The 72,089-nt window shown below is 40.2% G+C and overlaps 2 pseudogenes; one reads left to right on the forward strand and one right to left on the reverse strand.

Annotated features, from left to right (window-relative positions):
- Window positions 1-37,501: 37,501 nt before the first annotated feature.
- Window positions 37,502-38,333, reverse strand: LOC113909175 (annotated as a pseudogene).
- A 4,618-nt stretch (window positions 38,334-42,951) lies between these two features.
- On the forward strand, window positions 42,952-44,039 carry LOC113909174 (annotated as a pseudogene).
- Window positions 44,040-72,089: the final 28,050 nt, after the last annotated feature.

Consider the following 72,089-nt stretch of genomic DNA (forward strand, 5'->3'; position numbering starts at 1 on the left):
CCTGTTATTCCAAATGTGCTAAGAAGATTTAAAACTCAATAATAAGAAAATGAACAACCTGATTAAAAAATGGGCAAAAGATCTGAACAGACACTGAAGAAGATATACATATGGCAAATAAGCATGTGAAAAAATGCTCAACATCATATGTCAGTATGGAATTTCAAATTAAAACAAGATACAACTACACCCCCATTAAAATGGATAAAATCCAAAACACTGACAACACCAAATGCTGGCAAAGATGTGGAGCACAGGAACTCTCATTCATCACTGGTGAGAATGCAGAATGGTATAACTACTTTGGAAGACAGTTTGGCAGCTTTTTATAAAACCAAGCATACTCTTCCCATATGATCCAACAACCATACTCCTTGGTATTCACCCAAATGAGTTGGAACCTTATGTTCACACAAAAACCAGCACATGAATGTTTAGAACAACTTTATTCATATTTGCCAAAACTTTGAAGCAATATGTCCTTTTGTAGGTGAAGAGGTAAATAAACTGGTACATCTAAACAGTAAAATATTATTCAGGGCTAAAAAGAAATTAGCTATGAAACCAGTAAAAGACATGATAGAAGCTTAAGTGCATATTACTAAGTGAAATAGGCCAATCTGAAAAAGCTACAAAGCTTATGATTTCAACCATTTGACCTTCTGAAAAAGAAGACATATCTGGAGACAATAAAAAGATCATTGCTTTCCAGGGGTTTTGGGGGAGGGAAGAATGACTAGGTGGAGCTTTAAGCTAAGTGGGTTTCTAAGGCAGTGAAATTATTCTATATACTATAATGGTGGCTACATGTCATTATATGTTTGTTGAAACCCATAGAATGTATACCACCAACCCTAATGTGTGTGTGTGTGTGTGTATGTGTGTATGTGTGTGTGTATACCCATATTTATATACACCTTTTAATTTTTGGAGCAGTTTTAGCTATAGAGAAATCGAACAAATTATACAGAATGCTCTCATATGCTCTCTGTCTTGAACAAAGTTTCCCCTTGTCTTAACATCTTGCATTAGTGTGGTATATTTGTTACAATTAATGAACCAAAAATGTATTATTATTAACTAAAGTCTATAGTTTACACGAAGATTCACTCTTTGTGCTGTAAAGTTTTATAGGTTTTGACAAATGCATGTCAAGTAGCCAACATTACAACATCATGAAGAATAGTTTCCCTGCACCAAAAATCATTTCTATTTTACCTATTCACCCCCACACCTCCCCCAATGTGGCAATCACTAATCTTTATTTCTACCTATTTCTTGAACGTCATGTAGTTGGAATCATCTAGTCAGCTTCCTTCATTTAGCAATATGCATTTAAGATTCCTCCATGTCTTTTTGTGGCTTGATAACTTGTTTCTTCTTAGAGCTAAATAATATTTCATTGTATGGATATACTGCAGTTTGTTCATCCATTCATCTATTAAAAGATATTTCTATACAATGGGACATTATTCAGAAAAGAGAAATAAAGAAATCCTGCCATTCATGGCAACATGGATGAAGCTTGAAGGCATTATGCTAAGTGAAATAAGTCATACAGAGAAAGACAAATGTTGCATAATGTCACTTATATGTGGAATCTAAAAAAGCCAAACTCATAAAAACAGTATAGAGTGGTGGGTACCAGGAACTCGTGTGTGTGTGTGTGTGTGTGTGTGTGTGTGTGTGTGTGTGTGTCTGGGAAAAGGGGTGTGGGAATGGGAAGGTGTTAGTCAAAAAGTACAAACTTCCAGTTACAAAATGAATTAGTTCTGAAGATCCAATGTACAGTCTAATAGTGACTATAGTTAATAATACTATATAATAATATAATAATACTGTATTATATGCTTGAAATTTGTTGAGAGTAGATCTTAAATGTTCTCACTACAAAAATGGTAACTGTGACATGGTGAAGTGTTAGCTAATTGTATGGTGGCAATCATTTTGCAATATATAAATGTATCAAATCAACACATTCTACACCCTGAACTTACAAAATGTCATATGTCAATTATATCTCAGTAAAGCTGGAAAAATAAATAAAACAAAAAGTAACTTAAAAAATAAATATTTCAGTTGCTTCCAGTTTGGGGCAATTGTGAGTAAAGCTGCTACAAACATTTGTATGCACTTTTTTTATGTGGACATAAATTTTCAACTTAATTGAGTAGCTACTTAGGAGCATGACTACTGTATCATATAAGATTGTTTTGATTTGAGAGAAACTGTCCTCCTTAGTGGTTGTACCATTTTCCATTCCCACTAGCAATGACAGTTCCTGTTTTTCTGCATCCTTGCCAACATTAGATATTATCAATGTTTTAGATTTTACCATTCTAACGGTTTTGTAGTGGTATCCACTAATTTTAACTTATCTTTTAATGTTTTAATTAGCAATTCCCTAATGAGATACAACATTGAACATTTTTTCATATGCTTACTTGCCATCTGTATATTATATCACTTTGCCAGGGCTGCTGTAACAAAATACCACAGTCTGGTTGACTTTAACAACAGAAATTTATTTTCTCACAGTTCTAGAGACTACAGGTTTGAAGGTGTTGGCAGGTTTGATTTCTCCTGAGGCCATTTTCCTTGGCTTACAGGCCACCTTGTCTCTCTATCTTCATGGTCTTTTCTCTGTGCATGTGCATATTATGTCCAAATCTCCTTTTCTTATTAGGAAACCAGTCAACATTTTTAGGGCCCACCCTAAAAATTTAACTTAATTACCTCTTTAAAAACCTTATCTCCAAATCAGGTTACATTCTGAGGTACTGGTGTTTAGAGCTTCAACATACAAATTTTAGGGAATATAATTCAACTCATTCATAATTCAGCTTCTGTGGTGAGGTATCTGTTCAGGTCTTTTGCCTGTTTTTAATATGATATTCTAAATGTTGAGTTTTAAGTGCTCTTGTGTGTTTCAGATATAAGATCTTTACCAGATATGTATTTTGGAAATATTTTCTCCAAGTCTGTGGCTTGTCTTATTATTTAACAGAGCCTTTCACAGAGCAGAAGATTTTAATTTTAATATAATTTGATTTTTCTATTTTTTCATTCACAGATTGTGCTTTTTGTGTTGTATCTAAAAACACATGTCCAAAGCCAAGGTCCTTCTCTTCTCCTTTGTCAAAAATTAGTTGACTAAATTCACGTGGGTCAATGTCCATGGAATCAGTATTGATCACCTCTCCTTTTCTGATATGAGTAATTTGTGTCTTTTCTAATTTTTTTTTAGTTATTGTGCTAGAGATTTAGCAATGTCATTAATCTTTTTAAAGAACCAGCTTTTACTTTTGTTGGCTTTTGTTAATTTTTCCTTACTTTCTGTTTTCCTGTTTTTATTATTTCTATTCTTCTACTTGATTTAGGTTTATATTGCTCAGATTTCTTAGTTCTTTAAGGTGGAAATTCTCTCCAGGCTTCTTCTTTGACTCATGTCTTATTTAGGTATATGTTGTTTAATCTCCAGATATTTTGGAATTTTCCAGCTATTCACTTTCGTCATTCACTTTTAGTTTAATTTTATTGTGAGTTCAAAGCACACTTTGTATGATTTTTATTCTTTGAAATTTGATAAGGTGTGTTTTATGACCCAGAATGTGGTCTATCTTGGTGAATAGTCTATGTGAATCTAAAGAGAACATGTATTCTTCTGTCTTTTGATAAAATATTATATAAATATCAATTAAACCTGGTTAAATGATGATGCTATTCATTTCAATATATGCTTGCTGATTTTCTACCTACTGCTTCGGTCAATTACTAATAGAGGGACGTTGATGTCTCCAACTATAACAATGGATTTTTCTATTTTTCTTGCAGTTCTATTAGTTTTTGTTTCAAGTACTTTGATGCTCTGTTTTATGTGGATACATGTTAAGGATTGTTATGTCTTTCTGGAGAATTGATCCCTTTACCATTATGCAATGTCTCTCTTCATCTTTGCCATTCTGTCTTGTTCTAAAGTCTGCTTTGTCTGAACTTAATAAAGCTACCCAGCTTTCTTTTGCTTGACATTATCATCATGTCTTTCTCCATCTTTTTATTTTTAACCTATCTATGCATTATATTTAAAGTTGATTTCTTGTAGACAAGTTAGGTTGGGCCTTTTTCTTTTTTATTCACTCTTACAATATCTGTGTTTTAATTAGTACATTAGTTCACATACATTTATTTTTTGTTTTGTTTTTAAGTAGGCTCCATGCCCAAGTGGAGCCCAGTGCGGGGCTTGATCTCATGACCCTGAAATCAAGACCTGAGCTACAATCAGGAGTCCAAAATTTAACCAGCTGAGCCACCCATGCACCCCCTAGTTCATATGCATTTAAAGTAACTATTTATATGTTCAGACTGATATCCATCCTGTTTATAACTGTTTTGCATTCATTGAATTTTTTAAGCTTTCTTTTTTATTCACTAAATTTTTGAAACTGTTTCTTTTTCTGACTTCTCTGGTTTTAATTGAGCATTTTATATGATTTTGTTTTATCTCCTCTCTTAAAATATATATCTTTTTAAAAAATTAGTGGTTGCCTTTGAATTTGCAGATATATACTTACAACATATCTAAGTTCACTTTCAAGCAATACTATTCTGTTTCCAATGTAGTGCAGATATCTTATAAGAGAGTGTTTCTAATTCTTTCTTCCCACTTCTTTAACATCACTGACATTCATTTCACTTATCCATAACCTATAATCATCCAATATATTGCTATTATTATTTTGAACAAACAGATATCTATTAGGTCAATTGAGTAATAAGAATAAAATATTCTATTTTACCTCCATTTATTCTTTGATGCTCTTCTTTCTTTAAGTAGATCCAAGTTTATAACCTATATCATTTCCTGTTCCTTCTCTTTGAAAGGCTTCTTTTAACATTCATTGAAAAGCAGGTCTACTGGCAAGAAATTCCCTCAGTTTTTGTCTGGGAAAGTTTTATTTCTCCTTTTGTTGAAGGATAATTTTGCTGTATATAAAATTCTAATTGGTGGGGGTTCTTTCAATACTAAATATTTCATATTTCACTCCACTCTTTTCTTGCTTACATAGTTTCTAATGAGAATTTTGATATACTTCTTATCCTTATTCATCTGCAGATAATGTGTTTTATTTTCCCCCTTCTGGCCTGGCTTCTTTCAAGATTTTCCTTTGCTCTTTGTTTTCTGCAGTTTGAATATGATATACCTAGTTGTAGAGTAATATATTTATCTTGCTTGGAGTTCTCTGAAGTTTCTGGATCTGTGGTTTGGTGTCTGTTAATTTTGGAAAATTATTAAGCATTGTTACTTCAAATATTTCTCTTTCTTTCCTTCTTTCTTTCTTCTTTCTTCCTTCCTTCCTTCCTTCCTTCCTTCCATCCTTCCTTCCTTCCTTCTTTCCTTCCTTTCTTCCTTCCTTTCTTCCTTCCTTCCTTCCTTTCTTCTTTCTTTCTTCCTCTTCCTTCTGGTATTCCCAGCACATGTACATTTTTTATAATCGTCCCACAGTTCTTGAATATTCTTTCATATTTTTCTAACTTTTTGTCTTTTTATTTCAATTTGGGAAGTTTCTATCAACACATCTTCAAGATCACTAATATTTTTCCTCAGCTTTGTGCAATCTATTGATGAGCACATCAAAATCATTATTCATTTCTTCACAGTATCTTTCTTAGAGTTTCCATTTCTCTGCTTCTTTCACCCATCTGTTCTTACACATTATCTATTTTTCCAATTCATGCCCTTAATATATTAATCATATGTATTTTAAATTCACTATCTGATAATCCTCAAATTGCTGTCATATATGGTTTTCATGGATGCTTTGTGTCTTCGGATTGTGTTTACTCTTGACTGTTAGCATACCTTATAGTTGTTTTGTTGTTGTTGTTGAAAGCTGGATTGATGTATCTGGTAATAGGATCTGAGGTAATCAGGTTTCACTGTAAAGTTTTATGTTAATCTGGTTAGGAATTGGGTTGCTTAAAGTTTGTTGTAGCTGGAGATGCCAGAAATTTTAGTTTCCCTTAGTTTCCTTGTGTGTGTTTGTTTGTTTCCCATCTTTTCTTTGGTTTCCCCAAGAATGCTTTCTTAGTTTTATCTTGCAGACCCCTCAGTTGTAATTCACTGTTTTTCTCCTGGAGCCCTGCTGATGTGGTGGTAAGGTGTTGGTTAGGGGAGGCATTCTGCAATACATTATTGAATTTCATGATTTTAGTGGTCCTGAGTCTCTGGGCTCTGACCTCCAGAAACATTTCTTAGCCATCTTTTTTTCCTTCCCTAAGGTGAGACAGGAAGGCCATAAGCTTCTTACCTTATTCTCCTTCCCCCAGATCAGATAAGGCTCTGGCAGAGTAGTTTCCCTTGAGAGAAGTCCATTGCTATGGAGAATGCTCTGGCCTTATTTCAAATGGCTACTTTTCCCTTGTCTTTGCCTGAAGTATGAGGGCATTTTTCTTTGATTTGCACTGTGAGAATCTGCTGAAGCTCCTGGAGGCAAAATTGATGAAACTGGGGTTCCCCAGAGACGACTTCCCCTAGGAGTTTTTAATTCTCAACCTGGTCTACACTCATCCTTCAGCAATTTGTTTATTTCTACAAGTTATTAGCTCTAGTGGCTTCTGCTTCAGGTTAGCTGAGCTCAGCTGCAATCCTCTATTATCTGTCCATCTTTCCAGTTTAGGGGATGGTAGTTTGCCCTGTGATCTCAACCCACTAATGGGTCTAATAAAAGTCATTGATTTCAGTTTCTTTAGCTTTTTTTTCTTTCTGTGAGGATGAGAGTGATGACTTCCAAGCTCTTTATGTGCTAGGAGTGACACCAGATGTCCATTAATAATTTAAACATAACTAATCTATAAAAATAAGCCTGGATGGCAGGAAAACATATAATCAAATAAATGTCTTGGTAGATGTGGAGTCTTAGGCCCCTACCACCACCTACCCAGGGCACACAGAGATTTTGTCACTTGTTCCATCTCTGATGTTTTAGGGCAATTTCCAGAATTTATAATGTGGCTTGTGGATAATCTGCAAAGCAGGTCACACTTGACTTCTCCCTGAGTTTCCAGAGCACATACAAACACCCCAAGAGCTGACTCTGCCAGGCTTAGCTCTTGTTTTGTTTTGTTTTAACTTAGTTTTCTTATTATTTATGTATGGTAAGTCCAGCAGACCAGAAGACAACTGCCATTAAAAAGATAGTTATTAAACTCAAGATCCCAAGAAACACACCTTGCTATGGAGGGCCACACAAAGAAATAGCAGATTTGGTCAGGAGACAAAGGGAGCAGGGGGAAAACATAGACAAGGCCTAATTGGCTAGTTTGAATAATTTCAGTGAGCTTTGGGGCATAGAGACTGTCCCTAGTTGTCTGGTACCTAGTCCTGGGGTAATTAGGGCAGTGGGATAGTGGCCTGGAGTGTGAGAAACTAAGAAGGAGGTGGTGAGTGTGTGGACTCCCAATCAGTTGGTTTGCTTTTGAAAAGTGAACCCTTAGGAAGAATCCTCCCAAAGATAAGAGTGAGGGGTGATGAGGAAGGCAGAAGGCCAAGGCAAGCAGACTCAATCATGTCATCAGAGTATCCAGAGCAAAGCACATTTGGCATCTTCAGGGAGGGCAGATGTTAAAGCATCAAGTTTAGAGAAGCTATAAACATGGTTAATATAGTTAAAACATTTCTCCACACACCCAAATGTGCCTGATGGTGGCCAAAGAGAAAAGGAATCATTTCCCACTTGCCTTACCTAGCATTACCAAATTTCAAAAACAAAAACCCATCCTATCTTGCTTAACCTTTAAACCCACTTTTCTAAAAATTCTTTGGCTCTCATCACAGTTCATCTCTGCTATTGCCCTTGGGACAAATTTGTATTCTAGAATTTAGTGGGAAATGCTTCTCTGTAACTGACTTGTACATGGGGGAGATGACTATTGTAGACATTTATAATTTGAGAACAATCAGTTTCCTCCTCAGGGAGAGAGTCTAAGTAATTAAAAATTATGATTATTAATGTAAGAATAATGGAATGGTGATCCTGCTATTTCCTAGCAGCATTAAAACATATTTAGCCACAAAAGATTTGTAGGAAGAAAAGTGAATTGACAACCTAAGATAGAAACTAATTTGGAATACAATTAATTTGGGTGCTCTTGAAAAGTAATACATTTTACATTATGGCAAATTGTTGCAACTAATTACTATCTAAGGAATACTTGTAAACTGGTTACTTGTTCTTTATTTAATATAATTTCTGTGATTGCTTGAACTCTTATTTATGGGAAGGTCTGGTTTTCAATTTAAAATAATTATTAGAAAAAGAAGAGGACACAAATTTGCCATGAAGCAGTGGGCATGTACAAACAGGGGTAACCCTGGGTAGTGCTAATGGTTGTCAGAGTTTATCTTCACTGCCTGTTCTTCTCATCAGAACATGCCTTCCACCCCCTACACCATGTACAGTGCTTCTGTCAGTTAACCCGCTGCTCAGAGAGCCCACAGGCTCCCCTCTTTCAGTAACAAAAGCCTTGCTTGTTATGCACCAAGCCTGAGTTGAATGTTTTACTATTATTACTGCACTAATTTCCAACCAATCTTATATGGTAGAAGCTATTTTTATTTGCAAGATAAAGAAACTAAGGCAAAGAGGTTCAGTAACTTAGTCAAGGTCATCTAGCTAGTAGCTATTAGAGCCAGAATTCAAAGCAGGCATTCTGACTGTAGAAGAGAATTTAATATTCAAGTTATCCATGTTCCATTGCCAATGTGGTGATCTGTGCCAAGCAATGATCCTGCTTGTCATTGTACAAGTATTCCCTTTAGCACAGGCTGTTTCAGTTGGGATCCATTGGTTTTTCTATAGGTCTGCCTTAATCAGGCACATTTAGAGGCCACTTTCAGGTATTGAAACCACTAACCATAATACCAAAATGAAACCATGTGAAAACAAAATAAAACAGCAAACAACTGCCATTGTGGACTTTTTTACTCTAGAAATGCAAGAACTATTGAGGAAGTTTATCCTTGAGGAGTTTATCCTTTACCCAATATTAAAATTGATCTGAATCAATGAGGAGACCGTTCTAATACCAAACAAGTATCATGTCATTTTTGAAGCCCACATTGAGCTTGGAGCCCTGACAAATGACCTCCCTTCCCTCCGTTGTCATCTTGCCCCCTCCAGTGCCTCACAATGGCCCACCCTCAGATCACAGCCCTGACCCTAACTCTTTAATAACAGGCTGTGTCAATCAATTGCATTAATGATGGTTCTTCACTTCTCTTTTCATTCACACTCTGTCGTATGACTTGGCAGCTGCTTTACTAAGGAAGCAAGAGCTATTCCCTTTCCCTTGAATCTGTACTAGCCTTGAGAAGAGTTTAGTCAATAGAATGAAAGTGGTGATGTCCTGGTTTTGATCCTAGGCCTCAAGACTCCTTGCATGTTTCCACTCACTTTCTTTTGCCAATAACACTACCATGAAAAAACACCCAGTCTAGTCCAATGGAGGATGAGAGTCATGTGGAATGAGCCCAGTAAATTCAGTTGACCAGCCAAAGCCAGCCTAGATTTACCAATCATCAGCTGAATCCTTGATTGGTTAGTCCAACCAAGACAGCAAAACCACCTCACCAACATACAAAGCTAATCTCAGGCACAGCAGGTAGAGATACACATTATTACTCACTACTAAGATTTTTGTGGTTATTTGTTATACAGCATTATTGTGGCAGTACATTTTGGTGCAGAATTTTTGGTTTTGGTATGAAATAATAACATCTTGAATATCACATGCTTTTCATAAGACCTATGGGCCATTTGAAATTGAATAAATTTCAACTTGAGCAATCCTAAATAAGGAACTATTTTTCCCCTCATCCCCATCCTTACCTTAGCATTTTATTTTAATTTTGAGTTTAAAAAAGTCTCAGATCTACATATCAATGAAATCACAGACAATTCTAACTTTGTGTCAAAGATCTAAGAGTAACTCCCCAATATAAATTGAAATTAAATTTGGAAACTTAAATAGATTAAATTAGATGTGCAGAACTGGCATCTAATATTTCCCCAAAATTCTCAAATCTTGACAAAGCTGATTTGTAACAATTGGAATAAAAACCAGAAAAGAAGTTTTTGTTTTGTTTTGTTTTTCTCAGAACATTTATCTTTACTTTCTCTTCCTTTGATCTTGAATAAGTTGGCCCATCAGTTACTGCTTTGGAGGTCAAAAAATAATTGGACAGATTTCTAGTTTCCTTGGTGTACTTATCAAGTACTTCCTTATTTCTTTGTTTGAAACAGGGATTCATATTTTTGCATTTCACAAACTAATGCTTTCAGTGATAAAAGCTTAATTCCTTTGGATCTTTCTGTTAGAGCCATTTAAAAACCAAAACAGGACTGATTCCTTGCAGTATACTCTTACATAGGGAAAGTAATCAACTGACTTATTTTTGTGCGTTGAAAGCAGAAAAATCTGAATAAATAGTTCCTAATGTTCAGTCACTAATTGGGACAGACATCTTTACCTTCAAGATCATTCCTGTTGAGAGACTTTCCCAAGTTGATTAAGTCTGCTGAGCACAACAGCCAGCAACACCCTGAGATGCCACAGCTGTCATTTCTGTTGAGACAGTGCATCCAAAGAAGGTTGTTCTAGCAGACATAACTTTGAATTCTTTGTCTCAATCATGAAAAGAAATCAGGCTAGAAATGTCCTAATGGAATATTTTTATGTGTTTTCAAATGGGTTGTTTGGAAGAAAGTCTTGTTTGCAATTTCAGTGCTTCTATTTTTTGGGTCCAATAGGACTTCAGGGATGCAGGACAGTGAAAGCAATTAAAAGTAAATGTGCTGCTCAATGTATTTGCAAATCTCTGGGAAAATATGTGTTTTAGATTAACTCCATCCTTATTTTACTTCCCTTGGTAAGATTCCTGTGAAACCACCTAACTCACACTGCCTCCAGTCTCAGCTTTTGCCATGACCTCTTGGCATCTGTGTGCCTCTTCTCCCAGAGCTAAACAGAGATATGAGACCTTGATGTCACTGTAGGAATCTTCATCATCTTGAACTCAGCACAGATGCTGGTACATTGATTGGGGGCAAAGGAAAAACACGATAAAATAATAATACAACAAGTATGGAAGGCAAGCAGGAAGGAAGGTCTCCTTCCAAACCAAAAGTTCCTTCGGGGTACTGTGTACATTTTCTCCTTCTTTTTTTTTTTTTAAATCTCCACAAAGCACTTTAGCATAGTAGACAGTCAGAAAATACTGGCTGACTGAATTCATGGATGCTTTAAGTTCCTTTGCAGTGAAATGGTGTTTGTAAGCCCTCACTTGTATTCCAGCACACTGTTAACAGATGCTCTGGAAGTGATTGTTGAGTGAATAAACAGAAGGTGGGGAGGGAAGGAGGGGAGAAGGAAGAGAAGAGAAGACTGTTCTTCATCAAGTAGGTTGGGTCCTCAAAGTCACCATCCTTCCAGGAATATGACATTTCAGTTCAATGTTTGGAAATTTACAAACCTGTGATCCTGGTCCATGTACTCAGCTTCTCTTTCAAAGGTTTCCTAACTAATTACCAGTGACTCTGATTTCCAGGAGATGGGAGGAGAGAGAGGGGGAACGAGAGAGGAGAGAGGGAAGAAGCAGAAGGAACAGGAGGAAAAAGAAATAAGGAAAAAATTTAATAAAAATTTTACAAAAGAAAACAAAGTATCTTTTTAAAATAGCATCAGTTCAATCCTGGTCCTTGCCATATTTTTCTATCTTTTCACTTTTTTTTTTTTACATATATTTGAATCTGTTTCTTCTTAAGATGCTTCGTAGGGGGTGCCTGGGTGGCTCAGTCGTTAAGCTCTGCCTTCGGCTCAGGTCATGATCCCAGGGTCCTGGGATCGAGCCCCACATCAGGCTCCTTGCTCCGCAGGAAGCCTGCTTCTCCCTCTGCCACTCCCTCTGTTTGTGTTCCCTCTCTCGCTGTCTCTGTCTGTCAAATAAATAAATAAAATCTTTAAAAAAAAAGATGCACTGTACCATTTGTCTCTATATTGCTACAATCACTGTGGGAAGTCATGAGCTCCCAGTTACAGGCTTGGTGAACCAGAGCAGAGGCCAAGGGCACAACTTGACACAGTGCTGAGAAGCAGGCATGGGGCGGGGAGGGGGGATAAGAGCCCTCACTGCACCACACAAACACACTGAATTTTGACTACCTGTGGTATTCTGAGGTAACCTTTTTGACCTCCAAGGCTTCTCCCACACCCACATGCCAGCAGCACATCTCACCAATTGAATGAAACATGTGGAGTGCCCTTTCTCCAAGATGGTCACACCCTCCCCCAATTTTGGAGAGGAGGGAAAAGTAGGGCACCAGGCAGGGGAACCCATTTTCTCAGCACCTCAGCTTTTACACATGAAGGATTCTGATGGGTGTCAAAGCCTAACAACCTCTCAGAGCCTGGCCCTCAGTGAAAGCAAAGAGGACTCCTGCAGCCCGGAGCCTTGCTGGTTCCCACCCAGGCCCAGGAGCTTCATGCTGGCCCCTGCTCCCCCACTGCCAGCTCTCACAGGTGAAAAAGAGCAACTACTCCTCCTGCGGCAAAGGGAGACCAGCAAACCCCGGCTCATTGTCCAAGGCCTATCCTTCCCAACGAAGGCAATTTTTCTGATACCCTGTATTTTTTTCATTCTAGTGCTATCAAGAGTTCATGTTCATGTTCCATCCTCTTTGGCCTTTCCAATCACTGAGCATGTAATGTTCTACTCTTGTAATACCACATTTGGCAGGAGGTATAAACAAAATTACACACCATAAGCTACAAAAGAAAAAATAAAAAATACTGTTGGAGCAATATCAGAGCTGAATACAGTCTGTACATTTAGAAACCCATGAATCTCAAATACTGCCCTCTGAATCCCCATCATAAAGTTTAGTCCTGCCCAGGATATCTGCTGTAATTCACTTCCTCTAATTATACAGCCCAAGTAAAAAGAGAACTGTGCCTTTGTTATAAACTCTCAGCATTAACAAAAAGCTTCCTAAGACCAAATGATGGAAAGTAAAGAAGCTGAGAAAAAGAGGGAGAAACAACTACAGGATCACGAGGGCAGAATTCGAGAGATAAGTGATTCAATAAGACGAAACAACATTAGAATAATTGGGATCCCAGAAGAAGAAGAAAGAGAGAGAGGGGCAGAAGGTATATTGGAGCAAATAATAGCAGAGAACTTCCCTAATGTGAGGAAGGAAACAGGCATCAAAATCCAGGAGGCACAGAGAACCCCTCTCAAAATCAATAAAAATAGGTCAACACCCTGACATCTAATAGTAAAACTTACGAGTCTCAGAGACAAAGAGAAAATCCTGAAAGCAGCTCGGGAGAAGAGATATGTAACCAACAATGGTAAAAATATTAGATTGGCAACAGACCTATCCACAGAGACCTGGCAGGCCAGAAAGGACTGGCGTGATATCTTCAGAGCACTAAACGAGAAAAATATGCAGCCAAGAATACTATATCCAGCTAGGCTGTCATTGAAAATAGAAGGAGAGATCAAAAGCTTCCAGGACAAACAAAAACTAAAGGAATTTGCAAACACGAAACCAGCCCTCCAATAAATATTGAAAGGGGTCCTCTAAGCAAAGAGAGAGCCTAAAAGCAGCAAAGATCAGAAAGGAACACAGACAACATAGAGTAACAGTCACCTTACAGGCAATACAGTGGCACTAAATTCATACCTTTCAATAGTTACCCTGAATGTAAATGGGCTCAATGCCCCAATCAAAAGACACAGGCTATCAGTTTGGATTAAAAAACAAGACCCATCAATATGCTGTCTGCAAGAGACTCATTTTACACCCAAAGACACCCCCAGATTGAAAGTGAGGGGGTGGAAAACCATTTACCATGCTAATGGACACCAAAAGAAAGCTGGGGTGGCAATCCTTATATCAGACAAACTAGATTTTAAAACAAAGACTGTAATAAGAGATGAGGAAGGACACTATATCCTACTTAAAGGGTCTATCCAACAAGAAGATCTAACAATTGTAAATATCTATGCCCCGAACATGGGAGCAGCCAATTATATAAGGCAATTAATAACAAAAGCAAAGAAACACATTGACAACAATACAATAATAGTGGGGGACTTTAACACCCCCCTGACTGAAATGGACAGATCATCTAAGCAAAAGATCAACAAGGAAATAAAGACTTTAAATGACACACTGGACCAAATGAACTTCACAGACATATTCTGAACATTCCATCCCAAAGCAATGGAATACACATTCTTCTCTAGTACCCATGGAACATTCTCCAGAATTGATCACATCCTAGGTCACAAATCAGGTCTCAACCGGTACCAAAAGATTGGGATCATTCCCTGCATATTTTCAGACCACAATGCCTTGAAACTAGAACTCAATCACAAGAGGAAAGTCGGAAGGAACTCAAATACATGGAGGCTAAAGAGCATCCTACTAAAGAATGAATCGGTCAACCAGGAAATTAAAGAAGAATTAAAAAAATTCATAGAAACCAATGAAAATGAAAACACAACTGTCCAAAATCTTTGGAATACAGCAAAGGCAGTCCTAAGAGGAAAGTATATAGCAATACAAGCCTTTCTCAAGAAACAAGAAAGGTCTCAAATACACAATCTAACCATACACCTAAAGGAGCTGGAGAAAGAACAGCAAATAAAGCCTAAACCCAGTAGGAGAAGAGAAATAATAAAGATCAGAGCAGAAATCAATGAAATAGAAACCAAAAAACAGTAGAACAGATCAACGAAACTAGGAGCTGGTTCTTTGAAAGAATTAACAAGATTGATAAACCCCTGGCCAGACTGATCAAAAAGAAAAGAGAAATGACCTGAATCAACAAAATCATGAATGAAAGAGGAGAGATCACAACCAACACCAAAGAAATACAAACAATTATAAGAACATATTATGAGCAACTCTATGCCAGCAAATTAGATAACCTGGAAGAAATGGGTGCATTTCTAGAGAAGTATCAACTACCAAAACTGAACCAGGAAGAAATAGAAAACCTGAACAGACCTATAACCACTAAGGAAATTGAAACAGTCATCAAAAATCTCCCAACAAACACAAGCCCAGGGCCAGATGGCTTCCCAGGGGAATTCTATCAGACATTTAAAGAAGAATTAATACCTATTCTCCTGAAAATGTTCCAAAAAATAGAAATGGAAGGAAAACTTCCAAAGTCATTTTATGAGGCCACCATTACCTTGACCCCAAAACCAGACAAAGATCCCATCAAAAAGGAGAATTACAGACCAATATCCTTGATGAACATGGATGCAAAAATTCTCACCAAAATACTAGCCAATAGGATCCAACAGTACATTAAAAGGATTATTCACCACGACCAAGTGGGATTTATCCCTGGGCTGCAAGGCTGGTTCAACATCCGCAAATCAATCAACGTGATACAATACATTAACAAAAGAAAGAACAAGAATCATATGATCCTCTCAACAGATGCAGAAAAAGCATTTGACAAAGTACAGCATCCTTTCTTGATCAAAACTCTTCAGAGTATAGGGATAGAGGGTACATACCTCAATATCATAAAAGCCATCTACGAAAAACCTACAGCGAATATCATTCTCAATGGGGAAAAGTTGAGAGCTTTTCCCCTAAGGTCAGGAACGCGGCAGGGATGTCCACTCTCACCACTGCTATTCAACATAGTATTAGAAGTCCTAGCCACAGCAATCAGACAACAAAAAGAAATCAAAGGCATCCAAATCGGCAAAGAGGAAGTCAAACTCTCACTCTTTGCAGATGATATGATACTTTATGTGGAAAACCCAAAAGACTCCACCCCAAAACTGCTAGAACTCATACAGGAATTCAGTAAAGTAGCAGGCTATAAAATCAACGCACAGAAATCAGTGGCATTCCTATACACCAACAACAAGACAGAAGAGAGACAAATCAAGGAGTCGATCCCATTCACAATTGCACCCAAAACCATAAGATACCTAGGAATAAATTTAACCAAAGAGGCAAAGGATCTGTACTCAGAAAACTATAAAATACTCAGGAAAGAAATTGAAGAAGACACCAAGAAATGGAAAAATGTTCCATGCTCATGGATTGGGAGAACCAACATTGTGAAGATGTCAATGCTACCTAGAGCAATCTACACATTCAATGCAATCCCCATCCAAATACTATCCACTTTTTTCAAAGAAATGGAACAAATAATCCTAAAATTTGTATGGAACCAGAAGAGACCCCGAATAGCCAGAGGAATCTTGAAAAAGAAAAGCAAAGCTGGCGGCATCAAAATTCCGGACTTTCAGCTCTATTACAAAGCTGTCATCATCAAGACAGTATGGTACTGGCACAAAAACAGATACATAGATCAATGGAACAGAATCGAGAGCCCAGAAATGGACCCTCAACTCTATGGTCACCTTATCTTTGACAAAGCAGGAAAGAATGTCCAGTGGAAAAAAGACAGTCTCTTCAACAAATGGTGTTGGGAAAATTGGACAGCCACATGCACAAGAATGAAACTGGACCATTTCCTTACACCACACACAAAAATAGACTCCAAATGGTTGAAAGACCTAAACGTGAGACAGGAGTCTATCCAAATCCTAAAGGAGAACACAGGTAGCAACCTCTTCGACCTCAGCCGCAGCAACTTCTTCCTAGAAACATCACCAAAGGCACAGGAAGCCAGGGCAAAAATGAACTATTGGGATTTCAAGATAAAAAGCTTTTGCACAGCAAAAGAAACAGTCCACAAAACCAAAAGACAACCGACAGAATGGGAGAAAATATTTGCAAATGACATATCAGATAAAGGGCTAGTATCCAAAATCTATAAAGAACTTATCAAACTCAACACCCAAAGAACAAATAATCCAATCAAGAAATGGGCAGAAGACATGAACAGACATTTTTCCAAAGAAGACATCCAAATGGCCAACAGGCACATGAAAAAGTGCTCAACATCGCTCGGCATCAGGGAAATCCAAATCAAAACCTCAATGAGATACCACCTCACACCCGTCAGAATGGCTAAAATTAACAAGTCAGGGAACGACAGATGTTGGCGGGGATGTGGAGAAAGGGGAACCCTCCTACACTGTTGGTGGGAATGCAAGCTGGTGCAACCCCTCTGGAAAACAGTATGGAGGTTCCTCAAACAGTTGAAATTAGAGCTACCATTCGATCCAGCAATTGCACTACTGGGTATTTACCCCAAAGATACAAATGTAGGGCCCCGAAGGGGTACGTGCACCCCAATGTTTATAGCAGCAATGTCCACGATAGCCAAACTGTGGAAAGAGCCAAGATGTCCATCGACAGATGAATGGATAAAGAAGTCATGGTATATATACACAATGGAATATTATGCAGCCATCAAAAGGAATGAGATCTTGCCATTTGCAACGACGTGGATGGAACTGGAGGGTGTTATGCTGAGCGAAATAAGTCAATCAGAGAAAGACATGTATCATATGACCTCACTGATATGAGGAATTCTTAATCTCAGGAACAAACTGAGGGTTGCTGGAGTGGTCGGGGGTGGGAGGGAGGGGGTGGCTGGGTGATAGACATTGGGGAAGATATGTGCTACGGTGAGCGCTGTGAATTGTGTAAGACTGTTGAATCACAGATCTGAAACAAATAACGCAACATATTTTAAGAAAAAAGAAAAGAAGAAGATAGCAGGACAGGAAGAATGAAGGGGAGTAAGTCAGAGGGGGAGACGAACCAGGAGAGATGATGGACTCTGAAAAACAAACTGAGGTTTCTAGAGGGGAGGAGGGTAGGGGGATGGGTTAGCCTGGTGATGGGTATTAAAGAGGGCACATTCTGCATGGAGCACTGGGTGTTATGAACAAACAATGAATCATGGAACACTACACCAAAACAAATTATGTAATATATGGTGATTAACATAACAATAAAAAAATTTAAAAAAAAGCTTCCTGCAAAAGCCAAGCCCCCATTTTTCCCCAGATTTACATTGACATTTGCATCCTAATATTAAGTGTCCTATTTTGACCCTCATACAGTAAATAGTTGGGCCAGCAAAATTCACACGTTTCAGCCATTTGCCTTTATAAGTAAGTGATGTTCACTCAAAAATATATATCTTTGTAGAAAGAAAAACAAATACTTGAGGTACAAACCACTCCCGTTTATGTCTTAGAAAGGAATTCTGACTTTAAAATCAACACTGACTGGAAGGAGAAAGTTACTCTCTTGGTCATGAGAAACTGATTTCTGTTCCTCCTACCCTCCCATCATATCTCTAGTTAAAGGAAAATGCCTGCAGTGTCTTAAAGACATAGCACCATTTATTCTACAGTTAGTCTAAAAGTGAGTATCCCTAAGAGAGGTTATAAGTCAGTGGATACTAAAACATTCATAATTAAGCTTTTGTCAAAAAGAAGGAAACAGGAAAAAACAGAGTGCATAGAACACCTGAGGGTAGGAAGGTAAAGTGAAAGGCACTGACAGAGGTGTCTGGGATAATAGAGACAAGCATCACCTATGTGCCTCTAAACTGGTTCTTCTAAGACATCTACTCACAAGTACATACTTTATTTTTTTAAAGATCTTATTTATTTATTTGACAGCAAGAGAGACAGATAGAAAGAGAGCACAAGCAGGGGTAGCAGCAGAAGGAGAGGGAGAAGCAGGCTTTCCTCTGAGCAGGGAGCCTGATGCAGGGCTCAATCCCAGGACCCTGAGATCAGAACCTGAGCCAAAGGCAGACACTTAACAGACTGAGCCACCTAACCACCCCTTACAAGTACATACTTTAAAAAGAGCTTGCCAAAGTTTGCTGCAAGAACAGTCTTATGTGTGCATTGGCTAGTTTACCTGAGCTTCATTAGCAAAATATCTCTGTAAGATCCAATTTAAGTAAAATAATTAGTCTACCTTCATGTATAGTATACTACCTAATGTATAGAGATAGATAATGCACATACATTATTTCTAAAACACTTCTGTGGACATTATATAATTTTCTTTTGCAGATTTATAGAAATACCTGTTAATTCAAGTAGTCTAAAGATTTCATTTGTTTATTTCAAAAGAAAATGTGCCTTTTATGGCCATTTTATGTGGATGAGCAAGCATCCTCATTCACCATGCCCTTCTCATGCTAATTCTCAAGATAATCAGGTCATAAGCTGCTCCCTAAGCCAGCTGGGAGAAGAGAGAAAAGGAGAAGAGAAGAATGCCTGAGAGCCTGTGGCTTCTGAAAATTCCAAGCAAGAGATGAATGATAGTCATGCTATGAATAGCTACACATAAGTCTCAACAATTTTAAGTCCATTGCTTGCCCTGAATGAAAGAGCTCAGTAAAAACTTCATAGCACCACAGAGAGCTGAAGGCACATGCTATAATTAGCAGTAAATGGCTTCCCCAGAAAATCCCCTCTATTATTGACCTTCATCCAGAAAATGTATCCTGGTTTTATTTTTTTTCCCTCTAACATGGCAAATTGAAGGGAATATAAACCAACTCAATCTTTTCCCTCGCCAGCCAAACCTTATGGTCCCCACATTAAAGGAAAGCCATTGTTTTATCGAATATCCATCAGCTCAATGATCTTGTCTAATCAGATGTTTTAAGATTAAAATATTGGCTCCTCAAATACCCATGTTTTTAATTAAATCCAGTAACAGTTATTGCCACTTTTGCACTAATCTTGAATGCTGCAGTGTTTTTAGAGATGATGAATCTAGTTTCAATAAAGCAATGTGCAAAGTTCCTTTCTTATTAAATTTAGATTAGTTGGAGAATTTAAATAAATCATCACTGAAAAGAAGAGTGAGCAAATATTATCAGCTCAATAAATCTACCCCTGTACACTGAAGAAGACATGCTTATATTAACTGCTAGGCTGCATATGAAAGTTACAGAGAGTTATGTCTACTGGAAGTACTTGGGGGAAATAACTCATAAATGAAACACCAAGATACAAAGGGAACATTTCTTTTATATTTTATCTTCTAGTGTTCTATTCAAGTCACACTGCTTCTGCTTCTGCCTCTGACCTCACTTATAGCACTTCTAAACTCACCAGTATTGTCAACATGATCTACCATTTTTATGGCAAAGGTAACCCAGCATAAAGCAAAAAGCAAAAAGAAAAAAAAAAAGATGACTAAAAGGGTTTTAAGTGTATTTTTTTATTTCTAATTTTCTTTTTTTTAGTTTATTTTTTTATTATGTTATGTTAATCACCATACATTACATCATTAGTTTTTGATGCAGTGTTCCATGAGTCATTGTTTGCTTATAATACCCAGTGCTCCATGCAGAACGTGACCTCTTTAATACCGATCACCAGGCTAACCCATCCTCCCACCACCCTCCCCTCTAGAACCCTCAATTTGTTCTTCAGAGTCCATTGTCTCTCATGGTTCATCTCCCCCTCCGATTCCCACCCTTCATTCTTCCCCTCCTGCTATTTTCTTCTTCTTTTTTTTATTTTTAACATATAATGTATTATTTGTTTCAGAGGTACAAATCTGAGATTCAACAGTCTTGCACAATTCACAGCGCTTATCATAGCACATACTCTCCTGAGAGTCTATCACCCAGCCACCCCATTCCTCCCACCCCCCCACCACTCCAGCAACCATCCGTTTGTTTCCTGAGATTAAGAATTCCTCATATCAGTGAGGTCATATGATATATCTTTCTCTGGTTGACTTATTTCGCTTAACATAATGCCCTCCATTCCCATCCATGTCGTTGCAAATGGCAAGATTTCATTCTTTTTGATGACTACATAATATTCCATTGTACATATACACCACATCTTCTTTATCCATTCATCTGGCGATGGACATCTTCGCTCTTTCGACAGTTTGGATACTGTGGACATTGCTGCTATAAACATTGGGGTGCACGTACCCCTTCGGATCCCTACATTTGTATCTTTGGGGTAAATACCCAATAGGGCAATTGCTGGGTCGTATGGTAGCTCTATTTTCAACAGTTTGAGGAACCTCCATACTGTTTTCCAGAGGGGTTGGACCAGCTTGCATTCCCACCAACAGTGTAGGAGGGTTCCCCTTTCTCTGCATCCCCGCCAACATCTGTCGTTTCCTGACTTTCTAATTTTAGCCATTCTGACTGGTGTGTGGTGGTATCACATTGAGGTTTTGTTTGGATTTCCCTGATGCTGAGTGATGCTGAGCATTTTTTCATGTGTCTGTTGGCCATTTTGATGTCTTCTTTGGAAAAATGTTTCTTCATGTCTTCTGCCCATTTCTTGATTGGATCATTTGTTCTTTGGGTGTTGAGTTTAAGAAGTTCCTTATAGATTTGGGATACTAACCCTTTATCTGATAAGTCATTTGCAAATATCCTCTCCCATTCTATTGGTTATTTTTTGGTTTGGTTGACTGTTTCTTTTGCTGTGCAAAAGCTTTTTATCTTGATGAGGTCACAATAGTTCATTTTTGCCCTTGCTTCCCTTGCCTTTGGCGATGTTTCTAGGAAGAAGTTGCTGTGGCTGAGGTCGAAGAGGTTGCTGCCTGTGTTCTCCTTTAGGATGTTAATGGACTCCTATCTCACATTTAGGTCTTTCAATCATTGTGACTCTATTTTTGTTTATGGTGTAAGAAAATGTTCCAATTTCATTCTTCCCCATGGGGCTGTCCAATTTTCCCAACACCATTTGTTGAAGAGACTGTCTTTTTGCGATTGGACATTCTTTCCTACTTTGTCGAAGATTAGTTGACCATAGAGTTGAGGGTCCATTTCTGGGCTCTCTATTCTGTTCCATTGATCTATGTGTCTGTTTTTGTGCCAGTACCATACTGTCTTGATGATGACAGTTTTGTAATAGAGCTGGAAGTCCAGAATTGTGATACTGCCTGCTTTGCTTTTATTTTTCAACATCCCTCTGGCTCTCCTGGGTCTTCTCTCGTTCCATACAAATTTTAGGATTATTTGTTCCATTTCTTTGAAAAAAGTGGATGGTATTTTGATGGGGATTGCATTGAATGTGTAGATTGCTCGAGGTAGCATTGACATCTTCACAATATTTGCTCTTCCAATCCACGAGCATGGAATATTTTTCCATTTCTTTGAGTCTTCCTCAATTTCTATCATGAGTATTTTATAGTTTTCTGAGTACAGATCCTTTGCCTCTTTGGTTAGATTTATAATTAGGTATCTTATCATTTTGGGTGCAATTGTAAATGGGATCGACTCCTTAATTTCTCTTTCTTCTGTCTTGTTGGTGGTGTATAGGAATGCCACTGATTTCTGTGCATTGATTTTATATCCTGCCACTTCACTGAATTCCTGTATGAGTTCTAGCAGTTTTGGGGTGGAGTTTTTTGGGTTTTCCACATACAGTATCATATCATCTGCAAAGAGTGAGAGTTTGACTTCTTCGTTGCTGATTTGGATGCCTTTGATTTCTTTTTGTTGTCTGATTGCTGTGGCTAGGACTTCTAATACTATGCTGAATACCAGTAGTGATAGTGATCCCTGCCCTGTTCCTGACCTTAGGGGGAAAGCTCTGTTTTTCCCCATTAAGAATGATATTCGCTGTAGGTTTTGCATAGATGGCTTTTATGATATTGAGGTGTGTACCCTCTACTCTCAAGAGTTTTGATCAAGAAAGGATGCTGTACTTTGTGAAATGCTTTTTCTGCATCTATTGAGAGGATCATATGATTCTTGTTCTTTCTTTTGTTAATGTATTGTATCACATTGATTCATTTGTGGATGTTGAACCAATCTTGCAGCCCAGGGATAAATCCCACTTGGTCGTGGTGAATAATCCTTTTAATGTACTCTTGGATCCTTGGCTAGTATTTTGGTGAGAATTTTTGCATCCATGTTCATCAAGGATGTTGGTCTGTAATTCTCCTTTTTGATGGGGTCTTTGTCTGGTTTTGGGGTCAAGGTAATGCTGGCCTCCTAAAACGAGTTTGGAAGTTTTCCTTCCATTTCTATTTTGTGGAACAGTTTCAGGAGAATCGGTATTAATTCTTCTTGAAATGTTTGGTTGAATTCCCCTGGGAAGCCATCTGGCCCTGGGCTTTTGTTTGTTGGGAGATTTTCGATGACTGCTTCAATTTCCTTAGTGGTTATAGGTCTGTTCAGGTTTTCTATTTCTTCCTGGTTCCATTTTGGTAGTTGATACATCTCTAGGAATGCATCCATTTCTTCCAGGTTACCTAATTTGCTGGAATAGAGTTTTTCAAAATATGTTCTTATAATTGTTTGTATTTCTTTGGTATTGGTTGTGATCTCTCCTCTTTCATTCATGATTTTGTTGATTTGGGTCCGTTCTCTTTTCTTTTTGATCAGTCTGGCCAGGGGTTTATCAATCTTGTTAATTCTTTCAAAGAACCAGCTCCTAGTTTCATTGATCTGTTCTACTGTTATTTTGGTTTCTATTTCATTGATTTCTGCTCTGATCTTTATTACTTCTCTTCTCCTGCTGGGTTTAGGCTTTATTTTGCTGTCTTTTCTCCAGTTCCTTTAGGTGTAGGGTTAAGTTGTATATTTGAGACCTTTCCTGTTTCCTGAGAAAGGCTTGTATTGCTATATACTTTCCTCTCAGGACTGCCTTTGCTGTATCCCAAAAATTTTAGGCAGTTGTTTTTTCAATTTCATTTGTTTCCATGAATTTCTTTAATTCTTCTTTAATTTCCTGGTTGACCGATTCATTCTTTAGTAGGATGCTCTTTAGCCTCCATGTATTTGAGTTCTTTCTGACTTTCCTCTTGTGATTGAGTTCTAGTTTCAAAGCACTGTGGTCTGAAAATATGCAGGGAATGATCTCAACATTTTGATACCAGTTGAGACTTTATTTGTGACCTAGGATGTGATCTATTCTGGAGAATGTTCCATAGGCACTAGAGAAGAATGAGTATTCTGTTGCTTTGGGATCGAATGTTCTGAATATATCTGTGAAGTCCTTTGGTCCAGTGTGTCATTTAATGTCTTTATTTCCTTGTTGATCTTTTGCTTAGAGGATCTGTCTATTTCAGTGAGGGGTTGTTAAAATCCCTTATTTTACAGTCCCCTATGTTACTATTACTGTATTGTTGTTGATGCGTTTCTTTCCTTTTGTTATTCATTGGCTTATATAATTGGCTGCTCCCATATTGGGGGCATAGATATTTACAAGTGTTATATCTTGTTGGATAGACACTTTAAGTATGATATAGTGTCCTTCCTCAACTCTTATTACAGTCTTTGGCTTAAAATCTAATTTGTCTGATATAAGGTTTGCCACCCCAGCTTTCTTTTGGTGTCCATTAGCATGGTAAATGGTTTTCCACCCCCTCACTTTCAATCTGGGTGTGTCTTTGGGTCTAAAATGAGTCTCTAGCAGACAGCATATTGATGGGTCTTGTTTTTATATCCAATCTGATAGCCTGTGTCTTTTGATTGGGGCATTTAGCCCATTTGCATTCAGGGTAACTATTGAAAGATAGGAATTAAGTGCCATTGTATTGCCTATAAGGTGACTGTTACTGTATATTGTCTCTGTTCCTTTCTGGTCTATGTTGCTTTTAGGCTTTCTCTTTGCTTAGAGGACCCCTTTCAATATTTCTTGTAGGGCTGGCTTCTTGTTTGCAAATTCCTTTAGATTTTGTTTGTTCTCGAAGCTTTTTATCTCTCTTTCTATTATCAATGACAGCCTAGCTGGATATAGTATTCTAGGCTGTGTATTTTTCTCATTTAGTGCTCTGAATATATCATGCCAGTCCTTTCTGGCCTGCCAGGTCTCTGTGGATAGGCCTGTTGCCAATCGAATGTTTCTACCATTGTAGGTTACATATCTCTTCTCCCGAGCTGCTTTCAGGACTTTCTCTTTGTCTGTGAGACTGGTAAGTTTTACTATTAGATGTCGGGGTGTTGACTTATTTTTATTGATTTTGAGAGGGGTTCTCCATACCTACTGGATTTTGCTGCCTGTTTCCTTCCCCAAATTACAGAAGTTCTCTGTTATAATTTGGTCCAATATACCTTCTGCCCCTCTCTCTCTTTCTTCTTCTTCTGGGATCCCAATTATTCTAATGTTGTTTCGTTTTATGGTATCGCTTATCTCTCCAATTCTGCCCTGTGATCCAGTAGTTGTTTATCTCTCTTTAACTCAGCCTCTTAATTTTCCATCATTTGGTCTTCTATATCATAATTCTCTCTTCTGCCTCATTTAGCCTAGCAGTTAGAGCCTCCATTTTTTATTGCACCTCATTAATAGCCTTTTTGATTTTGACTTGGTTAGATTTTAGTTCTTTTATTTCTCCAGAAAGTGTTTCTCTAATAACTTCCATGCTTTTTTTCAAGTCCAGCTAGTATCATTAAAATCATCATTCTGAACTCTAGTTCCTACATCATACTAATGTCCATATTGATTAGGTCCCTGGAAGTTGGTACTGCCTCTTGTTCTTTTTGTTGAGGTGATTTTTTTCCATCTTGTCATTTTGTCCAGAGGAGAATAGATGAATGAGAGAACAAAATGATAAAAGGGTAAGAATGTCTCCAGAAAATATACTCTAAACAACTCAGAAAAGACCTTAAACCGGGGCAAAAGAAAGAAAAAAGAAAAGGAAAGAAAAAGAAAATATAAAAACAAATAAAAACAGAACAAAACAAACAGAATATGATCAAACATGATCAGGCTGTTGCATAGGTCAGTGCCACACACTAGATTTTGGATGTATTTTGGTCTGTTAGAGGAAAGTGCCTCCCAAACTTTTAAAGAAAAAGAAAACTTATATATGTACAAAAATAAGGGTTAATATGATGAAGGGATGGAATATGACTGTAAAGATGAAAATTATAAAAGATTTTATAAAAGGATTTGATAAGATAAGAAGTTGTTTGGAAAAAGAAATAAGTGGTGTACCTGGGTGGCTTAGTTGGTTAAATGTCTGCCTTCAGCTCGGGTCATGATGCCAGGGTCCTGGGTTTGAGCCCTGCATTGGGCTCCCTGCCCAGCGGGGAAGCTGCTTCTCCCTCTCGCTCTGCCTACTGCTTCCTCAGCTTGTGCTCTTGTGCTCTTTCTTTCTCTCTGCCTAATAAATTAACCAATTAAAAAAAAAAGAAAAAGAAAAAAGAAAGAAGAGGATTTAAAAAAAAAAGAAAAAAAAGGGAGAGAATGTGATCTGGCAGGAGACTAGAACAAAGGCATACACTAGAGATTTAGGGTATATTTTGATCTGTTAGAAGAAACTGTATCCAAAGATTTTAAAGCGAGAACAACATATATATATATATATATATATATATATATATATATATATATATATATATATGCCAAAAAGAAGGGTAACTTCTATGAAGGGATAGAATATGACTCTAAAAATGAAAAATAAAAATGTTTTTTAAAAAAGGAATTGATAAGATGTTGGTTGAAAAAGGGAAAAAGAAAAATTTTTTTAAAAAGTTAAAAAAATTAACTTTGAAAGACTAAAGAATCATTTGTAAAAAGGCATGAATTGTATGTGCAGTATTCCCCTAGCACTGGAATTCTGCCATTCTCATTGTAAACTTGGTGTTGGCTGGCTGTTCTTGCTGATCTTCTGGGGGAGGGGCCTTTTGCTGTGGTACCCAAATGTCTTTGCCAGAGCTGGAATTGCCCTGCCCTTGCCAGTCGGGGCTAAGTAATCTCCTCGGATTTGCTCTCGGTGGCTTTTGTTCCCTGCAAGCTCTCCGTACAGCTTTGGAAGACAAGAGTGAAAATGGCAGCCTCCTAATCTCCACCCCACAGGAGCCGAGAACTTGGGGCCCCACTCCTTAGTGTGCCCCCAGAGAAAAGCAGTCAACCACTCCTATCTCCCCAGTCTCCGGCTGCACTCCGTGCTCACCTGGCCTGTGACCAAGCATTTCTATCTCTGGCGCATGACCTTGTGTGGAGTCTCCAAACCCAGCAGATCCCTGCGGTGCGCTCCCGCGCCGCTCCTCCTGGGGGAGGATGGGGAGTCTCCCTGGATCTGCCGCTTGTTGGGTCCCTGCTGGAGAAGAAGTTGCCCGACTGTTCCATGGATCACAGTTTATGGCAACCCTGAGCTGAAAGCACGCTCCTCTGCTCTGTCTCTGCAGCCGGCCTCCCCGCTCAGATACCTGGGAGTTCTGCCACACTCGGGCACCCCTGGTCTTTCTGTGACCCCGAGGGTCCTGAGACCACACTGTCCCACGAGGGTTCCATTCCCTGCTTAGCCACTAGAGTGACGTCCCTCAGCGGAGCAGACTTCTAAAAGTTCCAATTTTGTGCTCCGCTGCTCTATCACTTACCAGACGGAGGCCCCCTTGCCCACCGCCTATCCTCCCCAATATCGTCTTGGATTCACTTCTCCACACATCCTACCTTCCAGAAAGTGGTCCCTTTTCTGTTCAGAGAGTTGTTGCTATTCTTTTCTTTGATCTCCTGTTGAGTTCGTAGGTGTTCAGAATGGTTTGATCCCTACCCAGCTGAATTCCTGGGACCAGACGAAATCCAGTTCTACTCCTCTGCCATCTTGCTCTTCCCCCGGTTTTAAGTGTATTTTTAAACCCTATATACCGCTACACAGTTCACTTCCATAAGAACTTAGAGGGTTTTTTTTAAGATTTTATTTATTTATTTGAGAGAGAGAGTGAGAGAGAGAGAGAGCACATGAGAGGGGGGAGAGTCAGAGGGAGAAGCTGACTCCCTGCTGAGCAGGGAGCCCAATGTGGAACTCAATCCTGGGACTCCAGGATCATGACCTGAGCTGAAGGCAGTTGCTTAACCAACTGAGCCCCCAGGCGCCCATGAGAACTTACAGTTTTTAAAACGTGTTTCTTTCCTGAAAAGAGAAAGGAAGATACAGAAAGCCAGAGCTTTAATAAATAAACACTTTAGTAAATTGTATAGATTTTAACACAGTGCCCCTTGGTCATGTTGATTTACTGTCCTAATAGTTTTATTAAACATTACACGTTGTCAGCTTTCCTACACATATCCCTAACTACTCTTTAATATTCCACACTGCTGCTTATTCTCCCCACATACACACAGACACACACACGAACACCAGTAAGAAACAACTTTTCTATAGTCACAGTGGCTTACATATTCATTCACAGGGATAAAACACTGGGAATTATGATTTATAAGAAAAACATATATATATATATATACATTCGTTCATTTAAATGACCAAAATATATTTCTCATATATATGTGGTCTTCATCCACAGTTCCTGGCTCACGGTTCCCAAAACAGGGTATTCCCTAAGTATTGAGAGTAGTAAAATATCTTTTGTTGTGTTAATGACATGACTTTTAGACCCCACCTGCAAATATGAGGACAATTACAAGCAGGACCAACCTTTCAAGTTGGAGTTTTCAGTCTTACTCTCCTATTTCCCCCACTGGGGAGGGGAGAGAAAGGGAGTCTGGAATTTGAATCAACTAATGGCTAATGACTATGTATTGAAGCTTCCATAAAAACCCAAAAGGACAGATTTTTGGTCCTTTTTTTTGGAGATCTTCCACATTTGGGGAACCAGAACGCTTCCATGTGCTACAAATCTGGTCCCCAAGCTCCACAAGGACAGAAGTTCCTTTGTTCAGGACCTCACCCTCTATCTCTTCATCTGGCTGTTGATTCATATTCTTTACCATATCAATTAATGAACTAGTAAAGGTAAGTGTTTCCCTGTGTTTTGTGAGCCATTCTAGCAAATTAATTGAACCCAAGGGGGAGGTTGTTGGAACCTCCAATCTGTAGCTGGTCAGTCAAAAGCACAGGTAACTGCCTAGGACTTTTCACTGGTATCTGAAGTGGGGGGTGGGGGGCAGTCTTGTAGGACTGAGCTTTTCTTTAATCTGTAGAATCCAATGCTATCTCTTGGCAGATAGTGTCAGAATTAAGTTGAATTCCCAGTCACCCTGCTGATGTCCAAGAATTGCTTCGTTCCCCATCCCACAACATTGAAATTAGAACAGAAACCTTACAAGAAACACAGTGCTAATTCCCTTCAACTTTTATGACTTTCTTCATAGAGGTAAGTATATGTCATGCTCTAATATTCTATTGAATCTTATAACTGTAAGAACATTAGAAATGATACAACCCAATTCCTTAATTTAGATGTGAGGAAACTGAAATTTGGAGCAATCAGATCCAATTTGTCAGATCATGGAACCATCAGTGATTGCACTAAGAGTAGAATCCATATCTCTTATGTTCCAAGCCAAAATTCTTCCCATTATAGCAATTTATCTGTTTGTTAAAGGAAGTTTACTGAAAGAAACTAAAAATGAATGGGGAGTGTTAGCGAGCCCTTTTCCTCAACTATAAACCCCAACAGTTATAAACCAGAAGTAGACAAGGCCACTTAACTCATGCTCTAACTAAAACCCACTGTTCTTATTTGTTATTGAAGCATAATGGCTGATGCTTAACTGCTACTAAATTAACTGCCTATCAGAACAAAACTCAAAATTCTTTAAAGTAAATCCAAATAATTCAGACTCACAACAGATTATACACAAAATCCAGCATATAATAAAAAATTACTAGCCATACAAGGAAGCAGGACAATATAATTCAAAACCAGAAGTGTGGGAAAGTAGTCAATACAAGTATACCCAGAGATGATAGATGTGAGTTTTGCAAATAAAGATCTTCAAACAAATGTTAAAAATATGCTCAAGAATTTAGAGGAAAAGGTGGACAGAATGAGTAAACAGATGGGCTATCTCAGCGGAGAAATAGAAACTATAAATTGAAAATTTATAAAACTGAAGTTGGAAATTGTAGAACTGAAAAATTCAATGTCTGAAATGAAAATTAGCCATCTGGGCTTAAAAGAAGATTGAACACTGCCTAAGAAAATTTTAGTGAACTTGAAGACAAGTCAATATAAGCTATTCTAACTAAAGCATGCAAGAAAAAAAAATACTGAATCAAAACAGTATGGTACTGGTACAAAAATAGACACATAGATCAGTGGAACAGAATAGAGAGTCCAGAAATAAATCCATGCTTTTATGGTCAATTAATCTATGACAAAGGATGCAAGAATATACAATGGGAAAAAAAAACAGTCTCCTCAACAAATGGTGTTGGCATAACTAGACAGCTACATGCAAAAGAATGAAACTGGACCACTTTCTTATATCATACACAAAAATAGTCTCAAAGTGGATTAAAGTCCTAAATGTGATACCTGAAACCATAAAAATCTTAGAAAATAACACAGGTAGTAATTTCTCTGACATTGGCCATAGCAACATTTTTCTAGATATGTCTCCTGAGGCAAGAGAAACAAAAGCAAATATTAGCTATTGAGACTACATCAAAATAAAAAAGAAAGAAACCATCAACAAAACAAAAAGACAAGCTACTGAACGGGAGAACATATTTACAAATGATGTATCCAATCAGGGATTAATATCCAAAATATATAAACTACTTTTGTAACTCAATATGCACACAAAAACAAATAATTCAACTAAAAAAATGGGTGAAGAACATGAATAAACATTTTTCCAAGGAAGACCAACAGACAAATAAAAAGATGTTCAACATCACTAATCAAGAATTGTTAAAGGGACTTATTTAAGCTGAAGGGAAGTGATACCAGACAGGAATTCAAGTACAGGGGGGAAAAATGAAGCTTGCTGGAAAGGTGAAGTCATTGTCATCTTTTTTCAGAAAGTATCTAACAGGTCTCTCTGACTTCTTTTGATTTCACTCTGGTGATTGTGAAGGTCAGATTATCACCACAGATGAAGGGCAAACCATACCAGGCTGTCAGTTCTGATGTTGTATGTGACCAAGATGAGCAGACAACTAGAAGGGTACAGCAATCTATCTAATGTGGCTTTCAAAAGCAGTCCATAAACCAATCCTCACCCCCAACCAAATTCCTTCATGTCCCAGAATCCTGCATATCCTGGCCACAGCCAATGGCTCCAGCCTCAACTTGCCCCATGCCCCTCTCATTCTTTGATCTGGTATGCTGGGTTTCCTCCAATTTCTTGAACAATGCATTCTTCTCTCCCAGTAAGTGGTCTTTGCACCAATACTGTGAAATGGTCTGTAATATTCTCCCACCCCTACCTGCCTTTGCCAAGCTAAATCACTTTCCTTCACCTCCCAGCTAATTATGCATTTCTCAGGGAAGCTGTCTCTGAGCTCCCTAATGTGTTTGTCATGCACCTCTGAGGGAGGTTCATCTGCTACAGAACAAAAAGTGTTTGTGTGAATATTGGATTCATGTCTATTTTTGCATGACTGTAAATTCTATGAGGGCAGGGTCAGGTCTTTGTTTTATCCTCTCACTATTATAACCCAGAACTTAGTGGGATGTCTGGTTTTGAACAAATGTTTGCAGAATAAAAGATTATTGAATACTGGAAAAAAAGAGGATTGGGGATAGCTGTTTAAAAAGAGAAAATGAGACAAAATGGTGTCACTTGTGGTAAGCTTCACATCAGCAAACCAAGACTTATACCTAACTTAATTACAGTTTCAGCTCCCCAAGAATGCGACTTTTAACCATCAACATGGAATTACGTGGTTAGCACTAGTGAAATAATCTGCTCAATGGACTCCTTCCATTTACCTTAAGAGGGTGACCTTGACTGAGACAATGCATTCTTCTAATAATTTCTTTTTCCAACCACCTTGCTGCCTCAAAAACTTGCCATTTGTACAGCCCTTCAGAGCTCCCTTCTGTTGCTGTATGGGATGCTGCCCAATTTATGAATTGTTGAATAAAACCAATTAGATCTTTAAATTTATTTGGTTGAATTTTTGTTATTTAACACAGTCAAGCATCCTTTTTCTTTTCAGTGTGCTGGTATTTGAAACATGGTGTCCACCTTAGGAAAGGGGCTTCAGAATGCCAGTCAGGGCTACCCTGGAGGAGATCAATCACTGAAGCCAGAGTCTGTACTGGGAGAATGAGGAATTGCTTTTGCAGAAATTCAAAGCAGAAACATAATCTGGGAATTAGAAAAAAAAAAGAGGTCCTCTTTTATTTTAAAGACAACTTAACCAGAAGTGGCAGGGAAAAGGAGACACACACATACATAAACATGCATACCTCATACTGTACTGGAAATTATAGAAATAGCTTCAGAGTTGATGGCAACCAGCCAATGATTTATATCATTCTTTTCTATTCCTTGGGGAAAACAATTTACATGGATAAAAATTTGAAAAAGGTAATAATAAAAAAGTTATTTCCATTCAGCTGCATCAACTTCTTAATCTTGAAACTAAACCAAGGAAAAGAAAGTACTGAGAGACCACCCTGCTGTTCTCAGGAGCAAGTTATATAATTTACATAGATGTCTGCTGTGAAATTGGATAAGGCCACAAAGTGCCTTTTTCTCCTTTGAAGGTCAAAATACACATTTCTTTCTCCATATGTAGGAATAACCTATCAAATTTGCTGGTAGCCATACTTCCACCATGTAAAAACTTTTCTTTATAAACAGACTCCTGGCATGAGTTGTTGAGTGCTTCCTTCATTTCTCATTTTAGAAGGTTTATACACCTCAAAAAAAAGTGATCACATGCATTTATATGACTGACATCTCAGTTTGCTAAATTATATGCTAAGGTGCAAGAAACATGATTCTCCTGCCTTTAAAAGTATCATTTGGCATATTTTATTCATCCTGCCTTTCATTTTTTTTTTAAGAGATCTTGCTTGAGAGTTTGGAATAAATAGGTCTTTGTTAAGATCATCTTCTATTTTCTATGACTGTTACAAAGTGTCCTATTCTGCCAGGCCCTATGACTCACCAGTAATTCCAGAGCTCACAAATGACAGAAGACAAGTCTGACATAGGGCTTAATCCGGGTCTGCAAGCGCATGCCTTTTTGTTTGACAGAGGGATGCAACTCAGATGTTCTTTCTACCAGCCACATAGATGTGATCAAACACACATATATATAAATATGCATGCCCTCAGGTGCATATGCACACACGTGCTTGAACACACACATATACTTACACACACACACACACACATTCACCACACATGCACATGGATTAAAGATATCTCAAGAAAGGATTTAGAATAGATGTTAGAATTTCCTTGATGTAAAGGAGTTCTTTAAGAAAAGTAGGATCAAATCTTGATTAGGGCAGTTCAGATATGTTTTAACTAATGTAATGCAGTGAATAAGTAAACCTTAAAGGTTCCACTTAACTCTATGATTCTATGCTATATCTGAGATTGAAATATCAGCCAATTAGGGTTGCCAGATAAAAAACAGGACACCCAGCTAAATGTGAAATATTTGGGATATACTTACACCAAAACACTATTTGTCATTTATCTGAAATTCAAATGTAACAGGTGTCTTATATTTTTATTGCCAAATCTCTATAGTCAATGAATTGAACTGCAAGAAAGCTCTTAACATGAGCCTAAATTCACCTTTATCCTCATCATCCTAAGCCTTTATCTGAATTGGCTGCGGTGAGCTCAGCCACAGCTTTCCTCAAGATGCGGAAGGGCAGAGAATCCCAGGACAGGGAGCAAGACTCATGTAGCTCAGGGACCATGTGGCCACAATGGTTGTGGTTGTCACTGCAGCTGAGGGCAGAGCTCATGTTACTCAGCAAGCTAACCCGTGAGGGGTATGGAGATGCTACTATTCATCATGGACCTGGACACTCACTTGCTCAGTGCCCGCTGTTCCTCCATAAGCTTGTGTGCCTTGCCACACCTACAGGATCTCCGTGCAGTGAATGGCTCACAGCAGGAGTCCCCACATCCAAGTCCCCAATCTCTCCTCCTCACTTATTTTCTTCTCAATGAAGATTCACCACTGAAAATCTCGGGGCTAAACTCATGGTTTTGTATACATCCCCTTGAATATTCTTATTTAAATTCACCCACATTGCTGGTGATTATAAGAGAGATAGCCATTATCCAGCACTTACAATTGAAGAAACCAAGGCTGCATCATAAATATATACCATGCTTCCCAGGACTCCATGTGGAAGACATGGAAGACATGACCCTTGTGCACTGGAGATGTGATCTGACCAGAGAGCAAAACATTTATATATTATACATATTCGTAGGTACACACACAATAGACCGAATGCAATTGTAAAATACAGTTTGACCAATGAGCCCTTTGGACAAACAGAAACAGTCCACGACCTCTTTTGATTTATCTAGGACATCTAAATGAATACTATGACTGAAAGCAAATGAAAGCAATGGTAAGTTGAAATATGATTTTTCAAACAACATATTCTCCTCTCCATATTTCCCCTCTACTCTGTTGAGAATCACAGAGGATGTTTTTCCTCTTTTGTAATATGTGTACACAACTACAAAGTTAGCATTTGGCATTTGCTCAGATGAATCCTGGCGTTAGGAATACGTCCTCAGAAATGATTCTACAATTGTCATTCTTGCTTTGGTTTTGTGATCTGTTCTCACAAACAGTATCTTGAAACTTGTGGTTATCACTGGCTATGGAGCAGACTTCAAATCCTACAGTTGTGTGTTATATGCCCCATTATTCCCTTTGCACACCTATGAATTAGGAGGATAATGTAGGTCAGGGCCAGTATAAGTGGAAAGTCCCTTAAATAAACCCAAGGAGAAGGACAGAGGGGGACCTGGAAGTACATTAAAGGTCTCATCTTGCTCAGGATATGAAGATTACACATCTCATTACGTTTTCCGCTAAATGATGGCTTTATTGAGATATAATTCACATACCATAAAGTTCACAATTGAGGGGCACCTGACTGGCTAAGTTGGTAGAGCACGCAGTTCTTGCTGTCAGGGTTGTGAGTTCAAGCCCCACGTTGAGCCTGGAGCCTACTTTTAAAAAAATTAATTAAAAATAAATAAGCGAAGTATACAATCCAGTGTTTTTTAAGATATTTACAGAGCCATGTATCCACCACTCTCTAATTCCAGAGCATTTTCATTAGTGCATAAAGAAATACCATACACATTTGCAATCACTCTCACTATCCACATCTCCCGAAGCCCCTCTTAACCACTAATCTACTTTCTGTCTGCATAGATTTGCCTATTCTAAACTTTTAATATAAATGGAATCATATAAAATATGGTCCATTGTGACTGGTTATTTCATTATGTTCAGTATGTTCATTATTTATGGTTAATGTTTTGAAGCTCAGCATGTTGCAGCAAGTATCAGTATTTCATTTTCTTCCATCTCTTCATGGACATTCAGGGTGTTTCCACTTTTTGAACATTATGAATAATGCTTCCCTGAATATTTGTATGCACATTTTTATGTGGTCACATGTATTCAAATCTTAGTCAGTTACCTGGAAGTGGAATTGCTGGGTCATGTGGAAACGCTATCATTCTTAGTAACTTCCAAACTGTTTTCTAAATAGCTAAACTTTCCCTCTGGCAATGTATGGAAATTCTCATTACTTTTTAATGTTGATAGAAAAATATGTGTAAACATGTTTGTTAAAAGGTTAATGGTAAAGCTAAACAAACTAGAAACAGGATAAATGAGTTCCAAATCATAATTTAAAGTGAACAAAGAATAATCTAACCATTAAAGATCTTCTAAAAAGAAAATATACAAGGGATGCCTGGCCAGCTTGGTCGATAGAGCATGCGACTCTTAATCTCAGGGTTGTAAGTTTAAACCCCATGTTGGGTATAGAGATTATTTAAAAATAAAATCTTTTTTTAAAAAGAAGAAAATATACAAATTACTAAATCCTTCCATATTTCCAAGGATCAATGAACTATACCATGGTGGCCATGAGTTCAGTGCATCAAATATTCCCCATTCCAGAGACAGGAACTTATTCCCACCTCCTTGCCATGAGATGTGGCCACATAGCATGCTTTGACCACCAAAGTGTGAGCAGAAGTTATGTGTGTCATTGCTGGGCAGAAGATTCAAGGACTGAGGTGGGATTTACCATGGACTCTTGCACCCTGCCACAGAAACCATCCACACTCCAGATGGCACATTCCTGTGGGTTGGGAGACTGAAGTGACAATATAGAGATCCAACCACTTGTACACGTGTGCCATGAGGAAGACAAAAATCTGCTTCTTTAAACCATGACATTCTGAAGTTATTACCACAGCAAAACCTGATCTAGCATGCAAATACAAAAAATTAGTACCAGGATTGGGGACATCAGGAAGAATTTATAATATGTGGTATTGACTTAGGTGTCAGGCAGCATGCTTATGAGAAAATTATTATTGGGGGCCAAAAAGATCACAATCTATATAATACAGTAGCAACATACCTGGTAAAACCACTGTTTGCAATAACTCAGAAGTCAGATCATAGGCCTAATGAACTTATACCTCAAACAGAAGAGTTTGGAAATTGGAACTAGTCTATGCTAGTTGTTATAGGTTGCAGTTAGTACATTTTTATGTAAAAAAAAAAAAAAAAACTCAGAAAGGAACTGGTCAATTTTCAAGTAGGAGTAAAAGAAAATAGAATCTAAAAAGTCATGGATTTGCAGAGTTGGAAGAGGGAACTTTTTCTCAATTTCAAACAGTAAAAGATAAAACTGATGTGGCCTCTGATGGGCTCTGCCCCTGGGTTCAAGAAGTCTTTGAAGATTAGGTGACTTCCAAGCTCCATTTTGAAATATAATCAGTGATTTATCGAGTTATAAAAGCAGTGAAAATTGTTCCAGACAGAAAGGATCCATGGACAAAAGAAAATATTTGTGAAGCAACTTGGGGTGTTTGGAGGAAATACAAATATTATTACATCACAACAGTTTCCAAACTCTCCAAAGCTGAGGATGCCTTTCTTCAAGCTGAGAATCTAAAATTGGTGAAGGAAGACTTGTTCCAGGCTCTGTGGATCACATTTTGAAAATCACCTGAATAAGTAGCCAGCCTTCGGGGGCCATATTATCTCTCAATGCCAAACCAAGGAAAAACAGAATCAGATCTAGCAGAAGAATGATAGAAGAGTTAGAAGGAAGTCACTATAGGTAAAATGACCAAATAAGAGACTCTTTCAACAGTCAAAGCATGAAAGAGTGAGGTCCTGAAGTTTACGATGGCTTTGAGGATAGCTTGGAGGGGATGTATTTCAAAGATATTTAGGAGAGAGAGTACATAGGATTGGGCCACTGATTACATGGAGGTTGGGAAAAGGATAGGGAGAGGAGAGATTGGGGTCAAGAATAAGTTCCAGATTTCCAATTCAGGGGACAGGATGAGTACAGGTACTAGCAACCAAGACAGGGAATACAAGGGGCCCCTGGCTGGCTCAGTTGATAGAGCATGTGACTTTTGATCTCAGGGTTGTGAGTTCAAAGCCCACATTGGTGTAGAAATTACTAAAAAATAATCTTTTTCTTCTTTTTTTTTCTTTTTTCTTTTTTTTTTTTTTTAAGAAACGGCTTATTTTCTATCATCCTTATTTTCATTTTGTTTGCTTTTGTGTAAGAGCAGCTAAGACCACTCAAGGGTTGTTCCTACCCACTGAGTGGCCTAAGCAGTAGGAGCTGACCAGTTTTCAATGGCAGGCTGAGCACTCCAGTCTTCAATAGGGAACTGCTGAATAGGCACCTGCACACCTTCAGACTAGTCTGTGACTTCAGGTTGAGTAGCGGAGAACTCGGAGCTGGATAAGTCCATTCATCCTGAAATTCTTCATTACAGCCTTTTAAGCAGCGGCCTGCTTTTCCTTTCCAATCTCCTCAGGATCTCTGTAGAAGTAGAGATCAGGCATGACCTCCCAAGGGTGTTCACAGGAAATGGTGCCATGCAAGTGTGGAACTTCATGGGCCCAGCACTCACCACATCAGACCCACTGAGTGAGCTCCCTTGCTGTTGCAAGGGATGGCGATGTCCACATAGCTCAGAGGAGAGTCTGTATTACACAGAGCAATGGTAGGCAAGTTAACATAAGATGCCTCTGTGAGAGCTGGTAGTCAGCCCTGGGGTCGGTAACCACCAGAAGTGTGGGCTCCCAGAAGGCTGCCTGGATCTGGTTAGTGAAGGTTCCAGGAGTGAAGCAGCCAGCAATAGGAGTGGCTTCAGCAACAGCAGCAAACTTAAGCCCAGTTTGCTGACCAGTATTCCTGGATGATAGGACACTGACATCAACTTGGTTTACAAAGGCAACAATGGCCCAAGCTGCCGGGAAGAGCTTCTCCCAGGTTCTCTGCAGATTTATGATGTAGATACCATCACTTTTCCATTTGTAGATGTACTGTTCCATTTGGAAGTCAAGGTTATTGCCACCTAAGTGGGTTCCTGCTGCAAGGAATTTGAGGATATCCTCCTCCTTCATTTGCAGGACATCAAGGGCTCCAGACATTGTGAAAGTTTCCCTTTAAGTTATAAAGGGAATGCAAAACAACGTTGTATTCATCCCTCCCTGGGTAGTGTGGAAAGAAAAATAAAATCTTAAACAAACAAGCAAAAAAACAAATGATGGGCTGCCTGGGTAGCTCAGTCAGTTAAGTGTCTGCCTTCAGCTCAGGTCATGATCCCGGGATCCTGTGATGGAACCCCGCATCGGGGCTTCTCCCTCTCCCCGCCCCCACCCTTGACTTGTGCTCTCTCTCGCTATCTCTCTCTCTCAAATAAATAAATAAAAAATCTTTAAAGAAAATTTTTTAATTATTTTTTTTTAAAGTTAGGAATATAAGATAAGCAAGGATGGCAATCAGGAGCAATGGGACTGAGTTTATTTGCAAACATGCTAAGTTTGGAATATCTGCATGATAGCCAGTTTTAAGTGTCCAGTAGAAATTTAACACACAGGGAAGAAGTTGGGAACTCTAGGAAGATGCCAAATGTGGAACAGTGCTTAAATACCCAAAGAAAATATTTAGCAACACCACCCCACCCCCCACCTTGGGAAGGGCAAACATATCCCTACTATCAAGAGCCAGCCCCATTCCATTCTTCCTGCCCAAAGGGGACCCAGTGTGTTTGTATCAACATGGGCCAATGTTTAACTCAAGTAGCAGAAGACAGTCTGTCATCATTTGTGAAGGAGAAAGTGGGAGAAGTTTTCATTATTTCTCCCTTATTCCTGCCTCAGATCTCTCCTTATAGAGTAAGTAAACCAGCAGTAGGTAAACAAAGGATGTGTTTACAGCTCCTGTTAGCCAGGGCTCTATCTCAAGGATGATTAGATACCGATTGGGAAGAAATCAGCAGGCAAGGCAGGGTGTTTGATGATTTCAAGCTTACCATTGAGATAGATCCCACAGTGACTCCTCTCAGTCAACAGCATGATGAACAAATATCCTTAAGCAATCTCATTCAAATTACCAGTTGCTGAGAAAATAAAACTATACCTCCTAATTTTTATTGGCCCAAGTGAGAACCATTTAATGATTATAGAATGATATGCTCCTAAAAGGTTTCCTGGGAAACAGGCTCTGAGAACTGTGTGCAGGAGTTTCAGTGGGAGTGCTCTCAGGAACCACACTGTGAGAGAGAGGGAAGCAAGAAGGGGCAGAGGGAGAAAGTGCACCGTGATGCCTCAGTACAGTCCACCTTTGAGGCAAGAGAGCTGGGATTTCGTAGCCGCCTATGGACCAGTCACTGGGTGCAAGTAGCCCCCAGGAAGCAGGTATGACTTAGATATGTCAATTTCCCAGTGGCTGTTTATCTGAATAAATGGTCATGGGTGTCTTTGGAGAACAGGGCATGTCATTACCATATACCCTTGCCATGGTGTCACAGGATCTTTTCTTGTGGGTACCCAGCCTCTCTTCTAGTCAATGGGGTTCAGATTCGAGTTTCTAGAAACACTAGCTGAAATATATAGCTGAAGACAAGCTTTTTTACTGAGTACTTTGCCTCTGAGAATAGATATACTATTTTTAAGAACGTCACAGTTTTGTTTTGTTTTGTTTTTTCAGAGCAATCTCAACACAGAGAATGAAAACTGATGACCTTAGGTTCAATACAAGAATTTTTTTTTTTTTTATGTTCTAAGCCAAGAAAAAGAAGTCTATGTATTACATGTACATGCCTACTAAAGTCTGTGTATGTGTGTATATATGTCTTTGTGCCAATTTTGCCCTGATGAAAAATAAAGAGTGTTCCTTTATGGCATCCCTGTGGGTTTTTTTAAGATTTTATTTATTTACTTGACAGAGAGAGAGAAAAAAAAAAAAGCACAACAGAGGAGAGGGAGAAGCAGACTCCTGGCTGAGCAAGGAGCCCAGTGGAGTACTTGATCCCAGGACCCTGGGATCATGACCTGAGTCGAAAGCAGACTCTTAACCGACTGAGTCACCCAGGCACCCATATGGTAACCCTGTTGAATTCCAGCTTATTTGTTATACTAAACAAACTTCATTTTCTTCTTGCTCACTTCTTTTCCCCCATCATCATTGTGGACCCCAATTTCTATTTGAGTCAACTTACACCCATGACCATGTGCACAATGTATCACTTAGCAGACATCACTTTTTCTGAGATAGACACCCGTAATATTTGCCAGTTTTCCCCATAGGAATTATAACAATAATGCAAGGAAAACCAGAACCGTAGTGGATGATTTACAAATGTAATTTAAATTATGTAATAGGATTACACATTAAATACAAGAGTCCCAGTTAAATTTGAATTTCAGATCAACTATATAACTATAATCAACTATATAGCTATAAATATAATACATATATATATTAATATAAGTATGCCCTATGCAATATTTGAGACATACACTAAAAATTATTTGTTTTTTATTGATATAAATTCAAATTTACTGGACACTTTATATATGTTTGTTGCGCTAACTCTGACAAGCCTACTATACACAAGCAGTAGATATTACTCCTCCACACTTCCTACTTTTACTTCTGCCCTTCAATCTGTCATTGAAATCCACATTGCCTTTCCTCCTTGCAGAGAAGTATTAGGATCATGGAAAATGCTGATGATAACACACAAGGGGGCGCATCTGGCTCTCCCATTTACATCATGGAAAAGTTGGAACCAAACTGCCTTCTCGTCTTAAAAAACATGCAAGTTTGTTGAGAAGTTTAAACATTCTTGGCAGAACTCGTCAAACCATCACATATAGATATACAATACCAGGTTTTTTGTGATCCACTTTCATGGTACATCATAAAAAGAATCATCCCAAAGCTAACGCCTTCACATAATTCAGTTTCTGCTACATTATCCCAAAATGCTAGGACTTAGAATAATTGTTGATGACTGCTCTCATGTGTTTGGATCAACTGGTCAGTTCTGGCATCTGGGCCAGACTCAGTCGAGCTTGGCTGTGCTTCCCTGGGCAGCTGCTATCAGCAGGCTGCTCAGTGTAGGAATGGTTGTGCTAGGAAGTGCCATTTGTCTGGGAGCAGGAAGGCTCTTGGCAGAGTGTAGGTGATGGAGACCTCTGTCTTACATTACCCATTAGACTAGCTCGGGCTTGGCAGGGGTCCAAGAGAGAAGCAGGCAAGGCTCCGTGAGGCCTTAGAGTCAAAACTAACATGCCTTTACTTCCTCTGCATTCTATCAGCCAACACATGTGAAAAGCCACACCAGATTCACAGAGGAGGCCACTTTCTGTTGGGAGGAGATGCAAAGGACATAGATACTGGGAGGGCTAGAGAACTGGATTTATTTTTCTAATCAATCTGTCTGCCCATCTTCAAATATTTTATTTAAGGGCACCTGTGTGGCTCAGTTGGCTAAGCATCTGACTTTGGCTGAGGTCATGATCCCAGGGTCCTGGGATCGAACCCCTCAATGGGCTTCCTGCTCAGTAGGGGGGTCTGCTTCTCCCTCTCCCTCTGCCCCTGCATGTGTGCTCTCTTTCTCTCATTCACTTTCTCTCTCAAATAAATAAATAAAATCTAAAAAATATATAATAAAAATAAATACATTACTTAATGTTAAGACATTTTGTGAGGTATAAAAAAGCTTTCTCAGGGAAAAAAAGGCATGGATTGACTTACCTGGTACCTGGTCCAGAATAGTTACCTGTCATTGTCACTTCAACATCAGAACAACCTCCTATGCAAAACTAAAAACCACTCCAAACCACCTTTGTTAACTAGGTGATCCTTCATGGCTTCCTGCACTTCAGAGCTTATGTGTTTATTAATAATGGAGCTGAAAGACAAAGTTCTTCCTTCACACCCTCTGCCATATTCAACTGAACATCTACCAAAGGGACTACTATTGTGTTTACATTGTCTGTGCTTTCATCAGGAAAAATAGAGAAACATGTCACTAGCTGTACTTGTCATTTGGTGGTACTTCAGTACATTCTTTGCCTCATATTCACCCAGCATTTCAAAGGAACCATATCAATGCTATTTTTCATGAGTATTGCCTGAAGTTCAGCTTTATTGGAAGCCATCAAAGTACTAGTGTGTAATATTTAGATTTATAATATTAAACATCTAATACTATTGCCTTTATATTCCATACTTTTCTCTAATTTTTTGTTGTTTTAATCCAATTCTTCATTTCCTATGTGAAACCACTTAAATTTTTGAATGTGTCCTTCCTTCACTATGCAGGGTATCTCTGCAAATAACACACCAGTGGTTTTGTTCTCTCAGCTTCAACTACAGCTATAAAAGCAAATTCAGGTTGTACAACATTATGAAGTGAATTGTACTCTTTAAAATGGCTACTTTTATGTTAGGTGAATTTCACCTCTATTTAAAAAAAACTTAAAAAGAAACCACAGATTCAGTACACAAGAAAGAGTACTTCTAAGTAATATGAGAACAGACTCATTTGATCTTCACTGTCTCCAACCACTTCCATTTCTCACCACCTCACCTTACTAGGTGTGTCTTTTTTGGTTAAAAAATAACCCAATAATACTTGTTCCATCGTCAGCAAATTAGGATTAAAAATAAATAATACAAATTTCATTGAGTTACATTGACACTGGCTTGATTTTAAATTACAGTGATTGTGGCTAAGGTTTTGGTGGATTCAAGATGGCAGTGTAAGAGTCAGCTGCTCAGCTCTCCAAGACCCTGAAGATACAGGAGTACCTGATCCTCAAGGTGCCCTACAAAACACTGAATATACGCCTTTGGGCTGCTCAAAAACACATCGACCTGTAGATGACCCACATCCCTATGGTGGTAGCCAAGCTGAAGAAGACCTTGAGCAGCTGCCCTGCCAGGGACTCCATGGTCAGCCTTCTGGATGGCACAGGGGAGAAGCTTAGCGTCCTCAAGAGGAAGGTGGTGGGGTCCATCCAGGTGGAGAACTAGAGCACCAAGCTATGCAAGCGCAGAATCGAGCAACTCAAGGAGTAGCAGCTACCACCCCGCAGCAGCCAGCTTGTGGAAGAGGAAGCGCTTGGACCACATGATGGTGGAGCACCTGTTGCCCTGAGGCTCTTAGAATGCTGTGGTGAAGCTGGTACACCAGAGTGGCATGAAGAGCTGCCTGGAGTTCAGCCTAAATATTCAGGAGTTCACCGAACTCATCCAGCAGAACTAGAGACTGGACGCTGTGAGACATGTGAGAGAGCGCTTTGGTCAGATTGAAGGGAGCCAGCTGGCCAAGGTGCACCAGGTCATGGGCATGCTCGCCTTCCCACCAGACACATACATATGGCCCTACAGGGACCTGCCGGACCCAGCCAGGTGGCGGATGCTGAGCCAACAGGTCCGGCACAACTACTGGCTGCACCAGCTGCGGACAACTCTGTGTTCACCCTCATTCTATAGGCCGGCCTCTTGGTGAGAAAGACACCACAGTGCTCCAAGGAGGACAGCAGCTCCGAGAGCCATGACTGGCCTGTGTGCAGCCACTCCCCAAACTAGTAGTGCAGCCCCTGCGCATGGCCCATTGCACCAATTCCTGTTTGCTCTGCAAGATTTCGGGGGACTCGATGATCCAGAACAACCCACCCCTGAGGCTGCCCAACCACTACAGCTACGGCTACAACTCTCTTGCCATCTGTCAAGATGACAAAGCCATTTGTGCAAGCACCAAAGAAGTGTTTTACTTCTCACAAGCCCGAAGGTGTACATCGTGTAGGCGGACCCGCCAGGCGCGCCCCAGCCCTTGAGCCCCAGCCCTGGCGCCAAAGCCCTTGCGTCCCAGCCCTTGCGCCCTGGTCAACCTGGCTTCTGTTTCTGGCGACCAAAAGTACAATAGGTACACCTAGGAAGAGAGGAACTGGATGGGGCACATTTGTGCTTGGGGACAGTGTTTGCACTGATAGGATTCCGAAACACCCGTGAGCTACTTGACACTTTCCCTTTCAGAGAGACTTTCCTGCCCAGGGAGCTTTAGTCACTTTGGAAACAAGAGTCCGTTATTTCCCGTGCCCTCAACCCTGGTGTCCTCCCTCCGTTGGTCCCTCCTTCCCACTGCCCAGGAGCGGAGATGGGTGGCGCCACAGCCTGACTAGGTTGCAGTGGTGGAGGCGTCCCGCAGAGCTGAGGTCTCAGGGCCCTGAGCATGGGGCTGGCTTAGGGTGTGCTAGGCTCAACGTAACGTATTTCATGCCACATTATTTCCTACTTGAGAAGGTATTCACGTGGAAATCCACTGGACGGAGTTCTGCAGAGGCCCTTGGCTCCACAACGGCAGATCTAATGCCGCTCCTTACAGAAACTAGTAGTTCAGTTGAAGTAACCAGCGATGACTTTTCAAATCAAATGAATCATTGTAGTTTACACAAAATCACACCGTAGAGGCTTGTATTTAGCGCTTATTTTTGCATGTTGATGTTGATTAGCTAATAAACTATAAATGTAAAATATGTGAATTAAAAGTTTTCCTATTTCTTAAAAAAATAAATCACAATAACCATAAAAAAAGATATTATGGATGAAATGCTTCCATTTTCTCAGCTGCATAAGCATGAATTGTAGTTGAAAAATCACCCTTAAAATTTGCACATTGTAATGTCGTCCCCATGCACATGACTAGTCTGCAGCTCACCAAGCAACTCATCCCCATCTCCTGAACTGGTCTGTGTTTACTCACCGAGACAATCCCCTAATGACACATAGGGTTGTTGGGTGTCAAGTTTCTATAAAATTTTCTAAATATATATCCTCCATTTCCATGCTTATAACCTTATTTGGAGTAACAAAGAGTTAACAGACTTTGAGTAGAACTTGACAGATGGGGTTTTGAAACTCTGATTTAAATAAACTGCTTTGTAAATAACTTAGTAGGTCCCTTTGTTGCAGGAATTCTTAGTCTTTAACATATTAACAAACATTGGGAATTTGCAAGAGAAAAATAGAGCATGCAGCATCTTTCACATTTCAGCATCTCTTACATTTATTCAACCTCAGAATTTTATTTTTCACTGAACATCTCACACTACTAAGTCTTCTGTGTAACAGACAGTGGGAGGTTCAACACAGACATGGAGTCCAGAAGTCCCTGCTCACTCCTGCTCTCTCCAGGCAAGCCAACTTTGTCCCAAAGGGTAAAATAGAAACAAGCTACTGCCACTGAGTGTCTCAAAATTGATTAGAAGTTTGTCTGACTTTCATTTTTGTGTTCAATCCAGCCAGTCATGTATATAGACACTGCTGGTTTCTCCATTTGTGAGTAGGATGGATTTTTTTTCTGGTTGCTTGAATTATATATGCCTTCCTTGGTGATCCCAACAAAGTAACATAACTTAATTTTCTCTATGGTATGCCATTTAAACACACTTAGTTTTTGCCTCTGTCACTTGATTAAATTGAACATCCTTGCTTTCTCTCTCTACACATTATAGCAATGGGTAAACACATGAAAGCCCCTTTCTCAAACAGACTTATGTATAAAAAGCAATGTCCTTAATAAGAACCATTGGATTTAATAAAATAAAAAAGTGAGAGTCCTCAATATTATTGATGAGGGAACAGAAGCCAAGCTGAGGACAAAGCACAAGCTGACACCCCCCCCACACCCCACCCCACCCCCACCTCCACCTGCCCACCTCCCCCCCATATGTGTGACATTTGTCTAGGAAACTCCCAACTGTCTTAATGTTAATGCCTTGCTAGAGCGAAAAACAACCTTAACTCAATGGCAAAGCCTCTGGTATCCTGTGAGTCTTCTTTAACATACGAAAATCCTTTTGAAAACTTCCCTCTTCCTTACATCCCCCCAACTTCCAAGTATATATTTAGCCACCCCTCACAACCCCAGTGCAGCAGCTCTTTCTGCCCATGGGTCCTGTCCCCGTGCTTTAATAAAACCACCAATTTGCACCAAAGACAGTCTCAAGAGTTCTTTCTTGGCCATCGGCTCCAGATCTCACCACACCAAACCTCACCTATATTCCAAAACTACATCATTATGAAGACCTTACTTTGAAAATGAGACTGAAGAGTAGAAGGATGAAGGGCTTTGTGCAGGACAACCAGCTAGCTGTTGGTAGAACTGAGCCTGAATCCTGGAACTCAAATATCTTGAGGTGTTAGAGTTTCTCAAAGAGCTCTAATGATTTATAACAATATATAATAATCATTTGACATTTCCAAGTTGGTCACATTTTGTTTTATATGTACTTTCTTCCTTCTGACAATTTCCAGGTGCTTGGCAATTTAATAAAGTTTGATAATATTTAACAAGATATCCTACAGCTTGACAAGCATCATACATTTTCATAATAAAAGACTTGTTTCCAATTTAAATTGCTATTGTTTACTTATTTAATATAAGTTGTCCACTTTTGGGGTATCAGTCCAACAAAATATAAAATGTCTTGGACATAAATGCTGCAATATAGGGTTTCATTCACTTCATCTATTCATTCATTTATTCGCTCAGTCATCATTGAACTGAAATCAACAAATCTAATCAACATTTTGAATGCCCATTGTATGCCTGGTGTAAGGGACACAACCAGGTTTATAAAAGGCATAATCTCATCACAAAGAATCTCACAGTTTAGTTGGAAGACAGGTATATAAGGGGGCAGGGGACCCTGAGCCCAGCATGGGTGCCAGGTGACTAGAGTGCCAGAGAACATCTCATGCAAGAGTATGGCCTGAAGGGGTGGAGCAAGATGGTGGAGGAGTAAGAGACCTGGATTTCGTGTGATCCCAGGAATTCAGCTGGATAGGGATCAAACCATTCTGAACACCTACAAACTCAACAGGAGATCAAAGAAAAGAATAACAACAACTCTCTGAACAGAAAAGGGACCACTTTCTGGAAGGTAGGATGTGCAGAGAAATGAATCCGAGGCAATATTCGGGAGGATAGACAGTGGGGGAGGGGGCCTCGGTTGGCTGATTTTGGCAAGTGATAGAGCCATGGAGCACAAAATTGGAACTTTTAGAAGTCAGCTCTGCTGAGGGACGTCACTCCAGTGGCTAAGCGGGGGGTGGAACCCTCAGTAGGACAGTGAGCTCTCAGGACCCTCAGGGTCACAGGAAGACTGGGGGTGCCTGAGTGCGGATCGGAGCGGAGAAGCTGGCTGCGGAGACAGAGCCGAGGCATGGGCTCTCAGCTCGGGTTGCAATAAACTATGATCCACGGCACAGTCCAGGCCACTGCTCCACCAGCAGGGACCCAACAAGTGGCAGATCCGGGGAGACTCCCCATCCTCCCCCAAGAAGAGTGGCACTGGAGCACACCATGGGGATCTGCTGGGTTTGGATCCCCCACATGGGGTCAGGTGCCAGAGATAGAAAAGCTTGGTCACAGGCTGGGTGAGCACAGAGTGCGACCAGAGACCGGGGAGACAGGAGTGATTGACTGCTTTTCTCTGGGGGCGCACTGAGGAGTGGGGCCCCAAGTTCTCAGCTCCTCTGGGGTGGAGATCAGGAGGCCGCCATTTCACTCTCATCCTCCAAATCTTTACAGAGAGCTTGCAGGGAACAAAAGCTACTGAGAGCAAAACCGAACAGATTACTTAGCCCCGACTGGCAAGGGCAGGACAATTCCAGCTCCGGCAAAGATATTTGTGAACCACGGCAACAGGCCCCCTCCCCCAGAAGATCAGAAAGAACAGCCAGCCAACACCAAGTTTACCGATCAATCAGAACGGCAGAACTCCAGCACTAGGGGAATACTATACATAGAATTCATGGCTTTTTTACCATGATTCTTTAGTCTTTCAAAACTAATTTTTTTAACTGTTTTTTTTTTAATTTTTCTTTCTCCCTTTTTCAGACAACATCTTATCAATCCCTTTTTTAAAAAATATTTTTCATTTTTCATTTTTAGAGTCATATTCTATCCCTTCATAGTAGTTACCCTTATTTTTGGTACATAAATATATATATATATATATATATATATATACATATACATATATATATATATGTTGTTCACTCTTTAAAATTTTAAGATACAGTTTCTTCTAACAGATCAAACCATACCCTAAATCTCTAGTGTATGGCTTTGTTCTACTGTCCTGCCTGATCATATTCTCTCTCCCATTTTTTAAAATCCTCATTCTTTTTTCAAACAACTTCTTATCTTATCAATTCCTTTTATAAAGTCTTTTATAATTTTCAACCTTGCAGTCATATTCAGTCCCTTCATCATATTAATATTAACCCTTATTTTTATACATATATAAGTCTTTCTTTCTTTAAAATTTTGGGAGGCACTTTCTTCTAACAAACAAAAATATGGCAAAAATCTAATGTGTGGCACTAATCTATGCACTAGCTGATCATGTGTGATCATATTCGGGTTTTTTTTTTGTTTTGATTTTGTTTGTTTTTAACTTTTTTCTTTTTTTTTTTTTTCCTTTTTCTTTTTTCTTTCTTTCCCTTTCTTTTCTCCCGGTTTCAGGTCTTTTCTGATTTGTTTAGTGTATATTTTCTGGGGACATGGTTACCCTCTTAGCATTGTGTTCTCTCATTCATCTATTATTCTCTGGACAAAATGACAAGCCAGAAAAAATCAACTCAACAAAAAGAACAAGAGGCACTACTGACTGCCAGAGACCTAATCAATACAGACAATAGTACAATGTCGGAACTAGAGTTCAGAATGATGATTTTAATGATACTAGCTAGGCTTGAAAAAAAGCATGGAAGTTATTAGAGAAACCTTTTCTGGAGAAATAAAAGAACTAAAGTCTAATCAAGTTGAAATCAAAAAGGTTATTAATGAGGTGCAATAAAAAATGGAGGCATTAACTGCTAGGATAAATGAGGCAGAAGAGAGAATTAGTGATATAGAAGACCAAATGATGGAAAATAAAGAGGCTGAGTAAAAGAGAGATAAACAACTACTGGATCATGAGGGCAGAATTGAAGAGATAAGTGATACCATAAGATGAAACAACATTAGAATAATTGGGATGCCAGAAGAAAAAGAAAGAGAGAGAGGGGCAGAAGGTATATTGGAGCAAACTATAGCAGAGAACTTCCCTAATGTGGGGAAGGAAACAGGTATCAAAACCTAGTAGGCACAGAGAAACCCTCTCAAAATCAATAAAAAAGGTCAACACCCTGACATCTAGCAGTAAAACTTATGAGTCTCAGAGACAAAGAGAAAAATCCTGAAAGCATCTAGGGAGAAGAGATTTGTAACCTACAATGGTAGAAACATGAGATTGCAACAGACCTATCCACAGAGACCTAGAAGGACAGAAAGGACTGGCATGTTATATTCAGAGCACTAAATGAGAAAAATACGCAGCCAAGAATACTATATCCAGCTAGGCTGTCATTGAAAATAGAAGGAGAGATAAAAATTTCCAGGATAAACAAAAACTAAAGGAATTTGCAACCACGAAACTAACCCAACAGGAAATATGGAAAGGGGTCCTCTAAGCAAAGAGAGAGCCTAAAAGTAACATAGACCAGAAAGGAACACAGACAGTATACAGTAATAGTCACATTACAGGCAATACAATGGCACTAAATTCATATCTTTCAATAGTTACCTTGAATGTAAATGGGCTAAATGCCCCAATCAAAAGACACAGGCTATCAGATTGGATAAAAAAACAAGACCCATTGATATGCTGTCTTCAAGAGACTCATTTTAAACACAAAGACACCCCCAGATTGAAAGTAAAGGGGTGGAAAATGATTTACCATGCTAATGGACACCAAAAGAAAGCTGGGGTGGCAATCCTAATAACAGACAAATTAGATTTTAAACCAAAGACTGTAATAAGAGATGAGGAAGGACACTATATCTTACTTAAAGGGTCTATCCAACAAGAAGGTCTAACAATGGTAAATATCTATGCCTCTAACATGGGAGCAGCCAATTATATAAGGCAATTAATAAAAAAAGCAAAGAAACACAGTGACAACAATACAATAATAGTGGGGGACGTTAACACCCCCCTGACTGAAATGGACAGATCATCTAAGCAAAAGATCAACAAGGAAATAAAGACTTTAAATGACACTGGACCAAATGGACTTCACAGATATATTCAGAACATTCCATCCCAAAGCAAGAGAATAAACATTCTTCTCTAGTGCCCATGGAACAATCTCCAGAATTGATCACATCCTAGGTCACAAATCAGGTCTCGGGGCGGAGCAAGATGGCGGAGGAGTAGGAGACCTAGATTTTGTCTGGTCTCAGGAATTCAGCTGAATAGGGATCAAACCATTCTGAACACCTACGAACTCAACAGGAGATCGAACAGGAGAGTAGCAACAACTCTCTGAACAGAGAAGCGACCACTTACTGGAAGGTAGGGCATGCGGAGAAGTGAATCCGAGGCAATATTCGGGAGGATAGACGGCGGGGGAGGGGCCTCCGCCGGCCGCTTCTGGCAAGTGCTAGAGCCGCGGAGCACAAAATCGGACCTTTTAGAAGTTGGCTCGGCGGAGGGACATCGCTGCAGTGGCTAAGCGGGGGGTGGAATCCTCCCGGGACAGTGTGGTCTCAGGACCCTTGGGGTCACAGAGAGACTGGGAGTGCCTGAGTGCGCCAGAGCTCCCAGGTATCAGAGCAGGGAAGCCGGCTGCAGAGACGGAGCAGAGTCGCGGGCTCTCAGTTCTGGGTTGCCATAAACTGTGATCTGCGGCCCAGTCGGGGCACGGCCCCCCCAGCAGGGACCCAACAAGCAGCAGATCTGGGGAGACTCCCCTTCCTTCCCAGGGAGGAGCGGCGCGGGAGCGCACCTCAGGGATCTGCTGGGTTTGGAGACTCCGAGCGGGGTCGGGTGCCAGAGATAGCAACGCTCGATCACAGGCCGGGTGAGCACGGAGTGCGGCCAGAGACCGGGGACACGGAAGTGACTGCTTTTCTCTGGGGGCGCACTGAGGAGCGGGGCCCTGAGTTCTCGGCTCCTCCGAGTGGAGATTGGGAGGCCACCATTTCTGCCCTGGTCCTCCAAAGCTGTACCGAGAGCTTGCAGGGAACAAAAGCTCCTGAGAGCAAACCGGAGCAGCTTCCTTAGCCCGGACCGACAAGGGCGGGGCAATTCCGCCTCCGGCAAAGACATTTGAAAACCACAGCAACAGGCCCCTCCCCCAGAAGATCAGCACAAACAGCCAGCAAGCCAAGACCAAGTTGATCGATCAAGGAGAATAGGAGAACTCCAGCGCTAGGGGAATACTGCACATAGATTCATGGCTTTTTTTTTTTTTTTTTTACCATGATTCATTATTTCATCAAAGTTAATTTTTGTTGACTTTTTTTTATTTTTCTTTTTCCCTTTTTCAACCAACATCTTATAAATCCCTTTTTTTAAAAAAAAAAAAACATTTTTTATTTTTTTTTCATTTTTGGAGTCATATTTTATCCCTTCATAGTAGTTACCCTTGTTTTTGGCATATATATATAAGTTGTTCTCTCTTTAAAATTTTGAGGTACAGTTTCTTCTAACAGATCAAATTATACCCTAAATCACTAGTGTATGGCTTTGTCCTAGTCTCCTGCCTGATCACATTCTCTCCCTTTTTCCTTTTTTTTTTTTCCTCAAATCTTCTTTCTTTTTTCAAACAACTTATCTTACCAAGTCCTTTTATAAAATCTTTTATAATTTTCATCTTTACAGTCATCTTCCATCCCTTCATTGTATCAACCCTTATTTTGTACATATATGTCTTTCTTCCTTTAAAATTTTAGGAGGCACTTTTTTCTAACAGACCAAAATACACCCAAAATCTAGTGTGTGGCACTGATCTATGCACTAGCCTGATCATATTTGATCATATTCTGCCTTTTTTGAATTGTTTTGTTTTTGTTTTTATCTTTTTTTCTTTTTTTTTCCTTTTTCTCTTTCTTTTTTCTTTCTTTCCCTTTCTTTTCCCCTGTTTTCAGGTCTTTTCTGATTTGTATACAGTATATTTGCTGGGGACGTTGTAAACCTGTTAGCCTTTTGTTCTCTCATTCATCTATTCTCCTCTGGACAAAATGACAAGATGAAAGAAATCACCTCAGCAAAAAGAACAAGAGGTAGTACCGTCAGCCAGGGACCTACTCAATACGGACATTAGTACGATGTCGGACCTAGAGTTCAGAATCATGACTTTAAAGATACTAGCTGGGCTTGAAAAAAGCGTGGAAGTTATTAGAGAAACCCTTTCTGGAGAAATAAAAGAACTAAAATCTAACCAAATCGAAATCAAAAAGGCTATTGATGAGGTGCAATCAAAAATGGGGGCACTAAATGCTAGGATAAATGAGGCAGAAGAGAGAATCAGCAATATAGAAGACCAAATGATGGAAAATAAAGAGGCTGAGAAAAAGAGAGAGAAACAACTACAGGATCACGAGGGCAGAATTCGAGAGATAAATGATACGATAAGACGACACAACATTAGAATAATTGGGATCCCAGAAGAAGAAGAGAGAGAGAGAGGGGCAGAAGGTATATTGGAGCAAATTATAGCAGAGAACTTCCCTAATGTGAGGAAGGAAACAGGCATTAAAATCCAGGAGGCACAGAGAACCCCTCTCAAAATGAATAAAAATAGGTCAACACCCCGACATCTAATAGTAAAACTTACGAGTCTCAGAGACAAAGAGAAAATCCTGAAAGCAGCTCGGGAGAAGAGATATGTAACCTACAATGGTAAAAATATTAGATTGGCAACAGACCTATCCACAGAGACCTGGCAGGCCACAAAGGACTGGCAAGATATCTTCAGAGCACTAAACGAGAAAAATATGCAGCCAAGAATACTATATCCAGCTAGGCTATCATTGAAAATAGAAGGAGAGATAAAAAGCTTCCAGAACAAACAAAAACTAAAGGAATTTGCAAACACAAAACCAGCCCTCCAAGAAATATTGAGAGAAGTCCTCTAAGCAAAGAGAGAACCTAAAAGCAGCAAAGAGCAGAAACGAACACAGACAACAGACAGTTAACAGTCACCTTACAGGTAATACAATGGCACTAAATTCATACCTTTCAATAGTTACCCTGAATGTAAATGGGCTAAATGCCCCAATCAAAAGACACAGGCTATCAGATTGGATTAAAAAACAAGACCCATCAATATGCTGTCTGCAAGAGACTCATTTTACACCCAAAGACACCCCCAGATTGAAAGTGAGGGGGTGGAAAACCATTTACCATGCTAATGGACACCAAAAGAAAGCTGGGGTGGCAATCCTTATATCAGACAAACTAGATTTTAAAACAAAGACTGTAATAAGAGATGAGGAAGGACACTATATCCTACTTAAAGGGTCTATCCAACAAGAAGATCTAACAATTGTAAATATCTATGCCCCGAACATGGGAGCAGCCAATTATATAAGGCAATTAATAACAAAAGCAAAGAAACACATTGACAACAATACAATAATAGTGGGGGACTTTAACACCCCCCTGACTGAAATGGACAGATCATCTAAGCAAAAGATCAACAAGGAAATAAAGACTTTAAATGACACACTGGACCAAATGGACTTCACAGACATATTCAGAACATTCCATCCCAAAGCAACGGAATACACATTCTTCTCTAGTGCCCATGGAACATTCTCCAGAATTGATCACATCCTAGGTCACAAATCAGGTCTCAATCGGTACCAAAAGATTGGGATCATTCCCTGCATATTTTCAGACCACAATGCTTTGAAACTAGAACTCAACCACAAGAGGAAAGTCGGAAAGAACTCAAATACATGGAGGCTAAAGAGCATCCTACTAAAGAATGAATGGGTCAACCAAGAAATTAAAGAAGAATTAAAAAAATTCATGGAAACCAATGAAAATGAAAACACAACTGTTCAAAATCTTTGGGATACAGCAAAGTCAGTCCTGAGAGGAAAGTATATAGCAATACAAGCCTTTCTCAAGAAACAAGAAAGGTGTCAAATATACACCCTAACCCTACATCTAAAGGAGCTGGAGAAAGAAGAGCAAATAAAGGCTAAACCCAGCAGGAGAAGAGAAATAGTAAAGATCAGAGCAGAAATCAACGAAATAGAAACCAAAAGAACAGTAGAACAGATCAATGAAACTAGGAGCTGGTTCTTTGAATGAATTAACAAGATTGATAAACCCCTGGCCAGACTTATCAAAAAGAAAAGAGAAAGGACCCAAATCAACAAAATCATGAATGAAAGAGGAGAGATCACAACCAATACCAAAGAAATACAAACAATTATAAGAACATATTATGAGCAACTCTATGCCAGCAAATTAGATAACCTGGAAGAAATGGATGCATTCCTAGAGATGTATCAACTACCAAAATTGAACCAGGAAGAAATAGAAAACCTGAACAGACCTATAACCACTAAGGAAATTGAAGCAGTCATCGAAAATCTCCCAACAAACAAAAGCCCAGGGCCAGATGGCTTCCCAGGGGAATTCTACCAAACATTTCAAGAAGAATTAATACCTATTTTTCTGAAGTTATTCCCAAAAAAAAAAAAAAAATGGAAGGAAAACTTCCAAACTCCTTTTATGATGCCACCATTACCTTGATCCCCAAACCAGACAAAGACCCCATCAAAAAGGAGAATTACAGACCAATATCCTTGATGAACATGGATGCAAAAATTCTCACCAAAATACTAGCCAATAGGATCCAACAGTACATTAAAAGGATTATTCACCACGACCAAGTGGGATTTATCCCTGGGCTACAAGGTTGGTTCAACATCCACAAATCAATCAATATGATACAATACATTGAGAAAAGAAAGAACAAGAATCATATGATCCTCTCAAGAGATGCAGAAAAAGCATTTGCCAAAGTATAGCATCCTTTCTTGATCAAAACTCTTCAGAGTATAGGGATAGAGGGTACATACCTTAATATCATAAAAGCCAGATGGCTTTGTGGGTATGAAAAATCCACGGTGAATATCATTCTCAATGGGGAAAAACTGAGAGCTTTCCCCCTAAGGTCAGGAACACGGCAGGGATGTCCACTATCACCACTGCTATTCAACATAGTATTAGAAGTCCTCGCCACAGCAATCAGACAACAAAAAGAAATCAAAGGCATCCAAATCGGCAACGAATTGAAACTCTCACTCTTTGCAGATGATATGATACTTTATGTGGAAATCCCAAAAGACTCCACCCCAAAACTGCTAGAACTCATACAGGAATTCAGTCAAGTGGCAGGATAGAAAATCAATGTACAGAAATCAGTGGCATTCCTATACAACAGCAACAAGACAGAAGAGAGAGAAATTAAGGAGTCGATCCCATTTACATTTGCACCCAAAACCATAAGATACCTAGGAATAAATCTAATCAAAGAGGCAAAAAAATCTGTACTCAGAAAACTATAAAATACTCATGAAAGAAATTGAGGAAGACACAAAGAGATGGAAAAACATTCCATGTTTATGGATTGGAAGACGGATATCAATGCTACCTAGAGCAATCTATGCATTCAGTGCAATCCCCATCAAAATACCATCCACTTTTTTCAAAGAAATGGAACAAATAATCCTAAATTTTTTATGGAATCAGAAAAGACCCCAAATAGCTAGAGGAATCTTGAAAAAGAAAAGAAAAGCTGGTGACATCACAATTCCGGACTTCAAACTATATTACAAAGCTGTCATCATCAAGACAGTGTGGTACCGGCACAAAAACAGACACATAGTTCAATGGAACAGAATCGAGAGCCCAGAAATGGACCCTCCACTTTTTGGTCAACTAATCTTTGACAAAGCAGGAAAGAATGTCCAATGGAAAAAAGACAGTCTCTTCCATAAATGGTGTTGGGAAAATTGGACAGCCACATGCTGAAGAATGACACTGGACCATTTTCTTACACCACACACAAAAATAGACTCCAAATGGTTGAAAGACTAAAACGTGAGACAGGAGTCCATCAAAATCCTAAAGGAGAACACAGGCAGCAACCTCTTCGACCTCAGCCACAGCAACTTCTTCCTAAAAACATCTCCAAAGGCAAGGGAAGCAAGACCAAAAATGAACTATTGGGATTTCATCAAGATAAAAAGCTTTTGCACAGCAAAAGAAACAGTCCACAAAACCAAAAGACAACCGACAGAATGGGAGAAGATATTTGCAAATGACATATCAGATAAAGGGCTAGTATCCAAAACCTATAAAGAACTTATCAAACTCAACACCCAAAGAACAAATCATCCAATCAAGAAATGGGCAGAAGACATGAACAGATATTTTTCCAAAGAAGACATCCAAATGGCCAACAGACATATGAAAAAGTGCTCAACATCGCTCAGCATCAGGGAAATCCAAATCAAAACCTCAATGAGATATCATTTCACACCAGTCAGAATGGCAAAATTAGCAAGTCAGGAAACAACAGATGTTGGTGGGAATGCGAAGAAAGGGGAACCCTCCTACACTGTTGGTGGGAATGCAAGCTGGTGCAGCCACTCTGGAAAACAGTATGGAGGTTCTTCAAAGAGTTGAAAATAGAGCTACCATATGACCCAGCAATTGCACTCCTGGGTATTTACCACAAAGATACAAATGTAGGGATCTGAAGGGGTATGTGCACCCCAATGCTTATAGCAGCAGTGTCTACAATAGCCAAACTGTGGAAAGAGCCAAGATGTCCATCAACAGATGAATGGATAAAAAGATGTGGTATACATATATACAATGGAATATTATGCAGCTATCAAAAGGAATGAAATCTTGCCATTTGCAATGATGTGGATTGAACTGGAGGGTGTTATGCTAAGCGAAATAAGTCAATGAGAGAAAGACATGTATCATATGACCTCACTGATATGAGGAATTCTCAATCTCAGGAAACAAACCAGTGTTGCTGGAGTGGTGGAGGGTGGGAGGGATGGAGTGGCTGGGTGATAGACATCGGGGAGGGTATGTGCTATGGTGAGTGCTGTGAATTGCGCAAGACTGTTGAATCACAGATCTGCACCTCTGAAACAAATAATACATTATATGTTAAAAAAAAAAAAGAAGAAGATAGCAGGAGGGGAAGAATGAAGGGGGGGGAATCAGAGGAGGAGATGAACCATGAGAGACGATGGACTCTGAAAAACAAACTGAGGGTTCTAGAGGGGAGTGGGGTAGAAGGATGGGTTAGCCTGGTGATGGGTATTCAAGAGGGCACATTCTGCATGGAGCACTGGGTGTTATATGCAAACAATGAATCATGGAACACTACATCAAAAACTAATGATGTAATGTATGGTGATTAACATAACATAAAAATTTAAAAAGAAGAGTATGTCCTGAACGGAGTCTCAAAGGCTATAGGAGTCATTTCATCATGCAAAAGGCAAAGGAAAGGACAATACAAGCAGAAGAGACTACAGTGTACAGGCATGAGAGAAGACTCAGCAGGTACACACTTGTGGGAACTACAAGAAAATCTTTGTTGCTGACATAAAAGGCAAAACCAAGGCAAAGTTGTGAGCCAGTCCACAAAGGGCAAAGGTCTTGGGCACCATGTGGGCTTAATTCTAGGTCCGAGATGCCTATCCTCTGTGCTGGTGCTATTCGGGGCTGGATGATTGTTGTCGGGACCATCTTATGATCATAGGGCGTTTAGCAACATCTCTGGGTTCTCCCCACAAGATGCTTATAGCAACTGTCCCCCCAAAAATTTCTCCATACACTGCCAAGTATCTCCTTGGGTAGAGGTGGGGGGAAATCATCCCTAGTTTAGGATTACTATTTTAGGCAAGAGAGAGCCATTCCAGTGTTTTCTGTAAGGGGTGACAAGGTCAGATTTGCCTGAGACTGGGGCAGAGAGCCTTGGCAGGGTCTCTGGCAGCCATCCTGAGAGCTCTGGATCAGGTCAGAGCATGGATTAATAGCTACATCACCCAGAGTAATGTTTGAGGCCAATTGGAAATGAAAATAGAAGAGTCACACTGAGGAAAAGATGGGTTTAGTTGGGAAAGATAGTAGTTCCTTTCAGAGCATGTCCCATTTGAAGTGTGAATGTGGTATTTAACCGACCATGGAAATTCTCAGTATGAACCAAGAGGAAAGGGGATAAGCTAAAGGTTTCTATTTATGCACCATTGACAGGTAGACAGTCTCTGAAATCCTGAAAGTGACTAGAACCTCCTCAGGAAAGGGTTTAGGATAAGCAGCAGGGTAGGGAGACTTCGCATTTAGAGAGAGTAAGAAAGGGCACAGACAGAGATAGTCAGGGACAGAAGGAAGAGCTTGCTGTCTTGGAAGCTACCGGCAAAAAGAGTGTCTGGGAAGACCTGGCCAGCTACTCAGGGAGGGCAGTAAGGTATTCAGAAGAGAGGAGGAGTATGGTGAGCAGGGCCTTTCTTCCCAGCTCTTCCTACCTCAGCAGGACAACCAGAGCCAAGACTTTTAACCTCCCAGGATTTCTAGAATCCAAATGCCTAGGTGTGTTAACTAGTTATCAATACTATTGCTTTTATTTGTCTTATTACCTGGTACCCAAACCTGTTTTGTTTTGTTTTGTTTTGTTTTGTTTTCTATCAACTTGCCTATTCACAGTTTTAAAACTGTTCCTCCACTTTTAAGCACCATGACCCAGCGTCCCTTTCAATCTCTCTCTTCCCATGGGGTGGGTGGGGAGTGAGTTTTCAGTCCAGGAGATAATTTTTGCCCAGTCTCTCAAATTGGCTTCTTCTTTTGCATTGCCCAGGTCGCTGCCCCTAAAAAGTCTACAGATCCCCTGTGGGCACAAGACAAAATCTAGCCACCTCATCTTGACATCCAAGACCCTCATCCATATGACCATCACTGGTCCTGATTCCAACTAATTCCTACACCTAGCCTGTGTTCATGGCTCCATGGTCCAGGGAAAGAAACATCCTGAGGATAAGAATGCAGAAAATAGGTTCTGTCAAATGAGAAGTGAGTGAATTTCCTTCTCTCTGTATATGGTCCATGCCTCAAAGAGTTTCGAGTGACTTGGGAAAGTCCCCAGAAGGTAAGTGTGATATTATGATTTATAATAAGCAATATATGTATGGTCTTTGTCCAGTTCCTCGAACAAATCTCCCTTGGAATTTCCAAGGGTTAAGCACCATAAAGGTGTATTTTGTCATGTTAACAAAATGACTTTTGAAAAGCTCCTAGTTTCCCTAAGGATGGGGGCTGTCACCAGAGGAGTCAACCATGTGATTAGAGGGTTAGAACTTTTAGTCCCACCCTTCCAACCTGAGGGTAGGGGAGAGAGATGGAGATCAAATTAATAGGCAATGGTCAATAATTTAATCAGTTGTGCATACATAATAAAAGCCCAAAAAGAATGGTGTTAGGGAGCTTCTGGGTTGGTGAACATGTGGAGTTGCTGGGAGAATGGTGCTCCCAGAGAGGGCATGGAAGGTCTGTGCCCCTTCCCCATACTTTGCCTTAAGCATCTCTTCCGTTTATTCCTGAATTATATCCTTTTATAATAAACAGTAATCTAATAAGGAAAAATGTTTCTCTAATTTCTATGAGCCACTCCAGCAAATTAATCAAACCCAAGGAGAGGGTCATGGGAACCTCCGATTTATAGTGGATCAGTCAGAAGCACAGGTGATAATCTGGACCTGCAGTTGTCAAGTTAGGAGCAGTGTTGTAGAACTGAGCCTTTAACTTGTGAGATCTGATGCTCTCTCCAGGTAGACAATGTCAGAACTGGGTTAAATCATAGGACAGCCAGCTAGTGTCAAAGAATTGCTTGATGGTGTAGGGAAACTCCCTGCCCCACATCAGAACTGGTGATCAGAATTGTAGATTCCACCTCAATTTCAGGGCCGTTCCAGAGTAGACCCTCACAGCAGTCAGGAAAGATGGGTCTCAAAGGACAGTGGAAACCACAGAATCAACCTGGGCACTCTAGATCTCTGGGATAGTTGGTGACAAAGGCCAAAGACAAATGGTGGGTTGGGGGTGTTGTTGGATCACCACATCCCAGAGCAAGATTGATTTACCTGCTACCTCATAGGGTCTGCTTTGGACCTGAGATGGGGCTGCATGCCAAGGTGGGGCAGGAGATGGCATTCCTCTGGCTTTGCAGGTAAAGAAAGCTCTGTCTTAGGTCTGGCAATTGTCCATGTCAGTCCCATAATCAGTCAGTCCAGGTGTTGGCCCAGCCCTGCCATCTCTGTTCACCAGCTTAGCCCAGAGGGAAAGATGCTCAAGCCATAGTTGTGTGATGTGTATCTGTTCTTTTTCCCTTTGCTCAACTTTTCCAACACTTTCTCTGTAAAATATCCGACACATGACAGAGCGCTTTCCATCAAAGTTCCTTTTTAAGATGCCAGTCACCGTGCAAACTTTTAATGATAGAAAGCCATGCACAAGGTGAATTTTTATACCTTTTCATTCAAAGGCAGAGCTATGGGTGAACTCAGTCAGTAAAAGGTTTATGGCAAGTAAAAAAGAATATTGAAAGTCTCAGAAGCTACAAGGCCAGGCCTCCCAGAAAACTGAATTGCCTTTGTCAAAAAGCTAAACCCATGACTCCATACAAATATAGAACAGACATGTGTCAGAGCTTTATCTACCCAACGGTGATGGGTCCAGCAGGACAGCAAAACTGGTTCAAAGAGAGTTCATGGAATGAGGTCTAGAGCATCACTCAAGAAGGAAGAAGGAAAAGAGCCACTGAAATAAGTTTGCCAAGTTAAAGACAAATGGGGCAAAGGAAAAAAAAAATGCTGAAGACATATATATGATCTTCTCCCCTGGACACAATGGTTTGCATCTCTCCTAACCAAATATAAGTTTACTGATAACCTTGCAGGATCTGGGCCTATGCTGGGGATATCTAAAATGGCCACAGAACTTCTCACTGTAATCCCCCAGGACAGCGAACACGATAAAACCAGCACATGGTTATGTTACTTCACATGGCAAATGGGAGTGTGCACATGTAATTAAGGTTACTAATTAGTTAACTCTGAGTTCATCAAAGGGGAGACTTCCCAGGTGGGCCTCAACTAATCACATGCTTTTTCAAAAGCAGAGATTTTTCTACAAGTAGTAGCAGAAGGGGAAATCAGAGTGGGGGATTTATGAGAAGAGGTTCTGGGTTGCTGAGATGCACAGGGCCATGTGGCAAGGACCCAAAAGCAACTTATAGGAGTTAAGAGTGTCCCAGGCTGATGACCAGCAAGGAAAGGGAACCTCAGTCCTACAACCTCTGGAACAATCTGGATATTACTAAAAACCAAAAGCAAACCAATAATAGTCATCTGAAGGAGTATAAGAAGTGCAAGAAGAACTTATCTCATAATCCATTCATGTTCTCCTCAGAGTCTTCCAGATCCTACAGTAGATCTAGAAGATGGATCTGCTCCATCCCAGGAAGGAAGGGTAAGGCAGGGCATCATACCAGCAAATCAGCAAGCCTGTGTTTTTCCAACATTATACCTGACCTATACAATAGGAAATATACTTTAACAACGAAACCCATATAAACACACACACACCCATGAATGTTTAAAGTTTCATGGAAAACCCTGCCAACACCTTCATCCCAGACTTCTAGTCTCCAAAACTATAAGATCATAAATTTCTGTTGTTAAGCCACCCACTCATTCTGTGGTACTTTGTTATAGCAACCCTAGCAAATGAATACATGATGTACTTCTACATCTCTAGTCTGTTCCATTTCTTCCTTTTTTAATGCTGTTTAGGACAAAATTGATTTCACAATGGTAAATGAACCACACCTACAGCTTGAAGAACTGAGAAAATTCTACAGTCCTTCCATTTTCTACTCCAGCAATAAGACATGTGTTATCAATAGGTTCAGAAACAAAAGATTCTATATATATATATATATAATACAGGGGATTGCCTTGAGTGATAGGATATAAATGTAATGCCCTTAATGGGGGAAATGAACTTCTCTAATCATCCCTGACAGAAACATGTGATACTCCTACTGCTCTTTGAAGAAGGGAGAATACGTGAACTTGAGGTTAAGGAGAAGAAATCAATATTTTTATTCTTTCTAAAGCTATGGTCCCATTCTCCTAACAGGTCTTGGTTATTTCCATGTAATGCTGCAAAGAGGAAAACAAGGAATGGGCCTTTAGTTTTGATGCTATCCATCCTAGAAACTTTGAGAAAGAGTACTACATCTAGAACTTGGAGAAATCACCTCTCTACCAAACAGACAAGAAATAATACCAAACCTAAGTCAGAGCTTATAGCATTTCTAAGAGTAGGGCAGTACCAAAATTACAAAGTCTTGCTCTTCAAAGAGTTAGAAAACTAAAACCTTGGAGTAAATATCATCACCATCACCACCACCACCACCACCATCATCATCACCATCATCATTATTATCATCATCATCATTTTATACTGGCAAGAATTACAATAGTAACAAGTCCATGTATAATAATTTTACAGCTTACTAAACAGTTCCCATAAATAACATTTCAAGGACTATTAGATCTTTCATGAATCAGGTGTTGCTGCACAAAGGGGCCAGGCCTAGAGTCTGGGGTGAAGATCCATGCCCTGGAGGCAGATGGGAGTGGGGCAGGGCCATATGGTATCCCCCATGGGTCCCCGCTTCTCAGGATTTCATTTGTTCCTCATCAGGATGCAGTGAGAAGTAAGCAGGATGATCCCATAAAGCCCTTAGAATAGTGCCTACTGTACGGTCTGCGCTCCAGGGATGTTGATCTTTATTTGAACACAAAACACCTGGGGATTTTGTGAAAATGCAGATTCTGACTCAGGGCCTGTGTGCAGGGCCTGAGGTTCTACTTTCTTACAAACTCCCAGGTTATACTGATGATGCTGTTTGCTGGCCCCATTTTGCGTAGCAAGGATCAAAAACATGCAAAGAAATGGCTTATCAGAGGTAAGAAGAGGTTTAATATGATTAATCATTTTTAAACATCTCTGTATGTATGTATAATATATATAATTAATATATAATTATTTAAAAATAATAGCTAATATATAACTAATACATAATTGTTTATAAAAATATATAAATACACATATATAAGTGTGGGGGTTGGGGGTGGGGGTATAAAACTCATGCTATGATGCTGCAGTCAGTAACAGGAAGTACAAACCAAGGACCAGGTCACACTCCCTGGCCAAGCAGCTGGAAGAAATGCAATGCAAAGCATGTGGTGTTTAAAGCAACTACTCAACACTGTAATTAAAGGGGAATCGCCAAATCTGTAAATACCAGGACCTGCCAGCCCACACAATGGCCCAATCACAGCTTCTGCCCAGCTGGTGAAGCTCAGAGAGCCTTCGGAAGTTAATTAAATGGTTTCTGCTCCATTGATGGACCCTGGTGAACCCTGCTTGGGATGTCCCATGGCAACTGCACCTGGACCCTCCATCCACATCTTTTCTAAAAAGCAACTGAGATTTCAGAAAGCTTCCCAACTCCTCACCTCTAGTTCTGTCATCCTCACTAACCAAAATGTTTTCCTCCCCAGCTCCTTTCTTGACCTTGTTCCACCCTCAGAACTTGGTGGGATGTGCTTCAGGGAATGTAAAACTCTCCAGCGGCACCATTTTTTCACATCACACTGCTGATGCTTTCAATCTGGAAGGCAGATAAGGGATGTCAAAACAAGACCTAGGCTCCTGTCCTCTACCTAACACATGGCATTTGGCTTTAGATGAGTCATTGCTCCTCCAGATTCCTTACCTCTAAATTGACCAGAGAAACAATTCTTGCTCATCTGAACTCACTGATCCAGCCTTCCCATCATGTCACTGGGATCCCGTTCCCTGGGCCCCCAGCCCCTTGCACACCTTCTTTTCTGCCCTTCAACCCCTGCCCCCCCACACACACACGGCCCTCAGGAGCCTGTCCCAGGAGACTGCAGTCCATCTAGGCTCCTAGGAAAAATGAAAAAGAGGAAAGCTGCTGGACCTCTCGTAAGCTGAGAACTGGTTGTTAAAAGCCCAGCAAGAGAACTCAGAAGTGTTATAAACAGAGAAGGATGTGGTCAGAACATTTTCTAAATGGGTGGACCTCTGTTAGATGTAAAATTCTAATGGGGTTTATAACGCTAAAACATGAAATATTTCAGAGTCAATACTGAAAAGGCAGTTTTGCACCAACAAGAATAGCAATGCTTCAGTATTTTAAAGTAGCACAGTATATTAGGATACCAGCCCGTCCCCCTCACCCTCCCCAAAAATTGGCACTACAGAAATAACTTGATACCCAAATGAAAGCGGATAGAAAGTTGGTCAGGGTGTCTACAGAAAACTGCTTCTCTGGAGGAAAACTGGGGAGGGCCAGGCAGGAGGTGGAGGAAAGGGCCCCACACTCCCCTAACCCCTCCCACTCAGCTGGGGCACCCAAAGGAAGCCTCTCTACTTACTTGGCTTTTTTTCATTCTTTCTTTAATACATTGATTGCAGCTTGGATTCAAGTTTCTTCAGACACAGACGTCCCTGTTTCCAATACCCTCCTGGTGTTTTATGGAGACTTCATCTGTATTAGTCAGGGTTCTCTGGAGAAACAGAGCCAATAGGATTTATATATATACAGAAAAAGATGTAGTATGAGGGATTGGCTCATGTGATTATGGAGGAAAAGAAGTCCCACAGTCTGCTGTCGGCAAGCTGGAGGCCCAGGAACGCTGGTGGTGTGGTTCTAGGCAAAACTGAAAACCAAGAACCAGGAGCACTAACACCTGAGAGCAGAGGACCCATATGCCAGCTTAGGCAGGCAGAATACATTCCCCCTTCCTCTGCCTTTTTGTTCTATCCGGGCCCCCAAAGGATTGGATTATACCTACTCTGCATTGGTGAGGGCAATCTCCTTTACTCAGTAAATTCAATGCCAATTCAAATGTTAATCTCTTCAGGAGATACCCTCACAGACATACCCAGAAATGATGTTTTGCCAGCTATCTGGATGCACCTTAGGCCAGTCAAGTTGCATAAAATTAACCATTATACCAGTCAAGTCACATCTCGGGGAGAAACTCCCATTCTGAGAAGGTTCTCCTATCAAAACATGTCAGGCCTTCGGGAAAGTAATTTGACATAAAAGTACCCAAAATTTTAAGAGTGGTATAAAAAAAAAAGAAAAGAAAAAAAAACATGTTAGGCTTGATGCTGTAACAATTACTGTCACCCAGGGATTGTAAAATTCTAAAACTCCCATAAAACCAAATCAGTGTTTGCCTGGCTCCAAATCTTGTGTCAGGTGAAGACAATACTCCATACAGGTGCAGACTTGCCCCAGGACCCCATGCAAACAGCTAAGAATCCTCTGATAACCCTCCTCAAGGAACTCAGAGATGCCACCTAGGGAAAGCCTCGCATGACCCATTAATATATGTGAAACAGTACAGCTGGATTCTAAAGATGCTTCAGGATATAGCCTTTGATGTCACCTGGAGCGTGGGGCCACATTCAGGCCATGCAGTCCTGCCATGAGGCCCACTAAGTTGTAAGTTCTTCTTGACATGGAACTGAATTCCATGAGTTATTGTAATTTGCTTGTCATAAAAGCACTAGGAAAAGTGGCATATGATCATGACATACAGGAAAAAAAAACCTGTAAAAATTATTTAAGAAGTCATGTTATGGATAGGGTTGGCATTTAAATTCAGATGCCAGGACATTTCTAGCTAAATGTTTCAGATATTAGAGCAAGTATCAAGGTTGTGTTTTAGTAGCTTTAATTTGAAAGACTGCATATAAAAAACCATAACTCAGTGATATTTTTAAATTATTTTATATTTTATTAGTCTTGATTAGATCTGTACATACCTATGAAATAGCACATGTAAATGGAAGACAGACGCTTACTTAGTCTATGAGCACTGCTGAGTATACTGGGGAGGCAGCTCTGGGACCTCTGTTCAAGACTGGGAAAGGTGATGCTGGGTGAGAACGGCTGACTGATAGCATTAGGGTGGATCTGTCTGACCTTTCTGGACCCAAGCCACTTCAAACAAATAAGATTTTATTTCCTCAAATAAAAATGAAAGATGACATACTGAGTCTCCTGAGGGAATTAAAACTCTAAAAGACAAACTCTGGACATTTATACTGTTGAACTGCTAAACTATATTAATCTCCAGGCCAATGAGACATATTATTCTCAATTGCTATAAAACTGCATTTATCACTAAACACGTTTCCCAATAAATTCTCTGGACTAAATGCATACATCTTGGTACCATGATGCTATAATATATCAAATATAAACAAAACTGGGAAAAATTAGGAGATGCTCTTTTTCTTTTTGCTTGAATGATCAAAGCTCAACCTTGTATAGAATTACATTTCATTTGTAAATGTCCAAATGACAACTCTTCCTTGTCTTCATGACTGCTCTTCATACTGGCACAGAACACTATGTTGTTCCTATTTGGAGGATGTCAAGTTAAATTAATTTTTATGAAGAGAAATTGTTCATAGGACAGTCACAGGTTTTCAGGGAAATGGTATCATGATGCACACGAGTTGCACATTTAGAATGCCAGTGAACATTCTTCAGGATCTTTAGCAAATGGTCAAGTCATCAGGATGTCAAACCCTTCAGATGTTTTCCTGGACTCTTACAGAATTCCCAGAGCCAGAATAGATTTCATCCTCACTCTATAAATCCTCCCACTGTAAATGCTGGCTTTGGATAAGAAGAGTTCTTTGGCTAAGGGTGTAATGTTATTAGAAACAAATTTAAGGGGGCGCCTGGGTGGCTCAGTTGGTTAAGCAACTGCCTTCGGCTCAGGTCGTGATCCTGGAGTCCCGGGATCGAGTCCCACATCAGGCTCCCTGCTCAGCGGGGAGTCTGCTTCTCCCTGACCCTTCCCCCTCTCATGCTCTCTCTCTCCCTCTCTCTCTCATTCTCTCTTTCTCAAATAAATAAATAAAATCTGTTTTAAAAAAAGAAACAAATTTAATTAGAACATCTTTGTGTCTAACCTACCAAATACACTGTGTGAAATTTAATTCATTTTCCACATCAATGTTAGAATTCTCTTTACAAATTAAGTGGCTGAAAAATGTGGGGGTAAAGGTGAGCTCACGGTGGGCTGGCTGTATATTTTGCTTCCTAAATAAAATTCAAAGAAGGAGGCCCATGTTTTAAAAGTCTGGGCTTTGTTCTCTGTCCTACTTGCTGCTGGCCCTGTCTTTCCCTCCCTGTTTGTTACCTGGATTTTCAGGGACATCCTCATCCTCAGGTCTTTCCACACCCACAGTGCTCCTTCATTTGTGGGGAACCCATTTGCTTCTGTGACAGCCAATCAGCCTAAACTTCAGCCTTGCTTTTCCTAAATGCCTCAAGTGTTTGATGATTGACTATTAGGTTTGGACACAGAATGCTCACCTTTCTATCAAATACAAATCTGGAAGAATAGATTTTTTATTATGAGATTTTCCAATAAAAACAGGAAAATGGATTTGGTAAAGGCTATCATCCAGGCAGTCAGTGAGTGGAGGGTGATTTTATTTTAGCAACAGTAACTGTTTTGGAAAATACCTAAATTGGGCCAGATATATGATAAAAAAAAATCGCATGTTTATTTAAAATCCAGGAAAGGAATACAAATGGAAAGCAAAGGAGTGTTTTGGGGTTAAGCCAAATGCTTTTTTTTTTTTTTTAAGATTTTATTTATTTATTTATTTATTTATTTGAGAGAGAGAGAATGAGATAGAGAGAGAGCATGAGAGGGGAGAGGGTCAGAGGGAGAAGCAGACTCCCCGCTGCGCAGGGAGCCCGATGCGGGACTCGATGCGGGACTCGATGCGGGACTCCAGGATCACGACCTGAGCCGAAGGCAGTCGCTTAACCAACTGAGCCACCCAGGCGCCCAAGCCAAATGCTTTTTAATAAGCGTTTACCCCAGAAGAGTTCCTCGACTAGCTCAAGTCAAAACGCGACTGCAGTCCCTCAGTTTGACGCTGCAGGTAATTTTCGCTGCAGGCTGTGTACGCACCACTAGATGGCACTGTTGTCTATGGCACACTCCCTACCTCTGCATGTTTTGCCTTCCTGGGGCGGGGGGACGGGCAAAGAAAAAGGCTGCGTGGGTAGTGAGGGCGTGGAGCAGTTGTGTTACAGTCTCATGTGGCCACAGGTAAAACACAGTTTATGAAACACGGAGTTGAGGCCAGATTCTCTTCCTAAATATGACCCTGGCTATGAACACTATGCTTCACCCTCTGTGGCATTTGTTCTTTGCAAAGTGGAGAGGAGACGCAAGGTAGACAGGATCATGGGCCCTGAGGAGCTGTCAGTGGGGAGTGAGTGAGGAGACAGACACCAAACAGATAAGACGGGTAGGCAGGAGGTGCGATCACCTCAGCTGCTTTCGCAAGTGCGTATATTGCTATGAAATACGAATCACTTTTCCGGGAATTTTAACATTGGTAGCTTTTAATAGCACCTCAGAAGCTGCTCAAACATATGAACCGCTATCCTGGCTCCGAAATCAGGTGGGATTTAGTTATTCCTGAAAGGTGTGCCAAAGGGTGAGAGTTGAAGGGGAAGGTGGGGGTGGGGTACCCTCCGTGAGAGACCTCGCTCTGGGTCAGTGCTGGGATTTGTTAGCCTGCAGCGACGGTCCGCCAGAGGTGCCAGGGAGGCTGTCTGGCACATTGCTGTGTGGCCCACATGGACTTTATACCTCTGTGCTCTGCTACAGTTTGGGAACAGGACAGCTAGTACATCACGTATGTGACAACCTGCCATACACCAGGACAATCCCCCCTTCAGACAGGGAAACAAGAAGGTTCTATGAAGGACTTTCAACACATTCCTCTGGAGTGGAGCAAAGCACGTTTCCGTTTTGGCAGCCTGTCTACCACAAAGCACAACCCTAGCCTTCAGTGGAGTTCAGCGCTGACATGGTGACTTTAGTGAATACTCCCCACCCCTCCAATGTCTACAACATGCAGGTACCCTGAAGGCCAAATGAGCAACTGTAGTATTATTTTAAGAACTAAAATTTCCCAAAGCCCCAAACACTCTGAGAACTTTCAAAGAAAGCTATTTTTGTCCTTCAATGTTTTGGCCAATATTTCACGTTCTCCATGAATCGTCCATTCTTATAGAGGTTAGTACTGCCCAGGTAACCAAAAGAAAGCTACATTCATGGTGCAAAGGACATGGGCTGACTGTGCTGGGGGTGAGTGGAGCCCCTGAAAAACTCTCAGGGGTCACATGCTTCCATAGGAGCCCTGAAGAGGTGCAGGTGTGGGATAAGACTTCATTTCATTGTGCTTTTCCCTCTACTCCCACATTCTGAGCTTGTTGAAAACTGAACTCTGTGCTTCAGAGCCAAACTGTAACTGGACGACAGAGTTTGGGATAAAGAGGAACATTAGTTTTATTGCTTTGCAAGCAAAGGAGGCTGCAGCAGGGCTATAGCCCTCGAAAAACTACAAGCCTGCCTGGAGGAAGGGGCTGTGGGGGGGGTGGGGTATAGGGAATACAAGATCTAGCTGATTTTTACAGGAATCTTGTACTTGCTGCCAGCCTCCTTTGTCATTTCTTTAGGGTGGTACCAGGTCTCTGAAACAAAAGGCTGAGAAGAGAGGAGAGGAGGTTTGCAGAAGAGAAGGAAAAAGGTTATTTTAAAATTGAGCTTCAGGGCACCTGTGTGGCTCAGTCGTTAAGCGTCTGCCTTGGGCTCGGGTCATGATCCTGGGATCCTGGGATCGAGCCCCACATTGGGCTCCCTGCTCGGCAGGAAGCCTGTTTCTCCCTCTCCCACTCCCCCAGCTTGTGTTCCCTCTCTCGCTGTGTCTCTCTGTGTCAAATAAATTGAAAAAATCTTTAAAAAAAATTGAGCTTCACTGAAGCATTCGTGCAGCCATTTTGATTTTTGTTCAACTCGATGATTTTAAGTAGTTTCAAGCTCACTGAGAAGGTCTGCTATTGGTGTGGAAATGGTATCTTCATACCTCTGTAGATTACAACCAACTTTATACATGAAAAAGGCAATGTGGGGCGCCTGGGTGACTCAGTCTGTTAAACATCTACCTTGGGCTCAGGTCATGATCCCAGGGTCCTGGGATCGAGCCCCACATCGGGGTCCCTGCTCAGCAGGGGGACTCTGCTTCTCCCTCTCCCTCTGCCCCTCCCTCCTGCTCATGCTCTTTCTCTCTCTCTCTCTCTCCCTTTGACAAATAAATAAATAAATAAAATCTTTAAAAAAAGAAAAGAAAAAGACAATGTGTGCTTCCTTATAGAATAAGGTAATTGCCTTCTTTTTCTATTATCTAATTCAAATTCATATTTGCAGGCATTTTAAATTTGTGAAATTAATCATAAATGCTCTCTAACAACCTCTTTTCTTCCTACTAGGTCTTACAATTCAAGAACTGAGGGGTATTAGTCCCCCAGCAAGTGGTCTTCACTGTATTCTTCCCACTGTTCCATCCTCACGTGTGAGTGCTGCCTTGGCAAAAGGGCGGACCATGTCCACATGAGGTTTACATGCTACCCAGTGTGCGTTAGATGTGAAACTGAATATCCCCATAGCAATTTGGAATAATGGGATAAGTGCTCTGAGAAGGACCCCCATTGTTCAGACCATCCCCATAATAGCTAGAAATTATGGAGGACTCACTGATGACTCAGAGATGTCCTGAGCACTTTACATCTATTAATTTTTTACTCCTCATTCCCTTAGGGCAAGATTTCTCAGTTCCAACAGAATCAACACTTTAGGTTGGGTAATCTGGTTTGTTTTTTGTTTGTTTGTTTGTTTGTTTGTTTTATGGGGGGTAAAGAGGAGCAGAGGGAGAGGGAGAGAAAGAATCTTAAGCAGGTTTGATCTCACAACGCTGAGATCATGACCTGAGCTGAAATCAAGAGTAGGACGCTTAACCGACTGAGGCACCCAGGCGCCCCTAGGCTGGATAATTCTTTGTTGTAGGATATTTACCTGCATCCCTGGTCCTACTCACTAGTTGCCATAGGGTCTCTTCCCCAAGTCATGACAACTGGGGCTTCCTCCACACATCCCCAAATGTCATCTGGGGGTAAAACCACCACCCACCCACCTGTGCTGGGAACTGCTGCCCTATGACTGTGCCATGAAGCAAGAAATGGTTGGCAGGAAAGTGAGGCAGGGAGGTCCGTTGAGGCTAAGCCATGAACTAGGAAGGATGCCCCCAGTGGCAAAGTCTCCAAAGAACACAACAGTCAAAGCTGGAAGACCCTTGGGGAACATGGGGAAAACTTTGGAGGTATTTAAGAAAGAGAATTCTGATAGCTGTCCCCCATAGGAAGGAAGGGGAAGACTGGAGATAGAGGGAAAGACTGAGGTGTTTATCTGTCTGCAGATGACCGGCTCAGATCACATCTGTGGGTGAGCACATCGCTCAGGAAACCCACTCCATGGAGCAGTGTGCACAGATACAGTCTCACAACAAAGTCATGGCAGCCATGTCAACTACAGGGATGAAAGAGAGGCCCCAATCCCTTTGTACTCTACATGGTAAGGCTACTTCTGTGTTCATTTTGGTCATCACATGTCGAAGGACATCAACAAATCACAATGTAGAGACGAAGGAGTGTCCAAGATCTTGACAACACCCAGCACTAAGTCGTAAGGGGAGTGACTGAAAGAATAGTCTGCAGCCTGAGAAAGAAAAAAATATCATTAAATAATGTGAAAGGCCTCGGTGTATCAGAGTGGCTGGTGCATTATAAATAGCAGTAAATTTTAGGAAAAAATAAAGGTGGGAGGCAGGAGAGCTGTTCTCTCAGAGCAACAAATGAGAACTAACGGGAGGTGCAAGTGTGAGAGGAGCTGTCAATCTAAATGATTCTGAGATTCTCTGATCCCATCCAATCTCCCATACCCCCCAGGGGATCAG

Source organism: Zalophus californianus, chromosome 6, assembly GCF_009762305.2.
Source record: "Zalophus californianus isolate mZalCal1 chromosome 6, mZalCal1.pri.v2, whole genome shotgun sequence".
NCBI classification, from domain to species: Eukaryota; Metazoa; Chordata; class Mammalia; order Carnivora; family Otariidae; genus Zalophus; species Zalophus californianus.